General features: G+C 39.8%; 2 protein-coding genes across 3 annotated transcripts; one reads left to right on the plus strand and one right to left on the minus strand.

Moving 5' to 3' along the window:
• The first annotated feature begins 28,444 nt into the window (after positions 1-28,444).
• Positions 28,445-32,727, plus strand: LOC143589042 (CBL-interacting serine/threonine-protein kinase 24-like). 2 transcript variants are annotated; one of them, XM_077069901.1, is made up of 15 exons: positions 28,445-28,531; positions 28,833-29,040; positions 29,196-29,258; positions 29,345-29,416; positions 29,500-29,607; positions 29,709-29,783; positions 29,853-29,906; positions 30,350-30,475; positions 30,637-30,726; positions 30,836-30,958; positions 31,114-31,230; positions 32,003-32,119; positions 32,289-32,345; positions 32,414-32,488; positions 32,571-32,727. In XM_077069901.1, coding segments are annotated over exons 1-15 (1,383 nt in total). In that variant the 5' UTR covers positions 28,445-28,529; the 3' UTR covers positions 32,667-32,727. The 2 variants fall into 2 exon arrangements, with proteins under 2 accessions (XP_076926016.1, XP_076926017.1); XM_077069902.1 differs by lacking the exon at positions 28,445-28,531 and having other exon boundaries at positions 28,818-29,040.
• Positions 32,728-59,443: 26,716 nt separating this feature from the next.
• Positions 59,444-60,730, minus strand: LOC143589043 (auxin-induced protein AUX22-like). The gene is made up of 4 exons (XM_077069903.1): positions 60,543-60,730; positions 60,142-60,353; positions 59,880-59,952; positions 59,444-59,489 (listed from the first exon to the last, which is right to left on the minus strand). Exons 1-4 carry the CDS (start codon positions 60,728-60,730, stop codon positions 59,444-59,446), a joined length of 519 nt encoding a protein of 172 aa, XP_076926018.1.
• Positions 60,731-64,899: the final 4,169 nt, after the last annotated feature.

Genomic DNA, 64,899 nt, shown 5'->3' on the forward strand with positions numbered 1-64,899 from the left:
TGGAAACAATGGTAAAGGAAGAGCTTTTGTTATGGGTCGGGTCAAGCCCGCAATGATCCGTACGTGGTGACTGGTAAGTTCCTGGTGAACGATTGTTTTGCTTCCGTATTATTTGACACTGGAGCTGATAGGAGTTTTGTGTCGAAAGCCTTTAGTCAACTCTTAGACTTAACTCCAACCCCGTTAGATGCTAAGTTTCCTGTAGAATTGGCCGACGGAAAGTCTGTAGAAACGACTCATGTACTGGCGGGATGTAAGTTAAAACTGTCAGGTCATGTTTTTGATATCGACCTTATTCCTTTTACGCTTGGTAGTTTCGATGTCGTGGTCGGCATGGACTGGTTATCCAAGAACCGGGCGGAGATTATATGTCACGACAAGATAGTCCACATCACTACCCCTTCCGGCGAGATCATTTCGATTCAGGGTGACAGAAGCGGCATGACCACCAGCGTCATTACCCTCATGAAGGCGCAGAAGTATCTACGAAAAGGTCATCCGGCAATTTTGGCGCAGATTGTTGAGAAACCCGCGAAGGAGAAGCGAATTGAAGATATACCGATTGTGCGAGATTTTCCGAAAGTTTTCCTGGAGGATTTGCCTGGACTCCCTCCTATACGACAAGTCGAATTCCAAATCGAGTTGACACCCGGTGCAGCACCCATAGCCCGAGCCCCGTATCGGCTCGCACCGGCGGAGCTTCAAGAACTGTCCACTCAGTTACAAGATTTGTTAGATAAGAGTTTTATCCGACCTAGCTCATCGCCATGGGGAGCCCCTGTCTTATTTGTCATAAAGAAGGACGGGACTTTCCGCATGTGCATCGACTACCGTGAGTTGAACAAGGTGACGGTCAAGAACCGTTATCCTTTACCCCGAATTGATGATCTGTTTGACCAGCTCCAAGGATCGAGTTACTACTCGAAGATCGATCTGTGGTCTGGTTACCATCAATTAAGAGTGCACGAAGAAGATATCTCAAAGACGGCTTTCAGAACACGGTATGGTCACTACGAGTTTTCGGTTATGCCTTTTGGCTTAACTAACGCACCAGCCGTATTTATGGATCTCATGAATCGAGTATGCAAGGCGTACCTCGACAAGTTTGTGATTGTGTTTATTGATAACATTCTCGTCTACTCCAAGGACAAGGCTGACCACGAGGAACACTTAAGGGTAATTCTGGAATTATTGAAGAAGGAACAACTGTACGCAAAACTCTCGAAATGCGAATTTTGGCTTCGCGAGGTTCACTTTTTAGGACATGTGATCAACGAGAACGATTGCCCAACCCCTCACCGCTTTGACTCACAAGGGTACTAAGTACAATTGGGGTGACGCGCAAGAATCCACTTTTCAACTGTTGAAAACCAAACTCTGTAGCGCCCCTATTCTAGCCCTCCCCGAGGGAACGGAGAATTTTGAAGTACACTGTGACGCATCGATACAAGGTCTCGGTTGCATGCTGATGCAACTCGAGAAGGTTATAGCTTATGCCTATCGACAACTACGGATTCACGAGAAGAACTACACGACCCATGATTTGGAACTCGGAGCTGTGGTGTTTGCCCTTAAGATATGGAGGCATTACTTGTACGGTACCAAGTTTACTATTTACACCGACCACAAGAGTCTCCAGCATATCTACGATCAGAAGGAGCTGAACATGCGACAGCGTCGTTGGGTCGAGCTGCTTAAAGATTATGATTGTGCCATCAAGTACCACCCTGGCAAGGCCAATGTAGTGGCCGACGCCCTCAGCAGAAAAGAAACAGATAAACCCAGGCGAGTGCGAGCATTACAACTCACGATTCATGCCAGCTTACCCGATCAGATTCGCGATGCGTAACTTGAAGCTTTGAAGGATGATAATCTTCCATCAGAACTCATGCGGGGCATGAACAAGCAACTTGAAACCAAATCGGACGGGGTCCGATATTTTGAGAACCGGATATGGGTTCCACGGTACGGAGAGTTGAGAACCCTGGTGATGGACGAAGCACACAAGTCCCGATATTCTATCCACCCTGGCTCAGATAAAAGGTATCATGACTTAAAGGCACTTTACTGGTGGCCAAATATGAAAGCCGACATTGCCACCTACGTGAGCAAATGCTTGACTTGTGCCAGAGTCAAAATAGAATATCATAAACCATCTGGTTTGCTGCAACAACCGGAACTTCCAATGTGGAAATGGGAACACATCTCAATGGATTTTATCAAGGGATTACCTAAAACACCGACGGGATGCGACACCACCTGGGTGATTGTTGACCGGTTGACTAAGTCTGCGCACTTTTTAGCGATTAAGGAATCGGACAAAATGGAAAGACTGACTCGCGTCTACATGAAGGAAGTAGTGTCTAGACACGAAGTGCCTGTCTCAATGATTTCTGATCGAGATTCTCGTTTCACTTCGCACTTTTGGAAGTCGCTACAGAGCGCACTAGGCACACGCCTTGATATGAGCACAGCATACCATCCTTAGACGGATGGGCAAAGTGAACGAACTATTCAGACCTTGGAGGATATGTTGCGTGCATGTGTGTTGGATTTCAGAAAAAGTTGGGAACCTCACTTACCTTTGGTAGAGTTTTCGAATAATATCAGCTACCACTCAAGTATTAAAGCCGCGCCGTTTGAAGCGGTACGGACGGAAGTGTCGATCACCTCTCTGCTGGGTAGAGGTGGGTGACAACCAAATCACTGGTCCAGAATTAGTACTCGAAACCTCGGAAAAGATTGTTCAAATCCGAAACCGCATGGCAGCAGCACGAGATCGCCAAAAGAGTTACGTCGACAATCGCCGAAAACCTCTCGAATTTCAAGTGAACGACCAAGTATTACTCAAAGTCTCACCTTGGAAAGGTGTGGTTCGCTTTGGGAAGCGAAACAAACTCAACCCACGATATGTTGGTCCTTACCGGATAACGGAACGCGTTGTTCCGGTGGCGTACCGACTGGACTTACCAGCGGAACTCAGCAGTGTACACAATGTTTTTCACGTATCAAATTTGAAGAAATGCCTATCCGATAAAACCCAAGTAGTCCCTTTGGACGAATTGCAAGTTGATGAACAGTTACATTTCATTAAAGAACCAGTCGAGGATTTGGATTGGGAAACCAAAACACTCAAGCACAGCAAAATTCCAATCGTTAAGGTTCGTTGGAACTCGAGACGTGGACCGGAGTTCACGTGGAAACGCGAGGATCAAATGATGAAAAAGTATCCTCACCTTTTTGAAGGGCTGACCAAACACAGAAAACCGCGAAACCCGGCAAACCGTCAGAAATCACCGGAGGTATGAATTAAATTTCGGGACGAAATTTCTTTCTACTAGGGGATGATATGACAAACTGAAAATTTTTCTTACTTTTTCAGACACTCATCACGACTTGACTCAAATTTTCGGGACGAAAATTCTTTAACATGGGAATGATGTGACAATCGTCAATTTCAGGTTAACTCCATTAACTCAACCCCGTCAATTCAAACTTAAAGATCATTGAATCTATAATGCACACCTCATTACATTTAAACTAGGGTTTAAATGACGCTTGACACTTATTACATGTGTAGTCTTTCGGGAATTGCACCGAAACGCAAACGAGTTGACACAAACAATTGGTGAATAAAGGAAAAACGTCAAAACAATAATTATGTGATAATTATGTGTTAGACTTATGTGTTATGTGATAACATTATTATAAACGTTAACTCAATGTGCTAGAACTAGTTAATTAAGCTAGAAAAGTAACATTTGAAAGTGGAGGGACCTAGATGTAACATGATTATTATTAATAATATTATAAAACCCTAACTCTCTTCTCTCTTTCCCTCACAAAACCCGACGGCAGCCTCTAAACTCCCCCCCCCCCCCCCCTTGCGATCGGCCTTCATACACACACATATCCTTTGATTTTTGATCTTGGTTTTCACAATTGAAGCATCCTACATCCTTTTCTAGCCACCTTCTACCTTCCTATTGCTTGTGTCGGTGTTTTTGAAGGTATAATTGTGAACCCTAGGTTCCGAAAATCTTCATATAATGTGCTCATATGATTTTTGTTTGATTTGATGATGTATTGATGATGATTTGATAACTAGAATTGATATTATTACATGTTAATTGTTGTGTCTTTGATTTTGAGGTCAAATAAAACCCTAACCATGTATGTATGGTGTAATTGATATGCATGGATAGTGGTTATGGTGTCTAGAATGTTATATGAATGAATTGTGGTCTATAGATGGTTAATATGTTGAGTTTTGTTGCAAACAGTTTCTGGACAGATTGTGTTGTTGATGTTCAATTGACTGTAACGGGGTGTAAATGTGAAAATTGGTTGAGATTATTGATACTACAGTAAACTAGGTTGAGTCTAATTTCTAAAGAATATAAATTTGCAATTTTTGAACGTGTAAAGGTTAACATTTATGATTTTACAAAAACGTTGTGCAAATCTGAGTTGTGAGACCTGCTGTTAGGTTGTTTTGTAAATATTATATCTCATGAACTACGAGACCAATTGGGTTGGTTCCACCTCTGGAAGTTGACTTGTTGAGTTAGGAACCTAACCCTAGTAGTCTTGCATTTTTTGGATTTTTCGTTTAACGGGAATTTCAAATAACATTCTGTTGCGCATAAATTTGACTGTTGTGAGTTTGCTGTGGTAAATGGGTCATTGTGAGATATATATATGGAATAAAAATACAACAAAATATGTTCTGGAAACCTAACACATATATGCTTTTGTGATGATTTTTGGTAAATTAATTGAGATGCTATGATTGGTGGAATAGACTAGTTTTACAAGTAGAATTCTGTCGTTAAGAAACTAGTTGCTGAATTTTGTAAAAGTTGCATGAAACATGGCAATTGCTAATTAATTGTCGTGTTTTGACCAAATTGCCCTTGAGGGGAATGATTGCTAATTAATTGTCGTGTTTTGACCAAATTGCCTTTGAGGGGAATGATTGCTAATTAATTGTCGTGTTTTGACCAAATTGCCCTTGCGGGGAATAATTGCTAGTTAATTGTTATGTGTGACCAAATTGCCCTCACGGGGAGTAATTGCTAGTGATGTACATTATTAATACATGACACGTAAATAATTGCTCACACATGTAATGTATCACAAATGTACTTGTTAAAGTCACACACGATTCACAAACGAAACACGAAACACATTGTGTGCATAGGTATTATGTGCCGAGTCTACAGACTCGATAATAGTTCCGACACTTAGAAAAATCTCTTTGTTGTTTTAGAACGCTAGAGAGAGTTTTTCTGTGACGCGCATCCTTTGGTGATTTATTTTGGGAATTCTTCGCAAACAGTGAGTTCACTTACCCCTTTAAACTGTTTTCAAACGCTTTTCACTTGGAGAGATAACATACTCCGAAAACGCATTTAAGATTTTGTTAGTACAAATTATATATCACTTGTAAAGACTAAGTGGCAAACGCAATAACTAAAGTCCTTCATTCACATCGAACCGTTTAGTATTGGATAATAGCGAGTCATTGTTGAGTAGTACTACTGGGTTTGACAAACCCCACCCAACGCTAAACTCGACTGGAGGTCGAGTGGGTGTAATCTTGGCTAAACACATACAATGGTCGGGATAGACCTGGTGGTAAGGCAAATGATAAACAGTCAGCTTCGGTGTCGAACACTTAGTAATACTTGTTTTTATAGGCTAGCTACCTATAGATATATGTCACACCCTCAAAATCCACTAACGGAGTTTTACCGTCAGAGGGTGTGAACTGGCAGGATCGGAATCATTAGTTATAATCAAACCAAAGAAAAACGTTTAAATGAAAGTAAGTGCGGAAGCGTAAAACCTTAATTCAAAAGTTGCGTCACGCAGGACGACTTAAAACCAAATGTAACTGTTAAAATTAAGTTTGCAGAATAAAGATGGTTTCAATTAATGCATGCTCCTAAACCGCGCGCCCGCCTCGGCTACCTGAGAATAACATACTAAAAGTGTCAACACAAGGTTGGTGAGTTCACAAGTAAAATAAGATAAATCGTTTAGCGTTTTGCGTAACCTCGTTACGACGTTTAAATGTTGCGTAACCCCGTTACGACGTTTGAGTGTGTAACCACGTTACAGCGTTTGAGTGTGTAACCATGTTACAGCGTTTAAGTGTGTAACCACGTTACAGCGTTTGAGTGTGTAACTACGTTACAGCGTTTAAGTGTGTAACCACGTTACAGCGTTTAAGTGTTTTGCATTACCAGATAGTGTTATGTCAAATTATATATCGATAGGTAGCTAATCTATACAACAAGTATCGCTAAGTGGTTCGCGACCGAAGCTGACTGTTTATCAAGTGCCCTTCACCAGGTCCTCCAGACCATGGTAAGTGTTAGCCAAAATTTACACCCACTCAACCTCCAGTTGAGCTTAGCGTCGGGTGGGGTTTGTCAAACCCAGTAGTACTACCCAAAAGTGACTCGCTATTCCAAATATTAACCGGTCCGATGTGTGGGACTTCAAATGTTACGTATGCCGCTTAGCCTTTACAAGTGATATATAATTTATAACAAAATCTTTCATATGCGTTTATCTCAGAAAATATGTTTATCGGAGTATGTTATCTCCCCCAAGTGAAAAACGTTTGAAAGCAGTTTAAGAGTGGGGTAAGTGAACTCACTGTTTGCGAAGACTATCCCGATCTAGATCACCAAGTGATGCGCGTCGTAGAAACTCTATAGCGTTCTAAATAACAAAGAGATTTTCTAAGTATCGGTACGTTTAACGAGTCTCTAGACTCGGCACATAATACCTATGCACGTAACAGATTTCGTGTTTCGTTTGTGAGTCGTGTGTGACTTAAACAAGTACAATTGTGATATGATACATGAGTGAGCAATTACTTTCGTGTCACGTACTAATAACATACTTTACTAGCAATTATTCCCGTAAGGGCATTTTGGTCAACAAACAAAGACTAACTAACCATTATTCCCCATAAAGGGAAATTTGGTCAATTCATGGCAATCAACTAACAACTATTCCCCGCAAGGGTATTTTGGTCAAAATACAACAATTATATAAAAACTATCATATTTCATGCATTCCTATACAACTCAGCAGCTAGTTTCGTTATGACAGAATTTCTACTTGAAAGATTGCACTAGTTCACCGATCATAACGTTTCAATTAATTCACCAAAAATCACCACAGAAGCATACATATCTTAGGTTTCCAGAACATATTTTATCTTATTTTTATTCCACATATTTTTGTTATAATGACCAAAACATTACAGCAAACTCATATCAGTCAGATTCATGCGCAACAGAATGTTATTTGCAATTCCCGTTAAACGAAAAATCCAATAAATGCAAGACCACTTGGGTTTGGTTCCTAACTCAATGAGTCAAGTTCCAGAAGTGGAACCAACCCAATTGGCCTCGTGGTTCATGAGATATAACATTTACAACTTAACCTAACAGCAGGTCTAACAGCTCAGCTTTGCATCACGTTTTTGTAAAATCATAAAAGTATACTTCCACTTATCCAAAAATTACGAATTTATACTTTATAGAAACTAGACTCAACCTAGTTTACTGTAGTACCCACAATCTCAATCAATTTTCACGTTCACACTTCGTTACAGTCAGTTAAACATCGTACATACATTCTGTCCAGAATCTGTTCACATCAAAACTCAACAAAATAACAATCTATGAACTATCATGCATCCATACAACCCTCTAGACACTATAACTACTATCCATGCATATCAATTTCACCATACATACAAGATTAGGGTTTGTGTTTTAACTCAAATCAAAGACAACAATCAATCAAGCAACAACATCAATCTAGTTATCCAACTAACAATAATCATATTAATCACATACATATGATCGGCCGAATTAGGGTTTACACACAACCCATTAAACATCAAAATTAAACAACAAAGAGGTAAGAGGTGATCAAGTATACCTTCCTAGCACCTAGTTCTTGGATTAATCTCTTGATTTGATGGTTGTGTGAGGGTGTTTGTGGACGGCAGCTGTGGAGAACAAGGGAGGGGCCGATCGGGTCTTGTGGGTTTAGAAAATAGATTAGGGTTTGTAGTTAAGGTTATATTTTTAGATATACAAGTTACACTCTAGTCCCTAAACTTCCAAATGTTACATCTCTAGCCTAATTAGTTGGTTCTTGTTTCTTGTTTAACATTCCACATAACATAATCAAGTAACACACATATATCTAACACATAATTATCACATAATTATTGTTTTGACGTTTGTCGTTTATTTATCAATCGTTCGCGTCAACTCGTTTGCGTTTCGGTGCAAATCCCGAAAGACTACACATGTAGTAAGTGTTAAGCGTCATTTAAACCCTAGTTTAAATGTAATGAAGTGTGCGTTATAGATTCAACGATCTTAAAGTTTGAATTGACGGAGTTGAGTTAACGGGGTTAACCTGAAATTGACGATTGTCACATCATTCCCATGTTAAAGAATTTTCGTCCCGAAAATTTGAGTCAAGTCGTGATGAGAGCCTGAAAAAGTAAGAAAAATTTTCAGTTTGTCATATCATCCCCTAGTAGAAAGAAATTTCGTCCCGAAATTTAGTTCATACCTCCGGTGATGTTTGACGGTTTGCCGGGTTTCGCGGTTTTCGGTGTTTGGTTAGCCCTTCAAAAAGGTGAGGATACTTTTTCATCATGTGATCCTCGCGTTCCCACGTGAACTCCGGTCCACGTCTCGAGTTCCAACGAACCTTAATGATTGGAATTTTGCTGCGTTTGAGCGTTTTGGTTTCCCAATCCAAAACCTCGACTGGTTCCTCAATGAACCGTAACTGTTCATCAACTTGTAGTTCCTCCGACGGGACTCTTGGGTTTCATCAGATAGGCATTTCTTCAAATTTGATACGTGGAATACATCGTGTACGCCACTGAGTTCTGTTGGTAGGTCCAGTCGGTACGCCACCGGACCAATGCGCTCAGTTATCCGGTACGGACCAACATATCGTGAGTTGAGTTTGTTTCGCTTACCAAAGTGAACCACACCTTTCCAAGGTGAGACTTTGAGTAACACCCGATCGTTCACTTGAAATTCGAGAGGTTTTCGGCGCTTGTCGGCGTAACTCTTTTGGCGATCTCGTGCTGCTGCCATGCGATTTCGGATTTGAACAATCTTTTCCGAGGTTTCGAGTACCAGTTCCGGACCAGTGATTTGGCTATCACCCACCTCTGCCCAGCAGAGTGGTGATCGACACTTCCGTCCGTACAGCGCTTCAAACGGCGCTGCCTTAATACTTGCGTGGTAGCTGTTATTATACGAAAACTCTACCAAGGGTAAGTGGGGTTCCCAACTTTTTCCGAAATCTAAAACGCATGCACGCAACATATCCTCCAGGGTCTGAATAGTCCGTTCACTTTGCCCATCCGTTTGAGGATGGTATGCTGTACTCATATCGAGACGGGTGCCCAGTGCGCTTTGCAGCGACTTCCAAAAGTGCGAGGTGAAACGAGAATCTCGATCGGAAATGATCGAGACAGGCACTCCGTGTCTAGACACCACTTCTTTCATGTATACTCGAGTCAGTCGTTCCATTTTGTCTGTTTCTTTAATCGCTAGGAAGTGTGCCGATTTAGTCAACCGGTCAACGATCACCCAGATGGTATCGCATCCCGTCGGTGTCTTAGGCAAACCCGTAATAAAGTCCATAGAGATGTGTTCCCATTTCCACATTGGGAGTTCCGGTTGTTGCAGAAGGCCAGATGGTTTCTGGTATTCTATCTTGACTCTGGCACAAGTCAAACATTTGCTCACGTAGGTGGCAATGTCGGCTTTCATGTTCGGCCACCAGTAAAGTGCCTTTAAATCATGATACATTTTATCTGAGCCGGGGTAGATAGAATATCGGGACTTGTGAGCTTCGTCCATCACTAGAGTTCTCAATTCTCCGTATCGTGGAACCCAAATCCGGTTCTCAAAATATCGGACCCCGTCCGATCTGGTTTCAAGTTGCTTGCTCATGCCCCGCATGAGTTCCGATGGAAGATTATCATCTTTCAACGCTTCCAGTTGCGCATCGCGAATCTGATCGGGTAAGCTGGCATGAATCGTAAGTTGCAATGCTCTCACCCGTCTGGGTTTATCTGTTTCTTTTCTGCTGAGGGCGTCGGCCACCACATTGGCCTTGCCAGGGTGGTACTTGATGGCACAATCATAATCTTTAAGCAGCTCGACCCAACGACGCTGTCGCATGCTCAGCTCCTTCTGATCGTAGATATGTTGGAGACTCTTGTGGTCGGTGTAAATGGTAAACTTGGTACCGTACAAGTAATGCCTCCATATCTTAAGAGCAAACACTACAGCTCCGAGTTCCAAATCGTGGGTCGTGTAGTTCTTCTCGTGAACCCGTAGTTGTCTAGAGGCGTAGGCTATAACCTTCTCGAGTTGCATCAGCACATAACCGAGACCTTGTATAGATGCGTCACAGTGTACCTCAAAGTTTTCCGTTCCCTCGGGGAGAGCTAAAATAGGGGCGCTACAAAGGTTGGTTTTCAACAGTTGAAAAGCGGATTCTTGCGCGTCACCCCAGTTGTACTTAGTGCCCTTGTGAGTCAAAGCGGTGAGGGGTTGAGCAATCTTTGAAAATCCCTCGATGAAACGCCGATAGTAGCCGGCCAGTCCTAGGAATTGTCGCACCTCAGTCGGAGTCTTAGGTGCTTCCCAGTTTTTGATGGCCTCTACCTTACCGGGATCGACATGGATACCATTCTCGTTGATCACATGTCCTAAAAAGTGAACCTCGCGAAGCCAAAATTCACATTTCGAGAGTTTAGCATACAGTTGTTCCTTCTTCAGTAGTTCCAGAATTATCCTTAAGTGCTCTTCGTGGTCAGTCTCGTTCTTGGAGTAGACGAGAATATCATCAATGAAAACAATCACAAACTTGTCGAGGTACGCCTTGCATACTCGATTCATGAGATCCATAAATACGGCTGGTGCGTTGGTTAGGCCAAAAGGCATAACCGAAAACTCGTAGTGACCATACCGTGTTCTGAAAGCCGTTTTTGAAATATCTTCTTCGCGCACTCTCAGCTGGTGATAACCGGATCGTAGATCGATCTTCGAGTAGTAACTCGATCCCTGAAGCTGGTCAAACAAATCATCAATTCGGGGTAAAGGATAACGGTTCTTGACCGTCACCTTGTTCAACTCCCGGTAGTCGATGCACATTCGGAAAGTCCCGTCTTTCTTTCGGACAAACAAGACAGGGGCTCCCCATGGCGATGAGCTAGGTCAGATAAAACCTTTATCCAACAAATCTTGCAACTGAGTGGACAACTCCTGAAGTTCCGCCGGTGCGAGTCGATACGGGGCTCGTGCTATGGGTGCTGCACCGGGTGTCAACTCGATTTGAAATTCGACTTGACGAATAGGAGGGAGTCCAGGTAAATCCTCCGGGAAAACTTCCGGGAAGTCTCGCACAACCGGTATGTCTTCAATTCGTTTATCCTCCGTTGGTTTCTCAACAATCTGCGCCAAAATTGCCGGATGACCCTTTCGTAAATACTTCTGTGCCTTCATAAGGGTAATGACGCTGGTGGTCGTGCCGCTTCTCTCGCCTCGGACCGAAATGATCTCGCCAGAAGGGGTGGTAATATGGACTATCTTATCATGGCATATAATCTCCACTCGGTTCTCGGATAACCAGTCCATGCCGACAACGACATCGAAACTACTAAGCGTAAAAGGAATAAGGTCGATATCAAAGACATGACCTGACAGTTTCAACTTACATCCCGCAAGTATATGAGTTGTTACTACAGTTTTACCGTTAGCTAATTCGACAAGAGACTTAGCGTCTAACGGGGTTGGAGTAAGGTCTAAAAGTTGGCTAAAGGCTTTCGACACAAAACTCCTATCAGCTCCAGTGTCAAACAAAACAGAAGCAAAACAATCGTTTATAGGGAACTTACCAGACACCACATGCGGATCATTGCGGGCTTGACCCGATCCAATCACAAACGCTCTTCCTTTGCCATTGCCTCCACCATTACTGCCACTTCCATTACCCCCGTTATTGTCATTCTGTTTCAGTTTGGGGCAATCCTTCCGGAAATGACCTTCCTGCCCACATTCAAAGCATCCCTTAGTTGTCATCGGTGGCTTAGGAGCACCCTTTGCCGCAAGGTCTCCTCTACATTCTTTCGCTTGGTGACCTATCTTTCCGCATCTTTGACACTTGACACGGTCACACTGGCCAACATGATGAAAGTTGCACCTGTTGCACTTTGGATATTTCCCAGCATATCCGCTCGAAACCTGCCCGCTACCGTTGTGGTTGGTGTTGTTGTTGTGATTCTGAGTGTTAAAGCTCCGAGTAAATTCGGGCTTACGGTAGTGGTGTTGCGGTGGGAGGTTCGAGGATGAAGATCTGGTGTTGTCAAACTTTCTCTTCCCGCTGTTCGGGTTGCTGTTGCTGTTACTGTTGCTGACGTGGTCATTACTCGGGTTGTCACGGGCTTTAGTGGTCGAACCCCTAGGTGGTAACGCACCTTGGGTCACAGCCTGATCCGTCAGTTTGTGAGATAAACGGATCGCTTGTTGGATCGTGGCTGGTCGGGAAGACGTCACCATGCCCTGAATTTGCGGTGCTAAACCATCAATGTACATTTCTATCCTCTTGCTCGGCGGATCCACCATCCGCGGACACATCACAGCCAACTCGTGCGAACGAGTAGTGTAGGCTTCAATTTCTGAGCCCACCATCTTCAACGACCAAAATTCCGACTCTAACTTCGAAATTTCTTCCCTCGGACAGTACTCCTCTCGCATCATGCTCTTGAACTCCTCCCAGTTCATCGCGTTAGCCAGTTCCAATCCAAGAATTTGCACATCTGCACATCGTTTGGGGACACCTTTGAGTGTGCCTCTAGCTCAGCCGGTTCTTCCTCCGGTTCTCCTTCGGGTTCCTCCTCGGGATCTTCCTCGGGATCCTCCTCAGGCTCCTCTTCGGGATCTTCTTCAGGTTCGGCTGCGTTCTGAGTAAGTTGCATTTGTAAGACATCGCAACGCTCTCAAGCTATCTCGGTTCGGGTCCTTGCTACCTGGAGTTGCTCTTGCAAGTCTATCATCTCGGCTTGCATCTTCATCATAATCTTCATCTGTTGATCACTAGTCTCTTGCATTTCCTTCATTGCCGCTGCCATGCGGGCAATCTCCTCCTTAGTCTCGGTTCCGTCTTTAAACAGTCTGGAAACGTTCTCTCTCGTGTAGCGCATGTAACCCACATCACGCTCCAAACAAGAAACGACAGCTGCGAGAACTCGCTCTACAGGTTCGGTTATGGGTGGTAGGGTGTTGGGATAAGCAGGATGGTTCGGGTGAGGCAATGGGGGAACTTGTTCACGGTAGACCATACGTCTGATCATGTTGGGGTACCAATCCCAGCTAACGTTGTTTTCATACAGGCCTCCGGATAGGCGGTACCTCTTCGGTGCAGGAGCTTCGAGTTCCGGGACTACATGGGGTGGCGAGGCAGTAGGTAACTGCGGTTCCTTCCCGTGAGCATGCGTCATCGAATCGGATGATGATGAGAGTGGCGTCGACGTTCCTACAGGTAAGCCGTGTATATGCGCGCATATGAGTGAAGGAGGTAAAGAAATAAGATTTCAAGACTACACAAACCTATGCAGTGCGTATCATTATAACTAATGGGTCGTCGCGGTTATAGTCTAGTATGCATGCAGTTTCTAGTTCGCTATAACCAATGGCTCTGATACCAATCTGTCACACCCTCAAAATCCACTAACGGAGTTTTACCGTCAGAGGGTGTGAACTGGCAGGATCGGAATCATTAGTTATAATCAAACCAAAGAAAAACGTTTAAATGAAAGTAAGTGCGGAAGCGTAAAACCTTAATTCAAAAGTTGCGTCACGCAGGACGACTTAAAACCAAATGTAACTGTTAAAATTAAGTTTGCAGAATAAAGATGGTTTCAATTAATGCATGCTCCTAAACCGCGCGCCCGCCTCGGCTACCTGAGAATAACATACTAAAAGTGTCAACACAAGGTTGGTGAGTTCACAAGTAAAATAAGATAAATCGTTTAGCGTTTTGCGTAACCTCGTTACGACGTTTAAATGTTGCGTAACCCCGTTACGACGTTTGAGTGTGTAACCACGTTACAGCGTTTGAGTGTGTAACCATGTTACAGCGTTTAAGTGTGTAACCACGTTACAGCGTTTGAGTGTGTAACTACGTTACAGCGTTTAAGTGTGTAACCACGTTACAGCGTTTAAGTGTTTTGCATTACCAGATAGTGTTATGTCAAATTATATATCGATAGGTAGCTAATCTATACAACAAGTATCGCTAAGTGGTTCGCGACCGAAGCTGACTGTTTATCAAGTGCCCGTCACCAGGTCCTCCAGACCATGGTAAGTGTTAGCCAAAATTTACACCCACTCAACCTCCAGTTGAGCTTAGCGTCGGGTGGGGTTTGTCAAACCCAGTAGTACTACCCAAAAGTGACTCGCTATTCCAAATATTAACCGGTCCGATGTGTGGGACTTCAAATGTTACGTATGCCGCTTAGCCTTTACAAGTGATATATAATTTATAACAAAATCTTTCATATGCGTTTATCTCAGAAAATATGTTTATCGGAGTATGTTATCTCCCCCAAGTGAAAAACGTTTGAAAGCAGTTTAAGAGTGGGGTAAGTGAACTCACTGTTTGCGAAGACTATCCCGATCTAGATCACCAAGTGATGCGCGTCGTAGAAACTCTATAGCGTTCTAAATAACAAAGAGATTTTCTAAGTATCGGTACGTTTAACGAGTCTCTAGACTCGGCACATAATACCTATGCACGTAACAGATTTCGTGTTTCGTTTGTGAGTCGTGTGTGACTTAAACAAGTACAATTGTGATATGATACATGAGTGAGCAATTACTTTCGTGTCACGTACTAATAACATACTTTACTAGCAATTATTCCCGTAAGGGCATTTTGGTCAACAAACAAAGACTAACTAACCATTATTCCCCATAAAGGGAAATTTGGTCAATTCATGGCAATCAACTAACAACTATTCCCCGCAAGGGTATTTTGGTCAAAATACAACAATTATATAAAAACTATCATATTTCATGCATTCCTATACAACTCAGCAGCTAGTTTCGTTATGACAGAATTTCTACTTGAAAGATTGCACTAGTTCACCGATCATAACGTTTCAATTAATTCACCAAAAATCACCACAGAAGCATACATATCTTAGGTTTCCAGAACATATTTTATCTTATTTTTATTCCACATATTTTTGTTATAATGACCAAAACATTACAGCAAACTCATATCAGTCAGATTCATGCGCAACAGAATGTTATTTGCAATTCCCGTTAAACGAAAAATCCAATAAATGCAAGACCACTTGGGTTTGGTTCCTAACTCAATGAGTCAAGTTCCAGAAGTGGAACCAACCCAATTGGCCTCGTGGTTCATGAGATATAACATTTACAACTTAACCTAACAGCAGGTCTAACAGCTCAGCTTTGCATCACGTTTTTGTAAAATCATAAAAGTATACTTCCACTTATCCAAAAATTACGAATTTATACTTTATAGAAACTAGACTCAACCTAGTTTACTGTAGTACCCACAATCTCAATCAATTTTCACGTTCACACTTCGTTACAGTCAGTTAAACATCGTACATACATTCTGTCCAGAATCTGTTCACATCAAAACTCAACAAAATAACAATCTATGAACTATCATGCATCCATACAACCCTCTAGACACTATAACTACTATCCATGCATATCAATTTCACCATACATACAAGATTAGGGTTTGTGTTTTAACTCAAATCAAAGACAACAATCAATCAAGCAACAACATCAATCTAGTTATCCAACTAACAATAATCATATTAATCACATACATATGATCGGCCGAATTAGGGTTTACACACAACCCATTAAACATCAAAATTAAACAACAAAGAGGTAAGAGGTGATCAAGTATACCTTCCTAGCACCTAGTTCTTGGATTAATCTCTTGATTTGATGGTTGTGTGAGGGTGTTTGTGGACGGCAGCTGTGGAGAACAAGGGAGGGGCCGATCGGGTCTTGTGGGTTTAGAAAATAGATTAGGGTTTGTAGTTAAGGTTATATTTTTAGATATACAAGTTACACTCTAGTCCCTAAACTTCCAAATGTTACATCTCTAGCCTAATTAGTTGGTTCTTGTTTCATGTTTAACATTCCACATAACATAATCAAGTAACACACATATATCTAACACATAATTATCACATAATTATTGTTTTGACGTTTGTCGTTTATTTATCAATCGTTCGCGTCAACTCGTTTGCGTTTCGGTGCAAATCCCGAAAGACTACACATGTAGTAAGTGTTAAGCGTCATTTAAACCCTAGTTTAAATGTAATGAAGTGTGCGTTATAGATTCAACGATCTTAAAGTTTGAATTGACGGAGTTGAGTTAACGGGGTTAACCTGAAATTGACGATTGTCACAATATATAATTGACATAACACTATCTGGTAACGCAAAACGCTAAACGCAAAACGCTAAACGCTAAGCGCTTTATTTGTTATGAACTGTGAACTCACCAACCTCGTGTTGACACTTTTAGTATGTTATTCTCAGGTAGCCGAGGCGGGCGCGCGGTATAGGATCATGCATTGGTTGAAAACGCTTTTGTTATGCAAACTATTTTAAAACTGTTATCATTGGGTTTAAGTCGTCCTGCGTGACGCAACATTTGTTTTATGGTTTTTACGCTTCCGCATTTAATTACTTGTAAATGTTTTTGTGGTTTGAAAACTTTGTTTTATGGTTTGATTATAACTAATGAATCCGATCCTGTTAGTTCACACCCTCTGACGGTAAAACTCCGTATGTATTAATCTTTTAAAGTATTATACTTTCATAAGATGTGTAGCTAAAAATATCTTTTGTTTTTATAGATCCACTAATCTTTAGTGAAGATGTCTCTGAGAAGTTGCCTACACCAACTCCTCAAACTGAATAGCAACCATCTCCTTCTCCAGAGAAGAATGTGAAGGATAGGCCTCCGACTCCTCCTAGCAATATTAACACGGAGGATCCTCACCTTTGGTTGAGGTTGTCGTAGAAGAGAGAGTGTCAACCCCTCCGATTGATATTGCCATTGTGGAGGGAGCTAACGTCTAGTCTGAAACTGATACTCGCTTTGACTATCTTTTCCAGGCTGGGGGTGGTACTGGTGGTCGGCAGGACGATCCTGCTGTTAATGAGGAGGGTTACAGGACTGAGGAGTCTCCTCCTCAGCCTCCTCCCCAACAGCCTTTTTCAACCCCATCTCGCCTTAAACCTTCGGGTTCTCGTTACTACAGGGACACGGGCCTAGGTGACAAACATGAATTGTTTGTCCCTTCATGGGGTATTACTAACGGGTCACGGTTTTCCCATCCTAGAACATGTATGGATTTCATTGAACACTGTATGCCACCCGCTGAGATGGCATATCAACGTGACCTTTCCCGCCATGATCTTCACACGAATGTAGCTTATCATCTAGATAACGCGTTGGCCGGTAGCCAGGAGGTCTTAAGTGAATGGCGTACTCTTGGCGGGAAAGTGGGAGAAGCTCGGCGGGCCACTGATGCTACTAAGAAAGAAGCTAAGGAGCATCGCATTGCTGCCCAAACTGCTAAGTGGAAACAAGCCGACGCGGAGAATGCCTTTAAGAGTGAGCAAGATCATAACTCTGACGCTGCCCGCTGATGGAAAGAAGCCTGTGAAAGGCAAAATTCCATTCGTGAAGCTGATCAGGCAAAGGCTCAAAAGGACTGGGATGATTTAGTCCGGACCCAAGAAGTAAACTCTGCTTTGGAAAATCAAGTGGCTCTTCAGGGTGCCCCGATCCATGATCTTGAAGCTGAGCTAAAATTGCAGAAGGAGCGGGTCGATCTTAAGGACCAGAGTGCGGCTGAGATTCAAATTGGCTTATGACTCTCTCCTTCAAGCTCATGAGAAAGAAACCATGGAATCCAAAGAACTCCAGATGCAAGTAGAACGTGCAGAACAGGACCGGCAGTGGTTCCTTACTCGTGGGGTTGATGCTGTAAGTTAAACTTTGACACTTGTTGTCTATTTCTTATTTTTCAATAATGAAAACTTATGTTTCTACCCCAACAGGTCGTCCGCCATGTCAAGGGAAGTAAGAAGCTTAATGACATTTTTGCCAATCTGATGGATGCTTCCTCTTCACTTGGGCGTGTGGCGGGCTTTCATGAAGGGATGAATTATGCTCAGAGCAATCGTACATTTAAAGATCATCCGCTTCATGGTGTAAATGTTAAACAGGATCGTGCTAATCGAGTTAAAGAGCATGATACTTTGACCTTCCCTTTACAAGATATGCTCCCGGAATTTGCTTTCGCAGATGACGGCTTGCAACTTTTGAAGATCTATCTTGGTGAAGAGTCTGAGGACGATTCTTCAGAAGATATTTCGTTAAAGGCTTCGGAAGACCCATCAACCTCGAATCTTTAGGATAGGCCAGATGTTTATAACTTGTAATTTTTCTTTCTCTTTTTGTAATTATTTGTTAAATAATTAATGAGAAAAAACTCCTTAACCTTTGTGAACATTCAACTGTGGAGAAAATATCACTAAAAGATATTTTTGAGATTTACAACTTTTTTGAAATATTTAAAAGTTTGGATAACTATGATGACTTGGCAGAGAGAGAAACTCCTTGAGGACAACTGACAAGACGTGGAGAACGCCATTGACAGCCTTTTCACATTATCTTGAATTTACCGCCTGACGTGTCAACCATCTGGCGGTTCTCGGTTTCTCTCTCCTCTGTCACTTTATGGATCACATTAATTGCGATTAGTATAAATATAACCCTTGTGATTTTCATTTAATCTTTATCACTTTCAAATTTCTCTCAAACGCTTTAGACTTTCCAACCTTCTCTGATATTTTTTCCCCTTTTCCGAGATTTCTTCATCTTTCTGTTATTCAAATGGCTAAAGAAAAGAAAAGTACCCCTACCATCGACGAGGTTGTCGTCTGCCTTAAAGAAGAAGATTATAATGATGTTGTCAACATATACGGATTAACGACGAAGTGGGAACCGGAACGTCCTGCTAGTGGTTCTATTGCTACGAGTCCACCTCCGAAAAAATGGCTGTATATATAGACCACTTTACAACAGGGAACTTCCGGATTCCGGTGACCAAGTTTGTCGAATCGATCTTGACGACTTATGGGATCCATCTCTCCCAGATCCATCCTTTTGGGATGTTGAGGATTCGGCATTTTGAGTTCTGTTGCCAATCTCGCAACCTTGAACCGACTGTTGGCATGTTTTCCGTGTTTTATAAGATGACCTTTCGTGATGGATGGTACAGTTTTGCATCCATCGAAAAGAGGACCATCGGTACGGAGTGGCTTCGTAGTCTTCATGGCTGGAAACCAAAATTCTTCTGGATCCGAGAAGACGTCATTCCTTTCAGGATGACGAAACGTAAGTTGGATGCCCCCATGCCCGTGGTTCTTGCCAGTGCTCATGAGGGTCAGGCGTGGTATAAAACGCTAATTTCCATGCCAACTCCTCTACGCCCAATTCATGAAGGGGCGATGGTAAGCGCCAAGATGAGCCGTCTATGGCCATTCCCCAAGTTAGAACCGTACTACAAAATGACCAACAAGAGTAAGCTTCGTGTTATATCTCTCTCTTTTTTTTTATAAACGCCTAATTTCTGACTTATTTTATTGTTTGTACAGGTGAGGGTTCCGCCTTCAGCACGTTGTTGGATCATGAAGGGGGGATGATGGTGCGCCGTCCTATCGATAAAAGGGATGCACCCTTTCTTGAGCGCACCAGTTCTAACTTTGTGTTTCCCATAACGTTTCGTTTGGAACCCAAAGTTTTCGAAGTGATGTATGCCAAAGGTGAGACATACGTTAAAGATTGCATCCAAAAAGGTGAGGTCATTTTGAAACCCCGACCTGTGACTGCCGTTACTTCTAGCAGAGTGATCGTACTCTTTTCGTCTAGCGAGGAGTCATCACTTTGTGAAGAAGTTTATTCAACTGATGCTTATAGAGCTGTGTGTTCAACTGCAGGTCTTCCCCGTTAACGAGCCGCTGCTAGCCAGGCGGCGGGTCAAGATGACGTTGATACTGCTGCGGACGTTAAGGGTCCGGAAACTGATGATGTTACCGCTGAGGGTACACGTCCGGTCATTCACGCGGGTACTTCTAAGGTGGCGGGCAAGCGTAAGGTTAACCCGGTAAAGATTGTCTTAAAGAAGAAAAAATCCAAAAAGACAAATCCTGCCGCCTTGGAAGCGCGTTTGGAGCAACTTGATGCTGAAGACCCTTCGTTAGGTATGCAAAACGTTTCTTTACTTTGTTATCTTATTTGGATTGGAGTATTCCTAACCCTCCATTAATGGTTTTCAGTGAACCTGGATAACCTTTCCGAAGGTATTTCTGGTTTGAAAGACTCACCTCTTCATCCGCCACCACCGCCTCATAACACTGCCAAGGACCTGGTCATTGTGGCGGATGATTCTCCCTTGAAGGACAAGGGGTTCGACACAACTGATCATGCCAAGGTGTCACCCTCTTATAATGTTTACCGTTTCAGGGATCAAGGGGGTGTAAGCACGTTCCCTTATGCTCCCCAAACTTCTCTGGCTCCTGAAGAGGAAGACCCTACCCCGCATCAACCTAATTGGTCCTTACGTCGGGATTCGACATTACGTGGCGTGGACGTATGTTATGAATTTATGCTGGAGAGTCTTCTGCACGGTGAAAAGGAGGGACGTCGTCTCAGTATTCGCCAGGAATTGCTGAACTCTCACTCTTACTATGTGGCAAATTCTATTTCCACTACCCACGAAATAACCAGAGACTGGCTGGCGATGAATGAGGAATGCGAGGAACTGGCGGCCTCTGCTTCCGATGCCAAAGAAGAAGCCCTTAGGGCTATCAACGAAGCTAGGGAAGCCAACCAGGCCCTGGAGGCGGAGAGGGTTGCTCGATCCGCTGCTGAGGAAGCGAAGGGTGTTCTCCAGAAACAGTTGGACGAACAAGCCAAATTAATGAATGAACAAGCCAAGTCGATGGAGACCCTTCAAGCTGAATCAGCTTCTAAGGACAAGCGTCTACTTGACCTTAATGCCAAGAACCGTGCGCAGGCCTTGGAATGCGCTGGTCATAAGTTGGAACTTGTCCAAGCCAAAGCGGATTGAAAATGGCTATTGTCGGAAGCCATCCCAAGGTATATATTTTATTCTTATCATAAATAATCTAAGTGTTTTAGAGTTACTCATGTATGATTTTTTCAACAGGTCATCGCCGATGTTCGGGCTAGTGATGAGCTTGGGAACAGCGTTGCTATCCTTCTGAAAGCTTCTAAACAAGCTGGTCGCCAACTAGGTTTCCAAGAAGGTTACCAGTTTGGCTCAACTTCCAAGCATCCGGAAGAGTATGTCTTAGCTGGTCAAGACACTGTTACCATCCTTAAGCAGAAATGAAAGGATTTCGATTCGTTGAAATTTTCTTTGACGGATCAGATAACCGAGCTTGCTGATAAGGAAGACAGCGTCCAGCAATTAAAAACTCTTCTTGATCTTGATGAAGAGGAAGAAGATGTAGAAGAGGTGGGAGATGCGGGAGGCAGGGATGCCGGGCATAATGACACCGTGCCATAAATTTTTCTGTTTTTGTAGTTGATCTTCTTTTTGTTTATGTTGTCATCCCATTTGTGTAAATAAAAAAGGTTTGATTTTTCATCCGGTACATTTTGTTTATTTGTCATAATATAAATGTGTATAGGATCTTCTTTGTATGCCAATAAAGGATTACAAGTCATAAGTGACTAAAAATAAAATTTCTATTAAAAAGGCATAAGCCGAATTACAAGAAATAAAAATACATAAGTTGTAAACATTTAACTAGGCACGCAGGCCAGAAAAGAAAAATAGACTATATGTAGCATTTCTTTAGTTGGGCCCAATTCCAAGTTCTAGGGATCTCAGTCCTGTCCAACTTTTCTAGCTTGTAAGCACCTTTAGATAAAACTTTCTAAATTTTATAAGGTCCTTCCTAAGTTGGAGCCAACTTGCCCGGAGGCTTCATTATTGCGGAAGACAAAGTCTCCCGCATCGAATTCACATCCTTAAACCCGCGAGTTATAATATTTTTGCAACTGTCGTTTGTAATTATGCTCGCGGATTGATGCTTGTTCTCTCCTTTCCTCGAGGAGGTCAAGGTTCATCCGGAGTTCATGATCATTATCCTCAATCATAAGAACTCTAGCGGATGGGATACCAATCTCGGCATGAATCATGGCTTCTGTGCCATAGAACATGGGGCAATTCGTCCACCCATCCCGTTCGTTTCGTTCCTAATCTCATTTTGATTCCTTCTTAGATTGTACGATTGGTTCTTTCGACTTGACCATTCGCTTGCGGGTGGGCAACAGAGGTGAAGATTTGAGAAATGTGTAATTCTTTTAACCATTCTTGTAACTCACTGTCCGCGAATTGTGTTCCGTTGTCACTAACGAGCTCTAGGGGGAGGCCGAAACGACATATGATGAATTCCCACAAGAATTTTTTAACACTAAATGCTGTTATAGAAGCAACTGGTTTGGCCTCCACCCATTTTGTAAAGTAGTCGATGGCTACTGTTAAGAATTTGACCCGTCCAGGGGCTTCAGGGAAAGGTCCCATGATATTGATAGCCCATTTTTGGAATGGCCAAGCTGAAGTGACTGGAACTAACTCGTTCTTTGGTCGAAGCGTGTTAGGGGCATGTCGTTGACAAGAATCGCACTTTCTGATTTCATTCACAGCATCCAAGTGCATCCCTGGCCAATAGTATCCGGCATTCATTAATTTCGCCACGACCATTCGCGGGCCAGCGTGAAGACCACAAATGCCTTCGTGAACCTCACTGATTAGGTAGTTCGCGTCCTCGGCATCCACACATCGTAGTAATGGTCCGAGAAAGGAACGTCGGTACAAAATACCGTCAAGTATCTGATAGTTCAAGGCTTTGTGCTGTATCTTCCGGACCACTGCTTTTCCTTCCGGAAGTGCTCCGGATGACAAGTATGCTATGATGGGTGTCATCCAGGATTCTATTCCCGTTTGGATCACTAAAACTTGATGCTGCGAAACAGACGGGCAGTCTAATATTTCGATGCGGATGTCTTTGGCAAAATGTTCGAAGTTTGTTGAAGCCAATTTACTGAGAGCATCCGTTGATTTGTTCTCGCTTCTCTTTATATGAATGACTTTGCAAGAAGAGAATTGGAGCATCAGATCTTTCTCCTGTGGCACTTATGAATCCATGATATCATTTTTTGCTTCATATGTGCCATTGATCTGTCCCGCAATTAACATGGAATCTACCCTGGCTTCCAAATGTTTAACCCCAAGCTTTGTTGCTATCCGTAAGCCTGCCAAGAAAGCTTCATATTCTGCCTCGTTGTTGGTACTTTTGAAGTCCAACTTTATGGCATATGTAAACTCATGGCCTTCGAGATTTAACTAGCCTGAGGCCTGGGCCACATCCCTCACTGCTTGAAGCTCCGTCCGTATATAAAGACCAAATTTGTCCTAATTACGGAGGTGCTTGGGGTTGTTGTTTGATCAAACATTCTTTTTCTTTGTGATGCGGGACTTCTATTACGAAGTCCACTAACACCTGTCCTTTAATTGCTGGCCTAGGTTTATATTCTATGGCGTGTTCCCCTAGCTCTAAGGCCCATTTGGCCAATCGCCCAGACAATTCTGGTTTACTTAGAACGTTTTTGAGCTTGTATCTGGTTATGACATTAATGGAGTGCCCTTGAAAGTACCTGCAGAGGCGTCGGGCAACATAAACCAATGCCAAAACAAGTTTTTCAAGCATGGAGTATCTTGTCTCCGTGTCGGATAGCGTTCTGCTGACATAGTAGATCGGCGTTTGGACGTTTTTTCGATCCGTCAGAAGGACAGCTCCGATGGCAATGTCTGAAGCCGATAGGTATAACGTTAAAGGTTCTCCCGCTCGGGGTGCTGTTAACGTGGGCAATTCCATCAAACATTTTTTAACCTCCACAAAAGCTTGTTCTGCTTTGCATTCCATTTAAAATGTGCTTTCTTAAGGCAGTTTCTTAGTGTTGAGATAAAAGGATGAGATTTGGCTGCATGGTTTGCCAAGAAACGATTCAAAGCAACCAATCGACTATTGAGTGTTTGAACTTCCTTGAGGGAAGAAGGAGAAGGCATACGAGCTATAGCTTGAACTTTATCCGGATTAGCTTTGAAGCCCGCATCTGTGACAATCACTCCAAGAAACTTTCCTTCTTCCATTTCGAATGAGCATTTAGCCAGATTCAGTTTCATGTTAATACCTTTCAAGGTTTCGAAAGTCTCTTCAATATCTCTCAACATCTGGTCTTCCTCAACACTTTTGATTACGAGATCATCCATATACACTTCCAAATTCCGACCAATTTGATTTTTGAACACTATGTCTATTAATCGTTGATATGTGGCTCCCGCATTCTTTAGTCCGAAAGGCATCATTTTGTAGCAAAAGGTGCCTTGATTAGTACGAAATGTTGTTTTGTCCTCATCGCCCGCTGCCATGCGGATCTGATGGTAGCCCTTGTAAGCATCCAGGAAGCATTTGAATTTGAATGGTGCCACAGCATCAACCTTGAGATCTATTTCGGGTAAGGGATAACAATCTTTGGGACATGCTTTATTTAGATCTTTGAAATCAATACACATCCGCCATGACCCATTACTTTTGGGGACAAAAACTGGATTAGCAACCCAGGTCTGATAACGAATTGGGCGGATGATTCCAGCTTGTAAGAGATCCTGGACTTGCTCGTTCATTGCTTTTGTTTGTTCTGGACCCATCTTACGTTGTTTCTGAACAATTGGCGTAAACAACGGGTTTACCCTTAATTTGTGTTCCGCAATGCTCCGCGGGACACCAGTCATATTCGCGGGTTGCAACGCGAAAACATCAATATTCTTTGATAATAACTGTTTCAAGAAGGTCCGTACTATCTCGGAAATAGGAGGTCCTTTTGTTACAGTTTGATCAGGAAATTTTTTGTTCAAAACCCATTTCTCTGGTTCAGTCTTCACAATTTGTTTTGGAATCTTGCTGGGTTTTGAGCTCTTGGTTGCAAAGCAGTGCCGATTAACATGAATTATTGCTATGTCAGTACAAGTGGGAACTCCTACTGCACCGTGTGCTGTGGACGGATGAGCATTAAATTCGCCAATCGCTTCTCGTCCAAGAATAATGTCATGTTTTGATGTTGCTGGCAGAACCAGAAATTCGACCTTGTCGGTCCTAGAATGAATTCCGTTGCTTAAGGTGACTGGGAATGAAATTACACCTCGCGGATGCATTATTTCCCCTCTGAACCCAGATACTGGAGCGTGGATGGGTTTTAATCTTTCCTTATCTTCTTCGTCAAGCTGTTCAAAACATTGTTCATACATAATGTCTGAAGTACTACTGGTATCGAAGAAGACGTATTGGGAACGGTAGTGTCCGAATAAGGCAGTGATGATCAAGGGGTTTTTGTTATTTGGACCCCCCTTGATTCGAGGAACGATCACTGGCTCATTCTTCCATTCCTCATCATCAGACTCCTTCCTTTTTTCCCTGTATCGTACCCGCCTTGTATCATATGGACGTTTAAATCTCTGACTTGCTTTTTACTTGGACCCTGGATATCCCGTGCGGGAGCTTTACCATTGTCAGGTTTCCCACCTTTTACCAGGTGTCCAAGTTTTCCAGACTTTACAGCTGGTTCAATTTCATTCTTTAATGTTCTGCACTCATTCGTATTATGACCATTGTCATCATGATACGAACAACGCTTTTTCGGGTCAAGGAATGACCTTCTCATCAATGGCTGAGGTTTTCTAAAATTCACATTCTCCGTGGTGAGAATTTCGGCGGGAGTCTTTGAAAGAGGAGTCCAATTATTGGGGCCTCGGTTCGAGGGTCCCGCTCTGTTCTTGTTGCCTATGAGAGATCTTGCATCGAATGGTTTCGACACTTCCGCACTTGGTTGAAGCCTTGACCAGATAGGGCCTTTCGCATTTCTATTAGGTCTTGGAGTTTGAAACTCAACTTTAAATTTTTTCTTTGAGTTACCATTTCTCAACGTTTTCTCAGTGTTAGCATACACCTTGCTGCGGTCTTAAGATCATCCCATTCCTTGGGCATTCCATCTCTTCCGGTAAGTGTACGGACCAAATCGTCACATTTGACATTCTTGCTAAAGGCACCGCGAAGCATGTATTTACTAATTCCGCCAATGTTCAGGCTCTCGTCATTGAACCTGGTGATAAAATTTTCTATAGATACGTTATCGCGGCGAACGACGTCTAAAATTTCTGACTGGTCTCGCGTATGTTTCTTCTGCTGGCTGAAGTGTTGAAAAAATTTTTTCACCAGATCGTCCCAACTAGAAACCTCTCCGTCAGGTAACTTTTCAAACCATTCTCTTGCTGCCCCTGTTAGTGTTAATGCAAACATGTGACACCAATAGAGGAGCGTCCAACCATTATAAAATTCTGGAGATGATCACTTGGATCAGTCATACCATTATATTTACCCACTGATGTAGGTATTTTAGCATTGACAGGAAAGGGTGATGTGGCAATACTTGCTATGAACTTTTATTTTTCGGCGAAAGCCGCGGGGCGATATGGTTTGGTAAAGTCTCGTTCAGAATTGCTATGGTACTCGGTGTGGCGGACTATGTCATGCGGACGACTACTTCTCGCCTGTGAGCTCATCCTACTATCCCCGGTATACATACTGTAATCTCTCGGGCGGTAAGATGAATCGTAACTATCAAACTCGTCCAAATAAGATGGTATCCGCATGTCTATGCGAGGACGAGGGCACAGCCTCGGTAATTCGCCAAACTCTGGCTCCGCCTGTTGGCTGTAGCGAATCTGACTTCCTCTCACTATTGGTTGGAGGGGAAGGAGATCCCCTAGGGGATTCCTCATAATCCAAAGTGCGAGCGTGAAGTCGTTCGTTACGTTTTCTACGCTCGTATTCAGCCACCAAACTTTGTTGTTGCACGTGGAGCCACTCTTCAGGAGTTAATGCTCCTCTGGATCTAGAATTACGTTGATGAGATCTCGCCGTATCAGAATCACCTGAATTATTTTCCTGATCCAATTCTGGCCGTTTCCGGCGAGTCTCTTCCGTAATTCGTTTTTTATTACCCAAATTGGAACCTTCCGGTGCCAAGGCACGTCCCATGTTTGTGGGAGTGGGACCGGTTGGTGCTATAACATTTTCTAGGGTAAAACCCCCAGGTGTTACCTCAGTGATTCGTGACCCCGGAACAGTGACACGTTCGAGAGCACGGCCACTTGGAGTCGTGATACGTGCAAAAAATCTAAGACCCGGAGGTGCTTCTGTGTTAGTTACACGTGAATCGGGTGCAGGAGTTCCCGTCGGCCCTTCAGGAAGTTTACTCATATCTATCGATCCAAAAAACCAACGAAAACTATTGTTGTTCTAACACAAAACACGGATGGCGCCAATGAAGAAACACGGATCCAATCCCCGGGTATGGGTCCTGGATCCAATGAGTCTACAGGGTAAAGTACGATAATTATGACTAAGATATGAGTGTAACTTCCCAAAGTCCAATGACCGGAACTTGCAAAACAGACACCGTGAGTCTCGTTACAGGAAGGACAAAAGGGGGGGTCTTCGATGACCCCTATCATAGAGAACAACCTTATAAACAATAATTACGCTCAAACAGTGAATTAAGGGTGTGTTTGGGATATCTTATTTTAATGAAAAAAGACTTTTTGTTAAAAGCACTTATAAACTTACGGATTTTTTAAAAGAAGTTTTTAAAAAATTGTTTGGATTAGCTTATGTGTTGAAGGAAACCAAAATGACTAAAAATGACACTATTTTTTTAAAATGAGTGTAATGTGTTTTGAGGGTTAGAGGGGTGTAATGGGTAAATCAACCCATTAAGTTAATAAGTTGCATATTTCTAACTTTTCAAAACCCTTTTATTTTGCCTTCTCATTAAGTTAATATCCATAAGTACTTATGGTTTGCCAAACACCTTATACATTTTATTAATTTTTTAAAAAGTTTATAAGTTATAAGTTTATGAAAATAAGAAATTCAAACACATCCTAAAATAGTTACATGTTAAATTAAAAAAAGTAACTTGATTTGAAATATAGAAAACTGTTAAAAGCTAAACATGAAAGCCATCATCATGTTGAAAACTGAAAACTAGCTTTTTATAATTTTTATATTAATATTATTTTCAGCTTTCGTGGTTATTATTTGGCCCACATTTACTCACCCTTTATAATTAACACCCGCTGTAAGTAAGGTTGCGTACTCGCTGTAACCATCGACGACAAAGAACACGATCACCGCTTATTATTATTATTATTCCATTCCATGTTAGTAACATTCAATTGCATATTATTATTAATTAGGTCGAATTTGACATTGATATCGTAATTTCAGCTTTTATTATTATTCGCTTCCATTCAAAGGTCGTGGTAATTGGTTATATGCTGGAAAGTAGTTTTCAATTAGGTCTAGATTCTGATACTTGATGTCGATAAATAGCAGCTTGTGGTTCTAAACTCTAGTGCTAGTGGTTGCTACTATACAACTGTTGGCTGTAATGGAATCAGAATGATCATTTGTGGTACTTGTAATTGATGGATGATTTGCTTTTTTTTTAATTGTTTAGAGGAATTGTGGATGTCATTTGCCGTTTGAGTCTCGAGGAGAAGCGATGAAGAGAGTGACGAAGAAGGTCGGCAAGTACGAGATTGGCCGGACGATTGGCGAGGGCACGTTTGCTAAGGTCAAGTTTGCCAAGAATACGGAGACCGGTGAGGCGGTTGCGGTTAAGGTCCTGGCTAAAACCACAATTCTCAAGCATAAAATGGTGGATCAGGTTCGGGTTTCACTTGCAGTCCTTGATTAAACCCTATTTTTTATGATGAATTATGGTTTTTTTCAGGAAAATTTGATCATCATCATCATAAAGATTTTAATTATACTTAAAAATGAGCTTTCAGTTTTTATTCAGTTATTTGAGTTGATTTGCAGATTAAAAGAGAGATATCAATAATGAAGATAGTGAGACATCCCAATATCGTGAGACTTCATGAGGTATAATAGAAATCTTTAAGATATATACTTTTACCAACTTTATGCTGATACTTTTATTTACTAAGCTATGCTTTTCTGTCTGTTAGGTTTTGTCAAGCCATACAAAGATATATATAATACTCGATTTTGTCACTGGAGGAGAGCTTTTTGACAGAATTGTAAGGTTTACTTAATACTTATGATAGATCAGTGACAGATTGTCAACACACACTTACATTATTCTTCCTGTTTTTCACGCAAGGTTCACAAGAAAAAGCTACCAGAGAATGAAGCTAGAGGATACTTTCAACAGCTTATTGATGCAGTTGCACATTGTCACTCAAAGGGTGTGTACCATAGGGATTTAAAGGTGAGAAATGAAGTTGTAAGACATAAATGAATCATTTAAGGTGCGTGAATTCATTTAGAATGCTCATTTCCATCTGCTAACAGTATTCTTGTAATATATAGCCTGAAAATCTCCTCCTTGATTCTAGAGAACGGCTTAAGGTTTCTGATTTTGGGCTCAGTGCACTACCACATGAAGTAAGTATGTTTTATTGTCTGCTAACAGTATTCTTGGTGCTCTTGTATTTAATTTAAACTATTATGCAGGGTGTTGAGCTTCTATACACCACTTGTGGGACCCCAAATTATATTGCACCAGAGGTACGTCGACTTGAAGAAACCCCATTGATCATTTAATGAGATAATGCCTCCTTTGTTCTTAGTCCAACTTCTGCAATAAATACCTAATGGAGATAAATTATCCATATAAAGTTGAACCAGGCCAGAATTAGTGGTTGCTTCATCTTCAGTTTGTTATTATTTATAATATCGGAATATAAGAACCTTCTTTATATTTTTAGATTCTACTAAAAGAGGCATCGTTGTCTAGTTGATAACCTTCTCATAATTCCCATTGGTCTAGAAATGAAAATGATATATCATGTATCTCATGTCTACCATTTTAAAGATTTGGTTTCTTAATTTAACGGTGCTTGTTGAAGCTCAAATTGTCTAAGATATTCTTGTAGTGTCTTTGAAATTATTTTTTGGTTTGTCGGAATCAATTTGTAAGGATGATTCTGTGCTAATTTCAATGGTTTTAGGTTTTAAAGAAGCGTGGATATGATGGTGCTGCTGTTGATATTTGGTCATGTGGAGTCATCCTCTATGTCCTATTGACGGGATATCTTCCATTTGAGGAGTCAGATCTTCCTACTTTGTATAGAAAGGTTAGCTGTCATTTGTCAATGACTTCTGTAAACATGTATATCAGATGATTATTTGTTTGAAGATTCATTATTATTTTGTAAAAGAAACGCTGATAAGCAGTAAGCACAACCTGAGCATGCAGAACAGCAGTATATAATGCTATCTACCTATCTCTGCACAGGTCAGTGCTGCTGAGTTCTCATATCCGTTCTGGTTTCCTTCTGGTGCAAAGTCACTATTAGACAAGATACTGGATCCCAACCCTGAAACTGTGAGCATATGTTTTTAACTGTTACTTGTTTTTAGCCATCTATACAGTATCATGTTGGATTGCGAACATGAAGCTTGTTTCATGTTTTTCATAAAGATTATTAATGCAGCGTATGACAATTGATGGGATAAAGGAGCATCCGTGGTTCCAAATGAACTATGTATCAACCAGGCAGGGAGAGGAAGGTGATGTGAGTTTGGATGATGTCTGTGCTGTGTTCGATGACATTCAGGTTGTTATCTTTTTTGGTATTTTTTAAATATTTTACTCATTGATTATATAAGCAGACTGCAATTACCGCAAGCTCATTGATACGCTTTCTTGTCTTATGATCTAAAACTGTTCCGACAATTAAACATATAGTTTTTGATGGTCATGACTTTGTAGGATCAATACGTAACCGAACGATCCGAGGAGAAAGTTGCTCCTTTAACAATGAATGCATTTGAGATGATTACCCTTTCTCAAGGACTAAATTTATCTGCCTTGTTTGATAGGCGTCAGGTATCTCTACACTTTCCATTTGCTGTTACATATCCAAGTCAATGACTTTTACTTTGTAAATGTACGTGAACTAGTTTTGAATCTGCGCGCGTTGCGGTGAGCTAAACTACGAAAAAATTAACGAACCCAAAACTTCATAAAATAAAATCAAGAACCTTATGTGAACTCACCCCCTGTGTTGTGACTATGTATACAACTCAATGATGTGTGCATAAGTGCATAGACAACTTGTACATTATCACGAGAACTCCGTTTAAACCAAAACTTACATCAAAACATGGATAAAAATAAGCACGTTGCAGTGGTATATTCGGAATTTTATAAAACATTATATGTTAAAAGTTACAAACGAAAAATCAAGAAAAAAAACAGGAAAAGCCTATAAATAGGATACTTGTCAACCAATGATTTGCCAAAACAAAAAGAAAAAAACATTTGTAAAAGTCCAGGGTTAAATGGTAGGTTTAATTAAAGTGGTGGGGGCATGTTTTGTAATTTTAAGGGGGGCTAAAATGTAACTTTGAACAACTTGCATAATATGCTTGTAACTTATGCGTAAATAGTTGTAGATTTAGTTAAAGTGGGGGGGGGGGGGGTTATGTTCAGTAATTTATAGTGTGACTTAAATGTAACTTTGAAAACTTTGCATTATATGCTTGTAACTTATGCATAAATAGGTATTCAAATTTCAAAGTAAATAGCGATTTGCGTGTGTAGTACCAACATAGCATTTTAAGGTTATGTATATATGTTTGGTCTGCTTCTGTTACAGGATCATGTAAAACGACAAACACGTTTTGTTTCCCGCAAGCCAGCTAAAGATATTATTTCAGCGATTTCCAGGGCTGCAGAATTACTGGGTTTCAAGGTCTTTACACGTGGCTACAAGGTACATATGAACTCTTGTATATAGTAAAGTTTTCATTTATTTGGGTAATTTACCTAACAACTTAAAAAACCGTTCTTGTAAATTCAAGAACCGCAGCCCTTGTCCTTTAGTTCTCTGTAACCATTCTTATTCAACAAACTAGATAAAGTATACTTGTTATGTTGTGCAGACTCGGCTCGAGGGCGCATCTATGAACCGGGCTGGACAATTTGCTGTTGTTTTGGAGGTTGGTATACACACACACATTGATTATCGATCCTAATTCCTAACACATGCTAAACTTTTTTAATGAAGGTCTATGAAGTGGCACCATCGCTTTTCATGGTTGATGTTAGGAAGGCTGCTGGAGATACTCTCGAATACCACAAGGTATCATTCTCTTATAATATTTAATCTTGAAACAAATTTGAGGAGAAATGCAAATAAATTAAAGCTCTTTTTTTTATGACAGTTTTACAAGGACTTTTGTAGCAAACTGGACCACATCATATGGAGACCAAAAGAGGGGCTGCCAACGTCTTCTCTGTATAGGACAAGGACGTGCTGACCGACTCGTCACCTTAAGAGAGGATATTTATATTGTAGAGGAAGGTAATGTATATATATGTGTTACATTGTTGTTACTAGGTTTTAGAGTGGTGAGTGTAAAATAAACCAGTTGGAAATTTGGAATTACGTGTCTCAACTTTATAATAAATATGATGTGCAATTATCAAAATAATCGGTTGGAATTACGCGTTTCATATAACCATTGAGTTTGGTCTATTCTATTATCAAATAATCTTCGGTTCCCGTCCTTAGGAATATTTTAGGTTGGATAATGGGCTAAAATGGAAAATACATTAAAAGGATTTGTTATTTAATCCTTTAATAAATAATGATGAATTAAATTATAAAATCTTCAATTTGCTAAAGTAAGGATTCACATAAGTGGGCAATCATTGCCTAGGAAAAGTTAAGTTAATTATAACATGTCTCTTTGTGGTCTTACGTTTGAGGACAAGAAAACATGATATACGGAGATAAAAGCAATCTATTAATTTTCCTACATGTATTAACTTTTTGCAACATGTTAATCACGCTTAATGTCCTTTGAACAAGACTTGAATAACAAATAAAGGTGAAAATAACCCATTTAGGATAAAATTTTCCATTTTTTTATTGGAATTTATGTTTGAGATTTGTAAATGACTAGTATAATAAAAGCGTTTCTCGTGTAACAAAATATAAAGTCGTAAGATGCTCAATAAAATCGGAAACATTATTAAGATGAAAATGGCTACCCAATTTGTCATTCCATTAGCCTATTAAAACTATTTGGTGTTGTTTAGCCGTTTGTTTATGTTTCCTAGCGAATTTTAATAATCTAAAAGTGCAATAACTTTTCATTGAATATTTTTTAATAATATACCTATATAGATAAAAAAATAGAATACAATAATCCTTATCATATATAACGTACGTGACTTTCCTACCCTTTGATTTCAAAACACACGTTAAACCCTAAAATCACACTTCCACTGCCGTTGCCATCTTCAACACCACTGATCCACCACTCTCCGGCATCAACACTCCCCCGGCACCAACCCCGGCGTCGACAACAAGTGTCCGACGACTCACCGGAAAAACACAACGCCATTCCCCTTCGTTCACAAGTTTGTTTTAAGCGACTGTTTTAGCAATTGATCAATTAAACTTTGAAATCAATCAAATTTCATCAATTCATCCAAACAAGCGCATATGGATCTTCAATTAAAATCAATCTTTATTATGAGCGTAACTGGTTTTTCCTTGAGCGTATTAGGGTTTGGAATTCAATTGAGCGTTTTTTGTGTGTTTTAGCTTTGAGCGCTTTTTGTTTTTGGCTTCGAGCATTTTTGTTTTTGGCTTGAGCGTGATTTGCGTACGTTTTTGTATGATAAGGATTATTATATGATAACTTAACCCTACTTATATGAATGAAACAAATTATATACATTTACATCTTATTTTTATTTTTTCTCTACATACTAAATATAAGTGTCCATGCGCCAGTGGGTGATAAACAAATTATTGATATGTATACCAGCAGTGCAACAAGTGTCCGTGCGTCAGTGGGTGATACTGATTTTTCCCCCGTAGAGGTAGGTCTTCACCAGGGATCAGCGCTGAGTCCGTTTCTTTTTGCAGTAGTCTTGGACGAGTTGTCAAAGTCGATTCAGGGGACGCTCCCATGGTGCATGATGTTCGCAGACAATATTGTGTTACTTGCTGAGAGAAAACAGAATCTAAACATGAGACTCGAGGAGTGGCGTACAACCTTAGAGACAAAAGGTTTAAGGATCAGTCGATCTAAGACGGAGTACCTACACTATGCTTTTGGAGGGGCAAATGACAATGAGGACGCACAGATTACCATTGAAGGGCAGGTGGTTCCGCAGGTAATGAGGTTCAAGTATCTAGGATCTTTTGTTCAGAGCGATGGGGAATTAGACAGTGATGTGACCCATCGAGTTCAGGTAGGATGGGGTAGATGGAAAGCAGCCACAGGTATATTGTGCGACAAGAGTTTCCCAACTAAACTAGAGGGAAAATTTTATGGGGGTTGTAGTTAGACCTGCAATGCTATATGAAACAGATTGTTGGGCCATCAAGAAGGCGCAAGTGCGGAAGTTGGAGGTAGCAGAAATGAGAATGCTACGTTGGATGTGTGGGCACACAAGGTTAGACCGAATAAGAAACGTTGTGTTTCGGGAGAGATTAGGGGTAGCTGTCACACCCCGACCAAAGGTGGCGGAACATGCCGGGGTGCAACGTGATTGGACAAATACACAAGACACTATTAAAGTGACAATATTTAATCAACTCATTAATTTCATTAAATCACCAAAGTAACACATATTGTTCATACAAATAACATCAAAACATAAGAAATAGATATCGTTCATTCTTCTAATAACCTAGCGGTATCAAAATAGAATGACGTCTTCAAACTCCAACTCAAGTAATAATCAAACCTGTAAGATGCATAAAATAACATTTGTCAACACGTATGTTGGTGAGGAATTTCATAGTTTTGAGTATATATAATATGAGTGAAATCCACAAACGTATATGAGACTATAAATAAAAGCATCAATCATGGTATATAAAACATATGTAATGAGGATCCTTTCTAATCGGTAAGTATACCGACATACTTGGATAATGTGGCCCTATTCTACTAGCACAAGGCTAAGTAGTTAGGGGAGCGTATGATCATACTTAATGAGGCTCAACAACAACATAAAAATAAACACTCACGCACGTAAAGCATATGAGACATATAACACACAATAGAGCAAGTATTCTAGCATCATATACCCTAAAGTTTGTGGTTTGGGAAATGAGTATAATATAAATCATTTTTGTTTGAATAAGTATGCATGTTACCCCCAAAAGATAAAAGTGAAAACGGGGGATGAAATGTACTCACGTTAACTAAGTAACTTGAAAGATTGATTCGTGAATAATCGGAGATCGGGTTTAACGAGCAAGACCTAGATTAAACGGGTATTAAGTTAGTAGGTAGTCTTGGAAGGGTTTAAAATAATATATGACAAGTAAAGTAAATAAATGAAGTTTATGGTTTAAAAATGTAAATACTTGGGAAATTAAAGACATGTTCTAAAAAGTAAGTTTACTCGAAACCGGGTCTTGGTATTTCATTCATAATTATTACTCAACCTATGTTAAGTAACTTATGTGGGTTATAATGCACTAATGCAAGACCCTTTGGGTATATGAACACCAAAACAAAGTTTTAATCGAGTGTTCGGATTTGTTAACTTGGGTCTAGATAATTAACTAAACTCAAAGTTAACTTTCCAAAATGTTTTGAGATAACTCAATAAAATCGTAAGACTTAACCAAGTATATAGTTCTATTATGAAGAACCTTAACGTCCGTTAAGTGTGTATTTGGTATCACCGGTCCAAGCTTGTTATAAGATCAAGTTGGATACCGACACACCAAGTAAGTTGACAAAATACTTAAAATTAGTTTAAAATACATTCTTGAAGAAACGATGAGTTTCGATGGCCAAAAACACACTTGTGTGTCTTAGGCAAGTGAACTCGGTTTAGTTCGGTTTTGGTTTGGTCCTTGACTCGGAATGATACCGAGGATGGTTGCCACATACCCAAATACCATAGAACTATCAAAATGGTTTTAGAAGTTACAAGGTTCAAATCTTTCATAAACATGTTTATTTAACTATTTTGAACAAAACTAGTAAACAAAACTATTTAAAACAAAAGCTAGTAAACAAGAGTTCGGTCTTGGTTCGGTCTTGATTCGAGTCTAATCTCGGGATGAAACCGAGACTAGTGACTTGATACCCAACACCATGGAACTCTTTAAACATGAATTAAAAGCTAAACTACTTACAATATGAACAAGACTAGGAAAGCATTAAAGGAAATAGTATAAACAAGAACTACAAAGAGTTCTCCATGTAGCCTTGCCTTGTAGCATATCACCTCCTGAAGAAGATGAAAGCCGAAGGAAACAAGGGGTGCATACTATATATATGTTGTGCCACAAGATATGAATTAATAAGTAACAAACAAGAATTAAAGAAGGTTATTGCTTGATTATTAAGAACCTTAGAGGTTAGAGATATGAACTTTATTTGGGAGAGAAAGAAGATGAATGAGCAAAGAATAATGAAGAGGATGGGGTTATTTATATATTTCCCTGCTTGCGGTGCGCACATATAATGTATATATGTGTGAACCCTTGGGTGGGCAAAAGTAAAATTGCACTAATTTTGACGTTATTTTACTAATCACGTGAAAATAACGTTAAAAGTGACGGAAGGTTAATCAGGCATCATGTGGTGGCGTTGATAGCCGAAAGACAAGGGCACATGCACCAATCAGCCGGTGTCCCGATGATTGAGTGTTATGTGTCTTATGTCCAAGGCTTGATTCAAAACTACTATCGAGCCGGGGGTCTCACCGGAAGCAGCCTCTCTATCCCTATGGGATAGAGGTAAGGCTGTCTACATCTTACCCTCCTCAGACCCTACCATAGCATTGCTATTGGTGGGATATACTGAGTACGATGATGATGATGATGATGATGATGATGGGGTTATTTATATAAGGAAGGAGTCAAACTTGTTTTCCTTGTTTTATATCAATACTTGCATGTGTTTTTAAAAAAAAAAGGTTTAAATAATACAATCTAGTAACAAATCCAAAAGGTAAGAGATGATTATGAAACATAAAAATCCAACATTTTATATTAGTGAAAGATTTGGTTTACAAATCGGGTCGGGTTTGATACAAATACAAATACAAAAAAGATCGAAAATGACGAATGTTACAGTCTTCCCTACTTTAGGAAATTTCGTCCCGAAAATAAGAAGAATCCGTAATAAATAAGTGCGGGTACTTTTCCTTCATCTCGTCTTCTCGTTCCCAAGTAAATTCAGCACCACGCCGTGATTCCCAACGGACGTTAACTAAACGGATGCGGCTACGTTTGGTTCGTTTCTCATTGCTGTCCATGATTTCAACGGGTTTTTCGATCATTTGCAAGGTTTCATCGATACGTACTTCGTCGAGAGGTATATGGAGGTTACCTTCGGCTAAGCACTTTTTGAGGTTTGAGACATGAAAGGTGGGATGAACACCGGCAAGTTCTTGCTGTAAATCGAGTTTATAAGCCACTTTTCCAATCCTTTCGAGGATTTTGAATGGGCCTACAAAACGGGGTGCTAGTTTTCCTTTCTTTCCAAAACGGACTACCCCCTTCCAAGGGGATACTTTGAGAAGGACAAAGTCGCCAACATTAAACTCGAGAGGTTTTCGCCGTTTGTCGGCATAGCTCTTTTGGCGACTTCTAGCAGCAAGGAGATTTTTGCGGATTTGATCGATACGATCGGTAGTGTCTTGAACCATCTCGGGACCGGTGATTTGGGCTTCACCAATCTCGTTCCAACAAATCGGAGAACGACACTTACGACCATAAAGAGCTTGGAAAGGAGCCATCTCAATGCTAGAATGATAGCTATTATTGTATGAGAATTCAATAAGTGGGAGATGAGAATCCCAATTTCCACCAAAATCAAGAACACAGGATCGAAGCATATCCTCGAGAGTTTGGATTGTGCGTTCGGATTGGCCATCGGTTTGAGGATGGTAAGCGGTGCTAAGATCGAGGCGAGTGCCCAAGGCTTCTTGAAGCAATTTCCAAAAACGGGATGTGAAACGAGCGTCACGATCAGAAATGATGGTCAATGGAATACCATGGTGGCATACAATCTCACGAACATAGATTTGAGCGAGTTGTTCAACGGAGTACTTCTCGCGGATCGGGATGAAGTGAGCCGATTTGGTTAATCGATCAACAATGACCCAAATGCTATCATTTTGCTTTTGAGTGGGAGGCAATTTGGTGATAAAGTCCATAGCGATGCCTTCCCATTTCCAAACGGGGATAGGAGGTTGCTCGAGTAAACCAAAAGGTTTTTGATGTTCGGCTTTAACCTTTGAGCAAGTAAGACATTTCGATACATAAAGTGCTACGTCCTTTTTCATACCCGGCCACCAATAAATAGATCGAAGTACATTTTATCCGCACTGGGATGTACGGAATATCGTGACATATGAGCTTCATAGAGAATGAAAGTACGAAGTTCATCACGATCGGGAACCACAAACGGTTGAGGAAATAAAGCAAGCCATCGGGTTTGGTTTCAAGTTGAAGTTCGGCTCCACATGACATTTCATAATACATATTGCCTTCATCAATGGAGGTGCATTGGGCTCGATAGATGCGGTCTCGGAGATCGGTTTGAATGATGATGCTATGAAGCAGAATGGATTTGACATTAACTTTACAACTAAGGGCGTCGACTACAACATTCGCCTTACCGGGGTGGTAGCGAATTTCGCAATCGTAATCACTAAGTAATTCGGCCCATCGACGTTGTCTCATGTTGAGATCTTTTTGGTCAAATATGTGTTGTAGACTTTTGTGATCGGTGAATACAACACTCTTTGTGCCATAAAGATAATGTCTCTAGATTTTGAGAGCGAAAACGACGGCACTAAGTTCGAGATCATGAGTCGTATAATTCTTTTCATGATCCTTGAGTTGTCTTGAGGCATATGCGATAACTTGACCTCGTTGCATGAGAACGCAACCGAGACCTTGGTTGGATGCATCGCAAAATACCACAAAGTCGTCGTTTCCATCGGGAAGGGTTAGGACGGGAGCGTTGCAAAGCATATGCTTTAGAGTTTGGAAAGCTTCTTCTTGTTTCGGTCCCCATTTGTAAGGTTCTCCTTTATGAGTTAGTGGGTGAGGGGTAACGCGATTTTAGAGAAGTTTAGAATGAATCGCCGATAATACCCGGCCAAACCAAGGAAAGATCGGATTTCCGTGGGTGTGGATGGAGTCTTCCAATCTTTTACGGCCTCGATTTTGGCGGGATCAACATGAATACCTTTATCGTCGACGACATAACCCAAAAATTGAACCTCTTTTAACCAAAATTCACATTTGGAGAACTTGGCATAAAGTTGTTCTTTTCTTAGGAGATCGAGAATGGAACGTAAATGATGTTCATGTTCGGCTCGGGTTTTGGAGAAGATAAGAATGTCATCGATAAAAACAATCACGAATTTTTCCAAGAATGGTTTGCAAACACAGTTCATGAGGTCCATGAATACCACGGGTGCATTGGTTAATCCGAAAGGCATAACCAAAAATCCGTAATGTCCATACCGAGTACGAAAAGCGGTTTTTGGATTGTCATCTTCATGAACATGCAATTGATGATAACCCGATCGAAGATCGATTTTGGAAAAGCAAGTTGCGCCTTGAAGTTGATCGAAGAGATCGTTGATGCGAGGCAAGGGGTAACGATTTTTAATGGTGAGTTTATTGAGTTCACGGTAATCGATACACATGCGAAACGAGCCATCTTTCTTTTTCACGAAGAGGACGAGAGCACCCCAAGGAGAAGAGCTTGGACGGATAAAGCCCTTATCGGAGAGTTCTTGGAGTTGATTCGATAACTCTTGCAATTCCGAAGGGGCTAAGCGGTAAGGAGCCTTGGCTACGGGAGTCGCACCGGGCACAAGGTCGATTCGAAATTCAACAGGACGAACGGGTGGAAGACCAGAGACGTCTTTGGGAAAAACGCCGGGAAATTCACAAACAACGGGAATGTCTTGAATCTTCTTTTCTTTTGGAACTTTCACCACCGCTTGGGCTAGGAATGGAACATACTTTTGGCTCAAGTACTTACGAGATTGAGAGCAAGACATAAGGTTGAGTTTCTTGGGGATCGTTTTGCCAAAGACTTTGAGAATTTTGCCATTGACGAGCGGGATACGAATGAATTTGTCATAACAAACGACTTCTGCACGGTGCAAAGCTAACCAATCCATGCCTACTATGATGTCGAAGTTTCCCATTTGCATCGGGATGAGGTCGATCGAGAACTCGTGCTTGCAAAGAGTGAGGATACAATCGCGAATGACCGAATCGATGATGATGGAATTTCCATTGGCGACTTCGACAGAAAAGGGGAGAGAAAGTTTAGTGCGAGATACGCCAAGAATAGATTCGAATTTAAAAGAAACAAAACTCCTATCAGCTCCGGTATCAAATAAAATTGAAGCTAAATGCTCATTTACTAAAAACGTACCGTTCACCACATCGTTGGCAACTTGAGCTTGGTTGGCGTTCATCATAAAGGCACGCCCTTGGTTGCCGTGGTTAACTTGTTGAGCTGGAGGAGGTGGGAGAGCTTGCATGGCTTGCAGATGTGGTGGAGGAGGAAGGGCTTGCATGGCTTGGATCGGTTGAGCGGGAGGAGCCAAGAGTTGCGGGATTTGGGGTTGATAAGTTTGAACTTGGTAGGCTTGGGTATGGTAGTAGGGTGTGGGTATGATTTGGGCTTGGTTAACAAGAGCAAGTCGAGAACAAGCATTGCGGAAGTGATTCGGGTCTCCACAATTGAAACAAGCCCTAGGTTGGGATGGAGGGTTTTGAGCAAAAGGAGTGGGACGATTTTGGTTGGATGGGGAAAACCTCGGTGGAGAGGGTTGCCCACGAGAGGCTTCTCGACACACGTTGTTAGTGTGACCATAGCGGTTACACTTGGTGCAGTGGTGACAGGCAGAGTAGGAGGGATGATGACGTTGACAAGTGTTACATAATAGGTGCGGGCCGGAATACGGTTTTCGGTTTTGGAGTGCGTGGGATTGAGATTGAGGTTGTGATGGGTGGGTGACAGCATAATTTTGGTAGTTTGGTTTGATTTTCTTTTTGGTGTGGTGGGTGGAATTGGAGTAGTTGATGGCTTGAGTTGTGGGTCGACTTTAGCTTGAGGGGTTGGTTCGGGCTTACTCTTGTCACTCGTTTTCTTGATGGAGAGGGTACCGTCTTTGACATGGTTTTCAGAAAGAGCACCGGCAAAGGTAATAGCATCATGAAGGGTTTGCGGGTTGCGACTCATCACCGAGTCACGGATTTGCATAGGCAAACCGCCGACATACTTGTCAATAGCCCTTTCGAGGGGAGTGACCAAGTGAGGAACCAAGAGACTAAGCTCGTGAAAGCGGTTGGAGTAGGTGGAGTTGTCACCACTCTCTTGCTTGAGTTCCAAAATTCGGATTCGAGTTTTTGAAGTTCATGTTTTGGGCATAACTTTTTCATCATGACTTCTTTGAGCTTGGTCCATGAGTAGGCCATAGCTACTTCCGCTCCATGGGTGGAAATCTCGCTATTCCACCAAGTGCGGGCGGTATTCTCAAACATGCTAGAGGCATACGTGGTCTTTTTGAGTTCGGGGCACTCACATAGAGTAAACACACTTTCCATTTTCTCGAACCATTGTAACAAAGTGGTGGCACAATTCGTACCAAAGAATTGGGATTGGTTGGCACTAGTGAAGTTTTTCAAAGTGAAATGTATGGGGTTGGGTGTGGTTTGAGTAACGGTGGGTTGGGTGGCTTGGATTTGAGTTATGAGTCCGGGAATCACAGCGGCGATTTCTTTTGCTACCATTGCGGCCATCCGACGACCGGAGCTCGGCTTGCGTAGTTGGCGACGGATTGGAGGCATTCTAAAATAATAAAAGAGAAATGGTATAAGTTTGGGGTAATTGATATAAGTATGAGGGAAAAAGAGTAAATGTAGGGTTTAATGATTGTAAATCCTAGAGTTATGAGAATGAGAATGTTAGTAAAAACCATTTTATACTTGCATCAAAAGATAAAAATGTATATATATTTATAAGTTTCAAACTTTTGCCATTCAAAAATTGGAGGTTTTAAGATTTTGAAATTTATATATATAGTCGGGAAAATCGTACTTGAAATCACCAGGGTTTGATATCCCAACAAATAAAGTTGTATAAAATAATAGGTGGAGTCGAACATGTGCACGTACCACCGCGTCTTAATTATGTTGTTGTGACTCAAATAACGATAATAACATATAATAAAAACGGAGATACAACGAGATGTTAAAAACAACTTGTATTTTTAACACCAAAAAATATAAGGAGGCAACCGGAACGCTTGCATTCGACAACTTAAAGTATTGACATATATAACACGATTTGTAAGCCTAGAAAACGCACACTATAATTCAACCATCCCAGGTAAGTATATCACCTTCGATTCTTGGAATCTTTTTGTCAAATGGTCGTTTCATAGTGTTTCGCTTTCCATGATGGCTACAAACCCGATAAAAATGCAACCTTTAAGGAGATCTTAAATAACGGGATCCAAATTAAGTTTGTGATCCATAAAACACATTATGAAAACTAATATTTTATGCGTTTTAAGGTAAGAATACCTTGGAATACTATGAGAATGAGTGCATGTGTATATTTTTGAAGATTTAATGAAATAAATAAGCAATTAAATGTATAAGTGTAATGAACAATCAAGTAGGGTAACACGTATAAGGAACACGTATAAGGACCCTAAAGCAAAACTATACTAGGCCGTTACTTCTAACCACCTATCTTATAGTCTTGGCTCTGATACCAATCTGTCACACCCCGACCAAAGGCGGCGGAACATGCCGGGGTGCAACGTGATTGGACATATACACAAGACACTATTAAAGTGACAATATTTAATCAACTCATTAATTTCATTCAATCACCAAAGTAACACATATTGTTCATACAAATAACATCAAAACATAAGAAATAGATATCGTTCATTCTTCTAATAACCTAGCAGTATCAAAATAGAATGACGTCTTCAAACTCCAACTCAAGTAATAATCAAACCTGTAACATGCATTAAATAACATTTGTCAACACGTATGTTGGTGAGCAATTTCATAGTTTTGAGTATATATAATATGAGTGAAATCCACAAACGTATATGAGACTATAAATAAAAGCATCAATCATGGTATATAAAACATATCTAATGAGGATCCTTTCTAATCGGTAAGTATACCGACATACTTGGATAATGAGGCCCTATTCTACTAGCACAAGGCTAAGTAGTTAGGGGAGCGTATGATCATACTTAATGAGGCTCAACAACAACATAAAAATAAACACTCGCGCACGTAAAGCATATGAGACATATAACTCACAATAGAGCAAGTATTCTAGCATCATATACCCTAAAGTTTGTGGTTTGAGAAATGAGTATAATATAAATCATTTTTGTTTGAATAAGTATGCATGTTACCCCCAAAAGATAAAAGTGAAAACGGGGGATGAAATGTACTCACGTTAACTAAGTAACTTGAAAGATTGATTCGTGAATAATCGGAGATCGGGTTTAACGAGCAAGACCAAGATTAAACGGGTCTAAAGTTAGTAGGTAGTCTTGGAAGGGTTTAAAATAAAATATGACAAGTAAAGTAAATAAATGAAGTTTATGGTTTAAAAATGTAAATACTTGGGAAATTAAAGACATGTTCTGTAACGATTCTGGCAAATTCAGGTATACCCTAGCCGAAATATACCAATTATGTGTTATTTAATACTAAATATATGAATTATAATGTGTCTGTACGAGTATATAAGATTCCCAGTACGAATTATACTCGAATGTACAGTTAGTCGTATTGGAATTACGATTAACCGATGAACGGTTATTGAAACCCGAACGAATCGGGGATTACGTCATAGATGAAATATATGATGTTTAGTAAGGTTTACGAAGTATTAAGGCTTCGGGATGAGTGAATTATAGCACAGAAAAATGATTTTGATTTATTAGTACGTCGGTACGTTAAACGAAACCTTTAACATCAAACCAAGCAAGAGACGATCGATCAAGCCGAAAAAGATGCACAATGACCGACAATATGATTTGTTGAGTCAATAAATGTCATGGTTTAAGTTTTTAAAGATTTTAAATCGGTTTTATATAAATTTTATTTTTAAGCCGAAAAACGACCGTTTTAGCCTCGTTTTAAGCCGAATTAAGTGTTTAACCGAAAAACGAACTGAACCAGATTATCCACAACATTATCCGGATTACACAATCCAAATGTGTGGCCATGGTTTGAGATGTGGGCCCCCCCCACCTTACATTGGACCGATCGGTCCTATGCACACACACACACATTTCATTTTTCTTTTTTCTACATCCCAACTCTCCAAATCCTCTCAACCCTTTACACATTCATCCAACCCCCTTTGATTTATACCAAGAAACCGAGGTGTTGTATCTAGTTGCTAGCAAAGGCTAGAAATCAAGATCTTTGCGATCTAAAGCTAGAAACACAAGATCCGGACCGGTAGCTGTACACAGTATTACATCTTCGCTCACAAAAAGGTGAGTTTCACGAGCCCCTTTTTATTGAACTGTTTTAAATATTTTCCCGGGGCGGAAAGCATGTTATTATCAAAGTGTTTAAGTACATGCCGATCGCATGGAAATTAATGTATTTATATAATGTTTATTGTACGGGAATCGTACGGAAATGTACTAAGATGGTAATTGTCTGAGTTGCTAACATTGTAAGGCCCCGCAACACGAGTGATTAGCTAAAAGTAGGTAGAGTGTGAATAGTACTATTGGTCTGACAAACCCAACTGGTCCGGCATGGATTTGCTGATGTTTCCCAGCCAGTTGCACATGTCTATTTTGGGTGTTATATATATTTTGCTATGTAATGTTAGACATAGCGGTTTGGGGCAGTTCCGTGGACGGGGGATATGTCACGGGTCCGTGGGCAGGGGATATGCCACGGGGATTGTGTGTGATAGTCAGAGGTTTCACTTGTGGGCACGGCATAATTACATCGCTAATATATGATTTATTATAATAAATTGTCAATGTTTATTTAAATCAGTGAAACTCACCAACTATTCGTAGTTGACCCGTTTTCTTTACATGCTTTCTAGGTACACCCAAATTGGAATGAGTGATACGTGCTTGATGATGTGTGCTATTTTGTGGAAGATTAAGGATCTATATTTTGTTTTAAATATGTTAATGTATTATCGGTAAAACTAATGTGATAACACCTAGATTGTAACGAAACTCGGAACAATGTAATTCGCTTAAATTAATGTAGTGGTGTTTTCTTTATAAGCAATGCTGTTGATATCAGATGTGTCTGTTGCATCCCGTGTACGTTTCCGCTGCGGTTACGGGGTGTTACAGAACTTAGTATCAGAGCCATTGGTTATAAAGAATTAGGATGTCTTTAAAAGATACCTAAAATATAACCAGTAGCTCAAGTGTTATAGGATCTGAATATCAACTAATAAATTATTGTGACGAGGTCTGGATGAACTTGGATGGACAAGTGAGTTATTATGGTCCGGAACATAATAACAGACTTGTCCGCACGAGGGAATTCAGAGGAAGTCACGGGGGACTTTAATAGGTAAAATCGGCAACATATGTGTAAGTATATGATAATATTTTTATGTGACAAGGTTGTATGAATGTGTGTATATTAATTTAATTAGGATTTACATTATGAAAAGGACTACATGTTTGCTAACTTGTGTATAGGTAAGCATGTTAAGATCACGAAGGTTATCTGTAGAGGAGTACCCGGAGGAGGCCAGTTCCGGGGACTCTAGGAGTGTACGCTTAGCTTCCAGCACCGAGCCTTCTGAGACTAGCCTTAGGAGTGCTAGCTTGCCCTCCCCTGCTAGGGTTACCAGGTCTCCCACCCCACCCGCACCTCAGGTCACCCTCACCCCTCCCAGACCAGGTCCCCGCCTCACGGCGCGGATCAGTGTCCCGTATGTTCCACCTACCTTTACCCCACCCAGATCCACTTACCACAGAGGCGAGTCCTCCCGCCCCCAGCCCGGGCCCGTGCCGCCACCTGTGTGGGGTACCCCCAGGCCAGTGAGGGATGAGCGTCCCTCCACCGAGGCGGCGTGGCTCCGGGTGCTCACCGAGCGGATGAATGAGGACACCACCGCCTTGACGGTGGGTATTCAGAGGAGGAACCTCTTGGTGGATTGCATACTGGACAGCCAGCATGCGATCGCGCAGCTGAGGAGGGAGGACGCCTACTCCCTGGGGTTGATTGACCGGATGGAAACACGGATCCGGGGTTTAATGGCAGTGATTGTGGGGATGGCGGCGGTGCTGGTGTGGTTGGTATACCACCGTGTTTAGTTGTGTTAGGACGGGAGTAGACAGGGGCCGCTTTTTGATACTCTGTGTAAGCAGTTAGTGGTGATGCTAACATAGAGTGAATCTTGGGTAGTTATAATACAACCACTGGCCCTTAGAGGGTCTCTTTTGGGGTATATCGTTATAGATACTTTTGGGTATCATTCAAGCACTGACCCATTGTGGGTTATGTCGAGATGATGCCGACATAGGCCCTATGTAGGAAAACTTAACTTATGTAATGATGACAGGAAACGTATGTGAACTGATATGGATGTAAAATGTACTAATGTTATTAATGAATGGAATGTTTGTTGTGTTTTATGATTGGAACTTGTATTAATTATATATATTTTCTTGATGTTGTGTAGAATGGCACCAAAACGTTCAGCCCAATTGTCGGAAGTAGACGTGAGCCGTTTGATTGCTCAACAGTTAGAGGCGGCGATACCGGATATAGTATCGCGCATCGCCGCCAGTATTAACAATTCGACCAATCCAGCCCCTCCGAGCAATCAAACGACCACCAATAATGACGGGGAACAAAATGTTAATCCTCCACAGAATGATAACACGATTCCGAGTAATGACGCACCGCCTAGGGTGGTCGTTACAGATAGTAATGGCCCTATACCTACGGTGGAGACGAACCGTACTGAACCAATTTCTGTATCCAGGGGATGTCAATCAAAGACTTTATGTTGTGCAAACCCCTAGAATTTAGCGGGTCTGAGGGACCCAATGGTTTGGTTAAGTGGATTGAGAAAATAGAGGCTGTTGTGAACATCAGCAACTGCCCTGAGGATTACGTTGTTAAGTATGCTACCTGCACGTTCACGGACCATGCCTTGACATGGTGGAACACCATAGTGCAGACTCGCGGTCAGGCGGCGACAAACCGCATGACCTGGACAGAGCTCAAGACTCTCGTACTGGAACATTTCTGCCCGAAAAACGAATTGCAAAAATTAGAAAACGAATTGTGGAACCTGGAGATGCAGGGGGCAGACCACTTAGGTTATACAAACCGATTTAATGAATTGTCGCGATTAGTGCCATGGTTAGTCACCCCAGAGTCAAAGAGGGTTGAGCGTTATATATGGGGACTAACTCCACTAGTAAGGAGTATAGTCAACTCTGGGGGACACCAGACGTTTGAGAGTGTGGTGACGCAAGCTGGTATCGTCACATACGATTTCGTGAAGAGTGGGTCACTGAAGGTGGCAGGAGAGTCTGCTGGGGGAAAGCGAGGTACGTATGACAATAGGATCCGGGAGAAGCAGCAAAGTAAACGTGCTAGTCCCGCTGCCCAGAACTACACCATGACTAGTTCAGGCGGAAGGCAGGAATCGCAGAAAGGGACGTTCCCTAAATGTGGGAAATGCGGTTGCCAGCATGGTGGCGTGTGCAAGGAGGTAGTGTGCCACCGGTGTGGCAGGAATGGGCACTACGCACCGAGTTGTAGGACAACCCTGAACAATCTGAACCGACAACCGCAACCTATCCGTGCGCAGCCATTTAGGACCCAACCAACCCGACAGCAAAACCCACAAGGAAACCAAATGATGACCACTAGCCGGGCTTGCTTTGAATGTGGCAGCACAGATCACTTCAAGAGAAACTGTCCGAGGCTGAACCAGGGAGGAAATGGGAGACAAGCAGTGGGTCAGGCATCGTCGTCCAATCCGGCGAGAGGCCGAGCTTTTGTGTTGGGGGCGAACGAAGCACGCCAGGACCCCAGCGTAGTGACAGGTACATTCCTCGTCTCTGATCATTACGCTTCTGTATTATTTGATACAGGCGCCGATAGAAGTTTTGTCTCTGTCAAGTTTCTATCAATAGCAAACCTTCCGATTAGTGAAACCATAGAACCTTATACTGTAGAAGTAGCTAACGGTAAAACCATGATAGTTAATCAGATATTTCGGAATTGCCCTTTTATTCTGAACGATCAACCCTTTCTGATTGACTTGTTACCAGTAGAATTGGGTAGTTTCGACGTGATAGTGGGAATGGATTGGTTAGCACGTAACAAGGCAGAAATAAACTGTGAAAAGAAAATCGTCAAGATCCGGGTGTCGGATGACGAAGAGGTATTAGTGCAGGATGAGAAGTCGGGCAATATAATACCGTTTATATCCCACCTCAAGGTGTTAAAATATATACGCCAGGGATGCGTGGCGTATCTAGCGAGCTTGACGGCCACGGATCCTGAGGAAAAACGGGTGGACGATATTCCAGTGGTACGCGAATTTCCACAAGTTTTCCCAGAGGAACTTCCTGGATTACCGCCAACCCGACAGGTCGAATTCAGAATCGACTTATTACCTCAAGCTGGCCCTGTTGCTAAGGCGCCCTACCGACTTGCACCATCCGAGATGCAAGAATTATCCAACCAGTTGCAAGAATTGTTGGATAAAGGATTTATACGTCCTAGTTATTCCCCGTGGGATGCACCGGTACTATTCGTGAAAAAGAAGGACGGAAGCCTTAGAATGTGCATTGATTACAGGGAGCTGAACAAGTTGACAATCAAAAATAGGTATCCTCTCCCCCGAATTGATGACCTGTTCGACCAACTGCAAGGTGCGAGCTGTTTCTCAAAAATTGATCTTAGATCGGGATACCATCAGGTTAGAATTCAGGAGGAGGATATCCCAAAAACCGCATTCCGGACTCGCTACGGTCATTACGAGTTCTTAGTTATGCCTTTTGGGCTAACAAATGCGCCAGCAGTGTTCATGGATCTCATGAATCGAGTCTGTAAACCCTACCTCGATAAATTCGTCATTGTGTTTATTGACGATATTTTGATATACTCGAAGAGTAAAGAAGAGCACGAACAACACTTAAGATTAATTTTAGAGCTTCTAAATCAGGAGAAGTTGTATGCAAAATTCTCCAAGTGTAACTTCTGGTTACAAGAAGTGCAATTCCTTGGTCACGTTATAAACCATCAAGGAATACACGTTGATCCAAGTAAGGTTGAAGCAGTTAAGAATTGGCAAGCGCCTAAATCGCGAAAGGAAATCCGCCAATTCTTAGGCTTAGCTGGATATTATCGTCGATTTATAGAGAACTTTTCCAGCATCGCCCAACCTTTAACCCTTCTGACCCAAAAAGATCGAAAGTATGAATGGGGTGAAGAGCAGGAAACGGCGTTTCAAACGCTAAAACAAAGATTGTGCCAAGCGCCGGTCTTAAGTCTCCCCGACGGAGACGATGGTTTTGTCGTGTATTGTGACGCATCCCGGAGAGGGTTAGGATGCGTGTTGATGCAAAATAATAAGGTCATAGCCTATGCTTCTCGACAGTTAAAAATACACGAGAAAAATTACACTACTCATGACTTAGAACTGGGAGCAGTTATCTTCGCACTTAAAATCTGGAGACATTATCTCTATGGTACAAAGTGCACCATCTTCACCGATCATAAAAGTTTGCAACACATATTCGATCAGAAAGATTTGAATATGAGGCAACGAAGATGGGTCGAGTTGTTAAGCGACTATGACTGTGACATCCGTTATCACCCCGGCAAGGCTAACGTTGTAGTCGATGCCTTGAGTAGGAAAGATCGAGTTAAACCATTGCGTGTGCGAGCGCTGGGGATGATTGTCCAGTCGAACCTTTCAGATTTAATTCGAGTCGCTCAACACGAGGCGTTGAAAGAGGAACAATTGGAAAAAGAGGGACTTTACGGTAACGAGAAAAATTTCGAACAGCGCGTGGACGAAATTCTCTATTTCAAAAATCGGATTTGGATCCCGACCCTCCATGACCTTCGTGAATTAATCATGGACGAAGCGCATAAATCGAAATATTCCATACATCCGGGATCGGATAAGATGTACAAGGATGTGAAGGAGTTCTACTGGTGGCCGGGTATGAAAAAGGATATAGCCACATACGTCGGCAAGTGTACGACGTGTGCGAGGGTTAAGGCGGAGCACCAGAAACCCTCGGGAATGTTACAACAACCGGAAATTCCTGAATGGAAGTGGGAGCAGATCACGATGGATTTTGTGACACATCTCCCCAAGACGTCCCGAGGACATGATGCAATTTGGGTAATCGTTGATCGATTAACCAAATCGGCACATTTTATTCTGATTAGAAATAACTATAACACAGAGAGACTTGCGCAGATTTATATAAATGAAATTGTGTCTCGTCATGGGATACCCATCTCAATCATCTCCGATCGGGATAGCCATTTCACCTCCAAGCTCTGGCAAGCTGTGCAAGAAGCGCTGGGAACGCGTATTAATCTAAGCACAGCTTTCCACCCTCAGACCGATGGTCAGTCTGAGAGGACCATCCAAACCCTGGAGGATTTGCTTCGTGCATGCGTACTGGATTTTAAGGAAAATTGGGATCAACATCTCCCACTCGTTGAATTTTCCTATAATAACAGTTACCATAGCAGTATAAAGGCAGCACCTTACGAAGCATTGTATGGACGGAAGTGCCGATCACCACTCTGCTGGACTGAAGTGGGCGACACACAGGTTATTAGATCAGATCTGGTCCAGGAAACGACCAGCAAAATTCTTGAAATTAAGAACAATCTGAAGGCCGCACGGGATCGGCATAAGAGTTATGCCGATACCCGTAGAAAACCGTTATCATTTGAGAAAGGTGATAAAGTGTATTTGAAAGTATCACCTTGGAAAGGAGTAGTCACATTTGGAAAGGCGGGGAAGTTAGCCCCTAGATACATTGGACCGTTCGACATTATTGCAAAAATCGGTCATGTAGCATACCGATTAGAACTGCCTGATGAACTGAGTGCAGTTCACAACGTGTTTCACGTGTCGAACTTGAAAAGGTGTCTGTCGGATGAGACATCGGTGTTACCTTTAGAGGGTGTCCAAATAAATGATAAGCTCAACATTGTAGAGGAGCCCATAGAAATAGTAGACGGGAAGATCAAGCAACTTAGACACAATAAGATCTCGTTGGTCAAACTTAGATGGAACTCGCAACGAGGCCCAGTATATACTTGGGAACGAAAGGACGAATTTCGGAAGAAATACCCCCACCCATTTCCGCAAAAGGAAGTAGTTGATGCGTAAAATTTCGAGGACGAAATTTTTATAACGGGGGGAGAATGTAACGATTCCGGCAAATTCAGGTATACCCTAGCCGGAATATACCAATTATGTGTTATTTAATACTAAATATATGAATTATAATGTGTCTGTACGAGTATATAAGATTCCCAGTACGAATTATACTCGAATGTACAGTTAGTCGTATTGGAATTACGATTAACGGATGAACGGTTATTGAAACCCGAACGAATCGGGGATTACGTCATAGATGAAATATATGATGTTTAGTAAGGTTTACGAAGTATTAAGGCTTCGGGATGAGTGAATTATAGCACAGAAAAAGGATTTCGATTTATTAGTACGTCGGTACGTTAAACGAAACCTTTAACATCAAACCAAGCAAGAGACGATCGATCAAGCCGAAAAAGATGCACAATGACCGACAATATGATGTGTTGAGTCAATAAATGTCATGGTTTAAGTTTTTAAAGATTTTAAATCGGTTTTATATAAATTTTATTTTTAAGCCGAAAAAACGACCGTTTTAGCCTCGTTTTAAGCCGAATTAAGTGTTTAACCGAAAAACGAACTGAACCAGATTATCCACAACATTATCCGGATTACACAATCCAAATGTGTGGCCATGGTTTGAGATGTGGGCCCCCCCCCACCTTACATTGGACCGATCGGTCCTATGCACACACACACACATTTCATTTTTCTTTTTTCTACATCCCAACTCTCCAAATCCTCTCAACCCTTTACACATTCATCCAACCCCCTTTGATTTATACCAAGAAACCGAGGTGTTGTATCTAGTTGCTAGCAAAGGCTAGAAATCAAGATCTTTGCGATCTAAAGCTAGAAACACAAGATCCGGACCGGTAGCTGTACACAGTATTACATCTTCGCTCACAAAAAGGTGAGTTTCACGAGCCCCTTTTTATTGAACTGTTTTAAATATTTTCCCGGGGCGGAAAGCATGTTATTATCAAAGTGTTTAAGTACATGTCGATCGCATGGAAATGAATGTATTTATATAATGTTTATTGTACGGGAATCGTACGGAAATGTACTAAGATGGTAATTGTCTGAGTTGCTAACATTGTAAGGCCCCGCAACACGAGTGATTAGCTAAAAGCCGGTAGAGTGTGAATAGTACTATTGGTCTGACAAACCCAACTGGTCCGGCATGGATTTGCTGATGTTTCCCAGCCAGTTGCACATGTCTATTTTGGGTGTTATATATATTTTGCTATGTAATGTTAGACATAGCGGTTTGGGGCAGTTCCGTGGACGGGGGATATGTCACGGGTCCGTGGGCAGGGGATATGCCACGGGGATTGTGTGTGATAGTCAGAGGTTTCACTTGTGGGCTCAGCATAATTACATCGCTAATATATGATTTATTATAACAAATTGTCAATGTTTATTTAAATCAGTGAAACTCACCAACTATTCGTAGTTGACCCGTTTTCTTTACATGCTTTCTAGGTACACCCAAATTGGAATGAGTGATATGTGCTTGATGATGTGTGCTATTTTGTGGAAGATTAAGGATCTATATTTTGTTTTAAATATGTTAATGTATTATCGGTAAAACTTATGTGATAACACCTAGATGGTAACGAAACTCGGAACAATGTAATTCGCTTAAATTAATGTAGTGGTGTTTTCTTTATAAGCAATGCTGTTGATATCAGATGTGTCTGTTGCATCCCGTGTACGTTTCCGCTGCGGTTACGGGGTGTTACATGTTCTAAAAAGTAAGTTTACTCGAATCCGAGTTTCGGTATTTCATTCATAATTATTACTCAACCTATGTTAAGTAACTTATGTTTGGTTATAATGCACTAATGCAAGACCCTTTGGGTATATGAACACCAAAACAAGGTTTTAATCGAGTGTTCGGATTTGTTAACTTGGGTCTAGATAATTAACTAAACTCAAAGTTAACTTTCCAAAATGTTTTGAGAAAACTCAATAAAATCGAAAGACTTAACCAACTATATAGTTCTATTATGAAGAACCTTAACGTACGCTAAGTATGTATTTGGTATCACCGGTCCAAGCTTGTTATAAGATCAAGTTGGATAAGTTGATAAAATACTTAAAATTAGTTTAAAATACATTCTTAAAGAAAAGATGAGTTTCGATGGCCAAAAACACACTTGTGTGTCTTAGGCAAGTGAACTCGGTTTAGTTCGGTTTTGGTTCGGTCCTTGACTCGAAATGATACCGAGGATGGTTGCCACATACCCAAATACCATAGAACTATCAAAATGGTTTTAGAAGTTACAAGGTTCAAATCTTTCATAAACATGTTTATTTAACTATTTTAAACAAAACTAGTAAACAAAACTATTTAAAACAAAAGCTAGTAAACAAGAGTTCGGTCTTGGTTCGGTCTTGATTCGGGTCTAATCTCGGGATGAAACCGAGACTAGTGACTTCATACCCAACACCATGGAACTCTTTAAACATGAATTAAAAGCTAAACTACTTACAATATGAACAAGACTAGGAAAGCATTAAAGGAAAATAGTATAAACAAGAACTACAAAGAGTTCTCCATGTAGCCTTGCCTTGTAGCATATCACCTCCTGAAGAAGATGAAAGCCGAAGGAAACAAGGGGTGCATATTATATATATGTTGTGACACAAGATATGAATTAATAAGTAACAAACAAGAATTAAAGAAGGTTATTGCTTGATTATTAAGAACCTTAGAGGTTAGAGATATGAACTTTATTTGGGAGAGAAAGAAGATGAATGAGCAAAGAATAATGAAGAGGATGGGGTTGTTTATATAGGGAATGAGTCAAACTTGTTTTCCTTATTTTATATTAATACTTGCATGTGTTTTTTTTTAAAAAAAAAGGTTTAAATAATACAATCTAGTAACAAATCCAAAAGGTAAGAGATGATTATGAAACATAAAAATCCAACATTTTATATTAGAGAAAGATTTGGTTTACAAATCGGGTCGGGTTTTGATACAAATACAAATACAAATACAAAAAAGATCGAAAATGACGAATGTTACAGTGGCGAACATAGCAGACAAGATAAGAGAGTGGAGATTGAGATGGTTTGGACATGTGAAGAGAAGACAAACGACGAATCCTGTTAGATCAGTAGAAAACATTACTTTAGAGGGGAGAAGGGGTAGAGGACGACCTAAATTGACTTGGGATGAAAGGATTAAGCAGGATTTGATAGACCTAAACCTCTCCGAGGACATGGTTGAGGATAGGAATTCTTGGAGAAGTAGCATTAAAGTTAAGGATTTTTAGGGAGAAAAGAATACCCTAGGGCCTCTATTTACCTTATTTTAAGCACACACCATAATAATATTCTCTCTACATTAATAGTATTAATATTATTGTTATTATTATTATTATTATTATTACTACTACTGTTGTTGAACTCTGATCTCCTTTGTATTGCTTTATACATATGTATTTTAGAGCTGATGGTCTATCTGGAAGCCACCTCTCTATCCATGTGGATAGAGGTACGGTGTGCCTACATCCCACCTCCCCAGACCCTACTTATAGCTATACTATTGGTGGGACTTCACTGGGTATGATTGATTGATTGATTGATACTAAATATAACAGGGTAATAGCATGTATTGATTTCATTCCAGAGATGTATACGTGTAGCCGTATACACAATGTCATTTACCGTTTACCGAAAATGCCATATATTTATTTAGTATATGTTTATTTTTAAATATTATTATCTCTTAAAATCGTAATCATTTGGAATTTGTATTATCCGTATCAATTATTTCATCCAAATACAAATAGCTATAATGTTGACTGAGGTGCTTACGTTCAAATTACAGATACGACTTTTCTTAAAAGGTTAAGAAATATTTGCCTTTCTTAATTTGACAGTTAATACGTCTATATTATACAACGTTTTAAGTGAATTTATAAAAGATGTAGGTTTTTCTAAATTAGAGTGATCAAACTGTTTTATGAACACTAGCCAGGTGTCCGCGCAATGCGGCGGTGTACGCGACCAATGTTAGTACGCTCGTAATCTCGGTACATGCGTAACCCGACGATGGTATGAGTTTAACGTGGCATCATACGTGTAACCGGTGTCGGTAAGCGCATCATACAATGCTAAATGCGAGCAACCCGATATGTATATACAATATCATCCGTGTAACGAATGTCTGAACGTGCGTTACCGGTGACAAAAATCAAGATTCAAAGATGAAATGTAAAGTAATTTCATATAAACCGCTTTTTAACACAATATGTTTTGACGTGAAACTCATTCCGACTTAGTTTTCACCTGAAGCCCGTTTTGATCTGAACTCATCCCGACCCGAACCAAATTAGCCATCAGCCGAACCCGCCCGACTCATTGCTTGTACAAACTGGTAATCACGTGATATGTTAGTTTTAAAACTAATAAACTATAACAATATCATACTCAAATTAAAGAGAATAAAATGCTCGTTTTTATGATGTAATTGTTTTTAAAAAAATATTAATGTGTTAAAAAATTATGGTCGTTTAAAAGTCGTCGGGGTAGTTTGTTTAAACTAAGTGGAAAAAGTTTAACTATTATTCAAATTAGCAAAAAAATTAAAGGGTAAAAATGTAACTATTTAAATAAAATAAAAAAAAACCATGATATTTAGAGTTATAAAGACTATTTTGTCCATTTTTAAGGTGGTATCATATGCTTTGTGGGTTGTAAAACTTTTAAAAATTTGCTCATAATTTTGCCCATGAGATTTTATTTTATATATAGTATATAGATATTTCAGTTACCCCTTAGCCTATATTATTGTTGAATGCATATTGGTGTGTATTCTATAAAGTTTTCTATAAAATTTTATCCATACATTGTGCAACCGATCAACGGTCAAGTTGTGGGTCAGTTGGAGATCGAGGGGGTTGCATATCAGCAAAAGAAAGGGGAGGTATGGAGACCAACGATTTAAATTCTAATATAAGCCCTAAGAGTATTCTGAACACATCTTCTAAATTTTTGTGGGGAGAGTTTGTAAATTATAGGGTGAAGTTATGAGTGGTTGTGAGTGTAAATTATAGGGTGGAGAGAGAAAATGTAGTGAATTTTTTATAAATTTGGAGGAAAAATGTTTACCCCTATTTATTTTTTAATATTTATTGAATTGGTTGTGAGTATAAGAGAGAGAAAACTGTAATTATAAAGGTATAAAAAATATTATTTAATTGAACATAAGAGAGAAATGTAGTGTATTTTAGTGTCATTATAGAGATGGGGATAGGGGACCGGATGGGAATGCTCTAAGGGAAGGAAGAAAAAGACGGGGTTGTAATTAATATCTATAATATATATAAATTAAACCATAAAAATCATACGTGTCGCGATGTTGTCGCTCCTCATTTTTTTAGAGTCACCATATTTGCTTGATTTTTAAATGGAGACTTCTTATGTATTTGACCCGAATTCACGGGTATAGGTCTCATCAAACCCAGATATTTCTTAAACGGGTTATAACATCTCATTAAATTAAAAACTAATCTTAACAAATATTTGATATAAAAATCTTATAAAGTAGAGATATACTCAAAACTAATATCTGATTTATTTAAAAAAAGATATATATATTATTTATAATTAAAAAAATATAGCAAAAAAATAAACGGGTCTTAGGTCTCATCAAACTCATATAGTTTTTAATTTGGGTTATAAAATCTCATTTATTTGTGAAATAATTTATCATCAAACCATAAGTATATTATTAATTTCATACAATAAAAAATATAAAAAGTTCAAAAAATAAATAAATATTAAAAACAAATAATATAAAACAACCACTGTAATACGGTGGATAAAAACTATTATATATATATATATATATATATATGAGGGATATTTTGAGAACTTGATGAGTTGTAAGAACTTTAAGAACTTAATTTTGGACCATACATTTAATTAAATGAGTTTGAATATGTGGTTGAGATTAAATTTGCTTAAAAAATAAACCAATAGAGAGAATAAGTATTTTTTATAATTACACAAGTTTAAATGTTAGTTACACATGTGTAATAAGTCGATTCGGTGTGTAAAAAAATACTGTAATTTTTTGTATATTACTTACATTTACGTATTACACATGTGTAAAAAAAATTCAAAATTTTTTTGTTACGTTGAGTTCTTTCGAGTTCTTAAAGCTCAAAACGGTTCACAAAAGAAATCAATCATATATATATATATATATATATATATATATAACTATCTATATAATTACCTATCATAAAATCCTAGGTGTCGCTCTCAGGTTGTTCCCCCATTCTCTAGAGCCACCAGATTGCTTGATTTATAAATGGATGTTTCTCATGCATTTGACCTGAATTCACGGGTATGGGTTTCACCAAACCCGGATAGTTTTTAAATAGGTTATAACATCTTATTTATTTGTAAAACTATTTCATAAGCAAACAATAATTTTAACGGGTCATGGGTCTCACCAAACCCGGATAACTCTTAAACATGTTATAACATCTCATATTTTTGTGAAATAACCCGTTAACTATCAAAGAATAATTTTCACGTGTTATGTGTCTTAACAAACTCTAATAGCCCTCAAATAAATTATAAGATCTCATTTATTGATAAACACTTTCATTATCAAACCCTAATTTGATTTATCTGCTTTACATGTTCTTCGTTGATGGTTTATCATCTCCATCGTCAGTAAACATCCAATACTACCCACCGTCGTCAACTATATCAACGTCTCTTTTTTAATTAGACAAATATTTATGTTCATGTTTGTTCATTTAAAAAAAATCAACATGCTCGTGTTCGTTTATGTTTGTTCGTTAAAAATCAATAAAACCTAAACATTCAACTGATAAAACCTAAACGTTAAAAAATATAATAACAAACTAATATGTATGTATTAAATTAAAACAAAACTTTAAATAAACTCTTGTAACACGGGAGGATCAAACTAGTATATATATATATATATATATATATATATATATATATATATATATATAAAGTCAAGGGCGAAGTATAGTTAGGGCCCGGGGTGGCCCCGGTCCCCCTGTTTTTTTGCACAGTAGTGTAAATTTAGCCGTTTTAGATCAAAAATTTGAGCCCGGCCCCCTCGTTTGTAACTTTTTTAATACATTTTGAGTTCGACCCTCGATATCTTCGTCCACGCCACTGTTTAAAGTGAAAAGGCAAATGTTCATTTCACACTTAATTAACAAAACGCATGGATGTAAATATATATATATATATCATAATCGAGTAAATAGTTGGGAATGTATGTAAAAGAATCAAAATCAAAAGTTAAATTCAACTTATTGCAAACAAGTTGCTGCATGATATACTTCATTCTGAAATAATGGCAAATTAGATTCTCATACTACAAACTCCTATTTACTCATTAACTCATACTACAAACTATTTTATTTATCACAATGTGACAAGTGAAACTTAGCTTTCACATTCGTTGTTGAAGGCAATTCAAATTTAATAAAAAAGTAGCTTCATCTATCCCTAACTTTTATTTATGTCATTTAAACTTTATGTAGTGAATCCAATTCAAACATATTTTGTGCACACCTTTTTTCTTTCTCATAGTTCATTCCAAAAACTGCATGCTAGATTAAATATCTATCTTATTTTCTTAGCAGCTTCAAACGTTGAACTGTGTTAGTGAACGATCTGTAAAATAAAAAAATAAATAAATATCATAAGATGATCTATCATAATTAAATCTTCTACATTGAAAAAAAGAAAAAAAAACAAACATTAACACAATGTTTTACTAGTTAACTTGTAAACAAACTGGATGATGCCTTAATCAATTTAAATAATATGTAAATACAAAATAAAGATATTACACAAATAGAACTTTAAACATAAAGAGTCCAAATAAAACTCTTGTCCGAACATGTTTCATAAAATAAATGGTTTGGTCGGCCGTTTCAACATGAAAAACATAAAAATCGGTTGGTTCAACCATCGACCAATGCGACATATATCAGGTTTCAAAACATTGTAATTGTAATAACATGAAACAGAAATTGAATAAAGAGGAGATGACTAAATTACCCCCAAGGCACATCACCAGCGAGCAACCAGTCACCTTCTTTGTCTTGGTAAGCCAGTTTCACATCTTCAAAACCTGTGTTTCCAAACAATGCCCAAATCAGCCATAGTTTCCACATTCAAAGTCAAACACTTATTAAGTTCTTATTTATTGGTCATTTTTAAACACAATTAAAAAAATATGTTCAGCTACTTTGACACTAATTCCATATTCAGAATTTGTAACAGATAGGAAAATCAATGCATTCTAGAATTCAAAAATCACATTTATCAAACATGTTGGCCAAGGTGAGTACAAGAGTTTGGTAGGATTGGTGTAGATTAAGGTCAACCTTTCTTGCAATTCCTACACCTTCCATGTGGATTTTAACGTACGTTGACTTTGACTTTTCCCCAACACCGGTCCCCATTTTCTGGTTGCAAAGTTTCTTCCTACATAACTTCATGGGTGGCCATCCGATCACACCACCATCATTCCTATATATAAAAATAACTCAATAAAACATTTGCTTTTTGTACGTATCATTTTTACAATAAAACAACCTAGTAATGATAAGCTCTCTTTTTCTCTAAATCCTTAGCATGCATATATCATGAAATTAAAAAAACATTAACAAGAAGAAACTAACATAAAAAATTCATTAAATAAAAATAAAATTTCTTTACCTTTTTTGAACAAAGATATAATTCGACTGAACTTCATCATCATCATCTTCACCATGCTTTCTCTTTTTTGAATCACGAACCGAGATCTTAGATTCATGGATGTACTCGGTGTTACGGTTGTTGGGATCGAACCGTGAAGAACAAGAAGATGCAGATGAAGAGAGAGCAAGACCTGGATGAAACTCCATTTTTTGCAAAGAATGAAATACGTACCATGGATTATAAAAGATTGGTATGTATGTATGTATATATAGAGACCAGTTTGTATGTATTCTCTAGAGAGAGAAAGTAGTGAGTGGAGACAAGGTATTATATTTTTGTCTAGGGGAGTTTCAAACCCTGTTAACAACTGAATGTGAAAAGGTGAGAGAGATCTTAAAGAGAGGGAACCATGACGAGAAAATGATGTATTTGTGTTTTAACATGAGTTTTTGTTGACCGGTGACTTGTAAACGAATTACATAAATAAATAAACAAACAAAAATCAATTGAAAATTCATTTTAACGACTGATTATTCTTTCAAATGAGCTACTGGTAAAATTCATCATATCGATACACTCGTCTTCCAAACCAGGAAAAAGCCACACTTAACACCAACGCCCGTGAACACTTGCCCGAAGACACAACAGTGCAATGAGATATAACTTATTCAGTTCAAGGATCGAACAAGTGATCGACGCCTAGTATCCAATCATCACCTGGTGCCACCGAAACTAAATGGTGGAAGACATGAATCAAACCTGGGGCACATAAAACACCAGGTATCACCCTTACCACTCCATCACCAGCTCATAATATATACTAAGTCTACAAAAGTTTCTAAAATGTATCAGCTAAATCATTCAATTAAAACTTATGTTTTAATTTTGTATATATAATCTGGGAAAGATATTAAATTAACTGTCGAGTGGTTTTGATCAGTTTTCTCACTTTCATTCAAAATCATTTTTTCTCACCTGAATATCGCTATGGTTTCGTTTTCTTGTCATTTTAGTCCTATTCATTGACACTGTTAGTTGTTTTCTTATTATAGTTATCAATGGTGTGGCCGGTTTCTAGTGATTGCAATTTATTTTAATGAAAGTTGTCGTTGAAAATAACAAAAAAAAAAAAAAAAAAAAGATAGTACCCACGTTTGTATTCTCATCCATTTACATGGAATGGGCAAATAGGAGCATCTACATTCCTTTCCCCGAAATAAGAAAACCGCAATCATTTGAGGCCACTCTCATATATCGGTCTCACAACTCGCTAGTACACATTCACCAACAAAATGTACAGTCATTGCTACCCATCCCATCATCCGAGGAAGGTGATGTTTTTTCCTAATGTGCTTGATACAAAAGCACCATGTAGTGTCTTGTTAATCTATGTAAAAACTCATCGCTGCATAACTAAATTTATGACATTATAGAAAAAAACTCTATCCATTCACATTAAGTCCTTTAAGACATGCATAAATATTCATCATATTCGCCAGAAGGATTACTAGTTGCAAGTTGTTTAGTGACTGCTGTGCAGTTACCCGTACAACACTTTTTCATCCTTCCATCTACACGCTCTTGAAATCATTCATATCTTGTTCTATATCACCTACAATTTATAAAAACAAATGCGTTGACATATGATACTTTGCTTGAAACATCTCTTCGTTATGTTTTGAGTTGTCAATGAAATAATCCTCCAATAGAATTTGGTGACCTTTTTCGCGCTTACATGACACGACTCTTTGTTAGATGTTGTCTTGTCTTTATCTTCTTTGACAAGATCATAGAGAAATTTGAGGCTACTATCGACGGAAAAGATAAAGATATCATCATAATCGTCATTTGTGTGCATGTAGAATTAGGGCAGAATAGTTTGAACTATGGTGAAGTGGGGCATATAATTGTTAAAATACAAAAAACATAATTCCCAACAGCATTTTACCGTTTTCAACGTATTATGTTTCACGAGTAGTAGTACCCGAATGTAATTGTTTCAAACCCTACCCGAATTGGCATGGGTGTAGTTATCACGCATCAAATAATACCTCCCTCCCACCCGCCCTTACACTTTTATCATCTTATCTATACCTAACCTTTTGTTATCTTAAGACAATTTACACACTTTTGCTCCTTTATCTTTACCCATGTATTTTGTTCTTTTTTTTTTAATTTCATTATTAAACCAACCCTCTCCACGATTTTTAAGTGACCGTAATTTTTTCATATGTACATATTTCAAAAAAGAAAAACAAAACAAAAAACTTACACCATAAAAATAAACATTTTTTCTGCTTGAAATTGAGTATAGTATTCCTATATATATAATTTTTTAAAAAGTAATATGTTACGTGATTATCAATACATATGTTTCTTGAAACATTATGTGGGCATCCTCCTAATAAAGGGGCGATGATTGCCTTAGTTGAAATTTACAAAATTTCGAAAAGTATTTAAAATATATAACATTTAATGATTAACTAAAAGCATAAGTAACAAATAGATGTTAACAAATTGTTAGACAACAACCAGTTTACATGAAAGCTTTCCCTCCTTCGTTACTGAATTCTCATAGAAAAAAGGCACTTTTGTTAATGAAAGCTTTGCCTCCTTCGTTTCTATTCTCATAGAAAAAAGAAGGCACTTTTTGTTATAATTCCATTTTATTTTGAATATAAATATTTTTTTATGTAATTTAATGTTTCAAAATAAGCAACTTATAAATACTTAAAGTAACAATCATATGCTTGTGGGAGTTAATACGTCGTCGGTGTCTATGGTTTAAAAAAACAAATAACAGGTTTGGGTATTAAAATTTTCAACTAATAGGGGGTATTATGTTTTATTTGTAATAAACCTAGATGTTAAGATTAGCATGTGTTCAAACTTAACTAAAAAGCCCCTCACATGCTTAACATATGATGCCATTTTTATTATTATAATTAAAAAGAAAAAAACCCCTTTAGTTTTAATTAAAAGGAAAAAAAACCCTTTCATGTTACCTAGGTGCACGTTAAGAGTTGTCAGGCCTTTGAACCGTCAAGAGCACAGGTCTGGTAATAGGAAATCTTTGCAATGTCATAGTATTCAGCATGCACTTTCAACTTGGGGTCATGGAGACAGCTTAATGCCCTTATTTTATCACTTTTTTTCCAACCCTCAGGGGTGGCCTCGGGTTGTGATGAGCCCCTCACTGGACCTGATAACTCTGTGATGCGCACCAATGTGAAACAATGTTTGCGAAATGTGTCGGACGGGCATTTCACTGCCGTGATTAAGGTTTTGTGCTTTTCAGGGGTTGCCCCTCTCGACAAGGATACTTTGAATGCATTAACGGCTAAGCATATCCCAATTTGCCCCCTCCGGTCACTTTATGAACCCCCTCTTGTGGTGGATGCAGACAATGTGCTTGGGTGCGTTAAATCCTTTCTTAAAGGGAAATCTTGCGGGCGAGATGGTCTGAGGGTCCAACACCTTTTGGACTCTTTTTGTGCAAAGAGGTCGCCGATCGCTAGGTTGCTAAGGGCTATTACTACAGTGGTTAATTTATGTTGAGTGAGAGGTGCCCGAGGGTTTTGGCAGAGTTTATTGTTTTCTCTCCCCTCACATCGCTTCTTAAAGAAGACAACGAGATTAGACTCATAGCCGTAAGTGCCATTTGGAGAAGATTGGTCTCTAAGGTGGCTATGAAGGGTGTTGGGAAGGATATTGCTAAATATATATGTGACTATCAATTTGGGGTGGGAGTCCCCTGTGAGGAGGGAGCCGTACTCCATAGCGAGAACAAGTTCTTAAATAAGTTTCACTCCAATGGGTCATTGGCTATGCTCACCACTGATTTTTGTAATGCTTTCAACTTAGTGGATAGGATTTCCCTTCTTCATGAGGTCCGATCTTGATGCCCATCTATTTCCCAATGGGTTGATTTTTTTTATATGGGAAGTCGGCTAGGCTATATGTGGGGCAATGTTGTAAAAGTTTGTCTATAAGGCCGAGTACTCTCCGAGTACTCGCTACAAGGTATGGTGCCGAGGGGAGTTTCTTTAACTCGGCCTAGTTACTAAAAATTATTCAAAGGTGGTCAACATTAGTCATAATCACATCTAGTCGGTTAACTTGGGTCTATTTTCACTTAAAAAATACAACATAATTCTTATTTTTATAATATTAAAGAATGAATATCATTTTTTTAATTAATGATTAACATTTTTTAGAATAATTTAGTGTTTAAAAATGTATTTCTCTTATTTATATTGATATTCACTTATTATGTTATAAATATTAGTAAACTTATGATATTTGAAATATATATATTACCCAAAAATTAATTTTCTTTATATTTATCACGTCCAAGTACTCTCCGAGTACTCCC

Source organism: Bidens hawaiensis, unplaced genomic scaffold (assembly GCF_021521415.1).
Source record: "Bidens hawaiensis isolate Kalapana, Puna unplaced genomic scaffold, B.hawaiensis_p1.1 tig00037189_1, whole genome shotgun sequence".
NCBI lineage: Eukaryota > Viridiplantae > Streptophyta > Magnoliopsida > Asterales > Asteraceae > Bidens > Bidens hawaiensis.

Bases quoted from the DNA above. Each gene is read 5' to 3' on its own strand.
- LOC143589042 (XM_077069901.1), top strand. The intron at 29,907-30,349 runs GTACGTCGACTT...CAATGGTTTTAG, and splicing joins CAAATTATATTGCACCAGAG to GTTTTAAAGAAGCGTGGATA. The intron at 32,120-32,288 runs GTACATATGAAC...TATGTTGTGCAG, and splicing joins TCTTTACACGTGGCTACAAG to ACTCGGCTCGAGGGCGCATC.
- LOC143589043 (XM_077069903.1), bottom strand. From the start codon at position 60,730: ATGGAGTTTCATCCAGGTCTTGCTCTCTCTTCATCTGCATCTTCTTGT. The intron at 60,354-60,542 runs GTAAAGAAATTT...TTTTATATATAG, and splicing joins TATATCTTTGTTCAAAAAAG to GAATGATGGTGGTGTGATCG. The intron at 59,953-60,141 runs GTGATTTTTGAA...TTGGAAACACAG, and splicing joins GGCCAACATGTTTGATAAAT to GTTTTGAAGATGTGAAACTG.